General features: G+C 37.4%; 3 protein-coding genes and 1 pseudogene across 3 annotated transcripts; 3 read left to right on the forward strand and 1 right to left on the reverse strand.

Moving 5' to 3' along the window:
• Positions 1-25,085: 25,085 nt before the first annotated feature.
• Positions 25,086-28,923, forward strand: LOC126624006 (glucan endo-1,3-beta-glucosidase 7-like; annotated as a pseudogene).
• An 8,684-nt stretch (positions 28,924-37,607) lies between these two features.
• On the forward strand, positions 37,608-42,770 carry LOC126623569 (guanine nucleotide-binding protein subunit beta-1). The gene is made up of 6 exons (XM_050292484.1): positions 37,608-37,947; positions 38,062-38,156; positions 39,237-39,661; positions 40,241-40,598; positions 41,653-41,766; positions 42,378-42,770. The coding sequence occupies exons 1-6, from the start codon at positions 37,842-37,844 to the stop codon at positions 42,411-42,413; spliced, it is 1,134 nt and encodes a 377-aa protein (XP_050148441.1). The 5' UTR covers positions 37,608-37,841; the 3' UTR covers positions 42,414-42,770.
• Positions 42,771-43,960: 1,190 nt separating this feature from the next.
• Positions 43,961-50,941, forward strand: LOC126622402 (coatomer subunit gamma-like). The gene is made up of 18 exons (XM_050291119.1): positions 43,961-44,207; positions 44,674-44,768; positions 44,863-44,913; positions 45,062-45,175; positions 45,264-45,464; positions 45,536-45,637; positions 46,027-46,134; positions 46,210-46,440; positions 46,898-47,148; positions 47,280-47,451; positions 47,535-47,690; positions 47,814-47,864; positions 48,260-48,400; positions 48,496-48,693; positions 48,796-48,927; positions 49,003-49,176; positions 49,564-49,803; positions 50,376-50,941. The coding sequence occupies exons 1-18, from the start codon at positions 44,162-44,164 to the stop codon at positions 50,571-50,573; spliced, it is 2,661 nt and encodes an 886-aa protein (XP_050147076.1). The 5' UTR covers positions 43,961-44,161; the 3' UTR covers positions 50,574-50,941.
• Positions 50,942-51,620: 679 nt separating this feature from the next.
• Positions 51,621-55,883, reverse strand: LOC126620938 (putative proline-rich receptor-like protein kinase PERK6). Its single transcript, XM_050289269.1, has 10 exons — positions 55,768-55,883; positions 54,483-55,505; positions 53,698-54,213; positions 53,486-53,572; positions 53,320-53,390; positions 53,125-53,201; positions 52,861-53,008; positions 52,458-52,619; positions 52,179-52,372; positions 51,621-51,834 (listed from the first exon to the last, which is right to left on the reverse strand). The coding sequence occupies exons 2-10, from the start codon at positions 55,411-55,413 to the stop codon at positions 51,831-51,833; spliced, it is 2,190 nt and encodes a 729-aa protein (XP_050145226.1). The 5' UTR covers positions 55,414-55,505; positions 55,768-55,883; the 3' UTR covers positions 51,621-51,830.
• Positions 55,884-72,089: the final 16,206 nt, after the last annotated feature.

Raw genomic sequence — 72,089 nt, forward strand, 5'->3', positions numbered from 1 at the left:
CATTACTTTAATGTTTCCATCCAAATATCTCTTTAGTCATAATAAAGAGATATCCGTTTATCTCTTCATTCATAATGAAGAAACATCCAATGATGGATTAGATTCATAATCTAATACATTTACGCTTCCTTTACGTTACTCTAATTCTTCCTCATTCTTTGAGGAATCTATCCTTTAGTATTTCTTAAATACTTAAGGACTCACTTGACAGTTGCCATGGTTCTGATCCTGGGCTTGCACTGATATCATCTTGTACCTTTCCAGGTACAACTCATATCAATGTTTTTCATATAATATGAAATACATAAATCACCTTTCTGCGTATGCATAAAGGATTCTATTTACACATTATTTCTTTGGGAGTCAAAAGGGCACGTTCCCTTTGAGAAGGGCAACTTGCTAGTCACACTAGAGTCATCCTTCTAATTGAAGTTTATCATCATATGAGAAACTTCCTAGCAACTTTTGTCTATTATTAGGGATTGATATAATCAAATTATATCTTGAAATCTATCAATATAGATTTCCATCCCATGTATATAGACTATGTCTCCCATATACATTCTATCGTTATAGAATGCTTAAAGTCATAACTTTAACGAAGAAATATTCTTTTCACTTCCAAAATTAATATATCATATATATATTCATACATATCACATATATATTTATATATATATATATATACAAATTTAGGAATATGATTAACTCCCACTAATCTTTTGTAAACCTAGTAAACAAAAGATTCATTTACATCTTTATGAGAAAGCAAACGATTTGACCTTTCTCTCATAAGACGCTTATAGCTCCCACTAGCTTGCTAAGAGCCATGATGGATGGATCTCTACAACTTACATGTCTTGTGATTCATATTTTTAGACATATATTATCAAGACTATCTTAATAATGGTTTCGGAAACCTATATTATGTCCAAACATTGAATCACCATTTAATTGTAGCTAGCAATCTTCGAATTAATTGAAACTAAGACTACGTCAAAAATGGTTACTTCAAAGTCAACCATTCTCTTTGATTGTAGTCACCTTAAGCTACCAATTAGCTTGTGAAGGTTTCATTATTTCGGGTCAAATGGTACTTTACCATTCCCATGAGTATATATCGTATATGCACTCAATGTAGTCATAAGGATTTTCATTCTTATTTCTTTCGAATTAAGAGGTGCAACTCTATGACATAGTCATAAAGTTCAAACCATTCAACTGAGACGGTTTATAAATCCTTCTCGACTACCTTGGAGCTTTTGGTATAGGAACTAGGTTGTTATATTTGTTGATTATTATCTTGTCTCTCAAAGAACCATTCTTTGAGTTCTATCCCTCGTTCATTTGCTCTTAGGCAAATCACATTGTAGGATTACAATGAACTACCCAACAAAACAACATTTGTTAGTTGGTTTATAGAAGCGATATCCAAAAGTTAATTTAAGGATATCCCACAAGATTGTTATCAAACAAATATTGCTTATTAGCACACAACCCCAAATCTTAACATGCTTGAGATTTGTCTTTCTTTCCAACTACATCTTATGGAGTTATGAAAATTTTGGAAGATCTTCTAATTTACAATCATATTGTTTTAGAAGTATATATATCCTATATATGGGTAATAGATAACAACTAACGAACTAAATCTTATTCGAGTTCGTTCTTCTCCTAATGGAGAAATACATTATCTTATGATGCTACTTTCCTTGAATGTCTTTCATGGAAACTCATCTAAAGTGTTACTTTTCCTTGGATCAAATCTAAGGAGGTAAATACTTTAGACGTCTTACTCATTAACTTACATTTCTTGAATTCTTTGAAACCTTTTGCAAAGTATTCGGACTTGTGTTTATTTAAAATAAACAATAGTCCAACCGAGAGAGATCTTTGGTGAATGTCATATAACATGAGTAGTATTATGTTGTGGACAAGTGCCACTAACATCTAAGTGAATTAACCTCAACAACTTTGTGATTCTTTCTTCTTTCCAAAAGAATACAGATTCGAACATTTCGCCTCTATACAATTTTAACAAGAAGGTATTGGATCCGGATCTAACGATCCAAAGCGTCCATCTATGACCAACTCGTAATTTATGTTTTAGAGGTATCACAACTTTAGTTGGGATTAGTCACTACCTTGCAACCTTTTGGGTTTTAAGCATCATTATATTCTAAACAGTTAACACCACCATATTATCTCTACTATAGAGACAATCAATTAGATTACCATAATCCAATCATTGATTAATAAAGAACATTGTTTTGTCAAACAAAACATTTATCCATTTCACATAGTGACGGAATTTAGTTCCTTAAAATTGGAATATAAAGACAATCTATGTTTTTCCAATTTCTTTGGTAGTTCATATGAGGAAGTAAGTACCATCTGCTTTCGCAGAGATCTACATTTGATTCACGTTTCGAATGTGAAGTACTTTCTCTTCTCTCATTAATCTTCTACTTCTTATTAGCCATACTTTTACAACGATTGTAAAACATAGTTACTAATACGGAATCAAGCATTCAAGTAGAAGAACCAACAGTTTTGAACTATTCAAGAACAATTTACAACACCTTCGAAAGGTGTGTTCTTGACACTTGCAAGACATTTCTTGCAAATACCCCTTCCAATGTCTATCCTTTCATAAAGAAAGTTTGTTCCCTTGGAGTTAATTTTATCTTCTTCATTTGACTTCTCCTTTGACTACAATAGTCATGGTCCCTAAACTCCCACTATCTCTCTTGAAACTTATTTCAATTGTGTTATGCACATCAAACATTTTGGAGAGCATGTGGTTATTGTTCACTATATAGTTTACAATAAACTTAGTGAACCATAAGGATAGGGACACAAAGGTGAAGTCCTTGCCTAGTTTCCGTCTCATTAAGTGGTTTATCACTTCAACACTTAATGATTCAAAATCATCATAAGTCCATGTTAATGGACTATTTTTGTCAACCAACCATTATGTTCTAAACATAATTACAAACCTTCAAGAGTTGTACAAGGCAACTCTCATTTCTTCATACAACAATTTGTAAGTGAAGAATCATGGCACACAAAGTGTCCATGCCTTTGTGCTTTCTTCTCAAGTTCTTTGTTCATTTAACAAAGAAACAAGCACTAGTGTTTGCATTGACTAAGTGTTGTTCAAAGCAACTATTATTTCTTCATACAACAATTTGTAAGTGAAGAACTAATAACACTAAAAGTGTCCTTGTCATTATGCTAATCTTCGTAAGTTCCTTTGTTCATTTAACAAAGGATTAAGCATTGGTTGTTTGTGTTGTCCTCTTCATGATAGACTTTTCTAACATGTTCTTCCAATGATACATTATCATTAGGAAGATTGTGAGGATGAGACTACTTAGATACATATGCAATCTTTATAAGACATTCTTTGGGATTGTGGTACTAAGTCCGGAAACTAAAACATTCGGTTTTATTTGTCAAGTGTTGGATAGCGTTTGCAAATATATTGGTAAACAAATACATAACGAATATAAATTGATTGATTTTAAGCCATTTGATCCGGGTCTTTAAATCAAATAGCACCACCCACTATTTTTGGCAAATTCCATATCCCTCAAAGGAATTCGAGAGTTTTGGATGAAACTCCTAGTAGGTTATGGGAGGCTCACTATTACCAAGCCGACCTCACGATGATACGATGTTTGGCTAGCAACAATAATAATGAGAGAGTACGCTTACTCATTTGCAACTAATGCAAGTACCCATCTTATTTGGCCTCTAGAGAATGTAACCTCACAATGATATGATGTTGGCTCCATTGCACTTAGTTAAGTCATTCCCACCATGCTTAGTGCGTGAAGGGGTTCAAGAATAGCCTCACGATGATATGATGTCGGCCATCCTCGTTGCCTACACTCACCTCATCATATGTGTATGGATTCCTCCTGAGTATAAGCATGCACTTTGTACTCCCCCATGATAGGGTTAAGCCGGTGTACAAGTCATAAACGATTGGATCCCACCACGGTGGAAGGCCTACGAAAGAGTGTTCTAAGCACTCTCACGCTTATCAACTTAATAATGGTTTGGTTGAGGGTTTTAGGTCTCATCACATATAAACATACATTTTAATCTATATTAAAACTATTTTGGTCCTATTACAACTATTGGTCCATATGATTGTTTTTAGTTGTATATAATACTCCCACTATGCTTATAAAACGGTTTTTAAAGCAAGAGTATATGATACTACTAACATAACCTTTGCATTCATTTGATGGACTATATAGTTGCCTTAGGGCCTTAGGATGATTATGAACCTTTGTTTAGATTCAACATGAGCCTTGTGTTGAATCTCGGTCTAGGGATGGAGATTGATTTTAGTTACGCGTTTAATCACATTAAGGCGTGTTGTCTTAGGGGCGTTGGACCCAACTACTTCATTTTCATGCATATCATATAAAGCAAGAAAGAAGTACTTCAAAGTAAAGGTGAGCTGATGCTCATTACAACATTTGCATAAAACAAATTACTTTAAAGTAAAGAAGAGCTTAAGCCCTTTTACAACATTTGATCAAATCAAATTACAACCAAAATTAATCTACACATTCCCATGGTTCAAACAAATTTGAAACGGCCTATCACATAGCTCAATTATATTAGGCTTAGGTTCATAATCACCCTTTAATTAATTAACATTTTAACTAATTAAATTGAATGCAACATTTTCATTTGGTTTTTGTATCCATAAAATTGATTTAAATGGAGCTAAACAAAATGAAAATCCAATTCTCATTTAAAGAGACAAAACAATTTTGTTCTCTACTTAATTTGGGCCATCTTGCAATAACCACAACATTTGGGCTATAAAGCAATTAACCTCAACTTTTGGGCTATATTGCAAAACTTTTGGGGTCACTTTGTAAAGACACAAAAGTCCACTACTTCATGTAATTACACTAGAACCCAAAATTTAATCAATTCAAAAACTTCATTAAAGGAGCAAAACAATTTGTCCTTTAGCGTTTTTGGACCTAAACGTAAAAACGTAAACTTTTGGGCCAAAGTGCAAATACACAAAAGTATCAAAACTTTATGTAATTACATAAAAGACCCAAAAAACACTCCCTTTGAGGGAGGGCCGGTTTTAGAGAGGAGTCCACAAAAATTTTTGAAAAAATTTCAACTAAGTCATAAAGCCATGCAAGTGGAAATAGTTTGGTGTGAACAAAGCCTTGCAAGTGGTGTGTGTGTAAGAGAAGTACTTCTTACACACCCATCACCATTTCTATCACCTTTCAAAATTTCAATAAATGTTTTTGATGGATAAGTCACACCCACCAACACAAAACAAAGACTTTATGAAATTAATCAAAACTTTGAATCAAAACACAAACCTTTTTGTTCTTGGCAAAAATGTCAAGAACAATGAAGAACATTCATGAAAAACCCAAAATTTTTCCATGAACATTTTTCACCCAAAAACATTCCAAAACCATTTAAACTTTAGGGAAATAACATCTAACCAAACTAGGGTACATAGGGGTTCCAAAAGTCACCTTAAAACACTTTTAACAAGTCAAACAAGAACCCAAAAATCCACCCTTTGGATTTGGCCGAATTTTCCCAAAGTCATGGCACCAAATTTTAGCTCCAATATTCATGCTCATATGAACTACATCTACAACATTTGAGATGGCAAATTTTCTAACAAAATTTATATTCAAAGAAACAAGAATAAAGCTTGTAACATATTACAACTTTTAAATCATTAACTATGAACTACAAAACTCAAAAGGATTCACCAACTACTAGACCTAGGCTCTGATACCACTTGAAGGAATATTTTGTGAAAACATGTTCATTTGAATAACATCTATAGCATGCTAATAACAATTAAAAGGCGGAATCATGCTTGCATGCATTCAAAAACAAAACATTAACCAAGAAATTCAAAGCCTAGTAGATTGGTGAACCATTACTCAACTCAAAACAAAGTGAGTTGAGATTTATACCTTTGTAGATTCCTCTTTGCATAAGCAAAGGCTAATCACCCAAAGAGAGGGCCTTCATTCCTTGCATCTAAAACCTATGGATTTGGATGGAAGAATAGGTTTCTCCAAGTTCCCAAAATTGAGAACCTCTAAGTCTCTTCACCAAGGAGAGATTGGAGAAGAAATGAGTGACCTTGGAGTAGTGGGATTGCAAGATGCACCCTCAAGGTGGCCGGCCTCTTTAGAGAGAAATGGAGAGACAAGTTCTCACCAATTTTCTCCAAAACAAACCCTAATGAATTTTGGCTATAAAGTCATATTTATACCTTTATTCATTTGAGTGGCAAACTTGTAAATAAGTCCAAGTTCACTACCCTAAACATCATGGCCGGCCTTGGGGTATTTTTGGGTTGTTTGGGCCTTTGTGAATCATTATTCATTAAGTTGTCATACAACTTAAGTTAATGGGCTTGACGTTCGAAGCCCATTGGGCCTTAAGGTCCAAAACTATCCCGAGGTCTTTAACGAACTTATTCGTTTGATTAATTAACATATTAATTAATCCTTGCCATAAATAAATGATTAAACCATTTAATCATTCTTACTCATCTCCATTGTTTATTCAATCTCCTCCTTACACGGTGTGCGATCCATTAGGTTCCTTTTAGCGAGGCAGTGGGCGATTAAAACCATTTTACATCGATTGTGAATTGAAACTTACTTTCAATTCTCCCTTTAGTGATTACACACGTTTAGGGCTTCCACAAACCATGAGTGACACCTTGCAGCATATCATGGTTACCCAAGCTAATCAGAAGAGGTAGAGAAAACCTATTCAGTTTGGGATTACAAATGCAATACGGTCTTTCTCTAATACAATACTCTTGACCACATTGTTTGGTTTGATAGTTTATTTATTCATGTCTACTATCCAATGTGATTCGTGTGCTTATATGATTACCTTGAATGTGATTTGGAACGTTTTCCTAAATCTCATTCATACTTTGGCCAAAGATTCTTAATCATATCATAGAGTATTCTCCCTCAAACAGTTTGAAGGTTAGAGATCCCTTGTTGCGCATTCACTTGCCTCCATGACTAAGTGGCTTAACCCCAACGATGCCGTGGACACTCCAATGGAATGACGTTTGACATAATCAAAGATCAATGACTTAACCACAAGACAACTGTGATGCCTCAGGTCAAAGGACTACTTTGCATTATCCCAACCATGAGTTCTCATGTGACATGAGTATGAGAACTCTTCGTTGATCTCGTTCAGTGAACTCATTCTCTACTGAGCACCTACGTACTTGTCTTGATGTCACACACACCAATGACTCGAGACTAGTCACTCTCCCTGAGAGAAGACATAGCACGTACCGATCTTGACGGACTGTCAATGCCCAATTGGCAATCCTATGATCAGGAACATTTAGGATGTGTCTACGAAAGAATGGTCTCATGAATCTAACTTCATTAGATTACATTCTCCCAATCACATATTCCTTGGACTTTATCGTTTAAGCATATAACATTTATATGAGACGGCTCAAACAATAATCTTTGCCTTTTATAGTTAAACTAGATTAGTTTAACATGTGAAATGTCCGTAAAGTATCATCATATGATTGGATTTAGGGCACATTTCCAACAGTAGGACTCCAATCATTCTTCTCCCTCCCGCTCACACTACCTCACCCTTTCCTTCTCTCTCTCAGACTACCTCTCATTCTCATTCAGACCACCACCCAAAGCAGTGACGGTGAACTCCGAACAACAACAACGATGGCCATCAACCTAGGCACCTATCCAGAGGATCCATTCTCTACTATATTTGATGGTTTGTTTTTAGTTTTGTATAATTTGAATTTGCGTTTGAAATTTTGAATGGTTGTTTTTCTTGACAAAGTTTGTGGCTTTGGGTTTGAAAATTGCAATATTTGTATTAAGTGGGCTCTGTTTCGTCCCATATGGAAATGCAACATAATAAAAGCAAATGAATAATGGAGAGCATATTTGAGATGCAACAAAATAAAAGCAAATGAATAATGGAGAGCATATTTCATGTCTCTGGTATTAGTGTTATGTTGCAGGTCATGGAGGACAAAGAACCTACAAGATTAGATAGTGAGTCATTACCTACTTGTCAATCTCAAAGCCATGATGGTTCTTTGGGACCTCCTCATCTGAATCAAAGCAAAGAAATAATGGGAGATCTAGAACTTGGAATGGAGTTTAGTTCTAAAGAGAGCGCATACAATTATTACTGCAACTATGCTAGAGATAAGGGTTTTGACGTGAGGAAGCATCATTGGAAAAAAAAAAAAAATGCGGATATTATAACAAAGTAACTTTAACTTACACTTGTTCAAGACAAGGTTTTTGAAAAAATGATGAGCTAGTTGAAGGTACAACTTATACTCAACCAATTTCAAGGGTCAGTTGTCAAGCCCACATGACTTGCCTTCTTAAAAAGAATGGAAAATTTAATATTGTTTCCTTTGATGCAGGTCATAATCATGCTTTGGTTCAAACCCCTATGAAGCACATGTTGAAGATTAATCGTAAGATGTCCTGAGCTTAAAAGACCCATGTCGATCATGCAGATAAGTCAGGAATACTAATAAAAGCAACTATATAATTAATGAGCAGACAAGTTAGTGGGCGACAGAATCTTGCATTTTTTGATAAAGATTATCAAAATTATATATATCAAAAGCGAAAGACAAACATGGAAAAAGGGGATGTTGGGGCTATATTGCAATATTTTCATAAAATGCAAGTGAATGACTCATCTAGTTTTTACTCGGTCCAGCTTGATGAAGATTATATGATCACAACTATGTTTTGGGCAAATTCACGTTCAGTAAGTGATTATGGTCTCCTTAGAGATGTCATTTGTTTTGACATAACGTATCAGACAAATGAGTATGGTAAACCATTTGCACCAATTCTTGGTGTTAATCATCATAAACAAACTATAGTTTTCGGTGCAGCTTTACTATATGAAGAAAGTGTTGATTCTTTTACATGGCTATTCAAGACTTTTTTAGAAGCAATGCTTGGGAAGCAACCAAAGACCATATTGACATATCAATCTGCTACAATGGCTAAAGCAATATCAGACGTTTTTAAAGAATCTCACCATCGCCTGTGTGTTTGGCATATTTATCAAAATGCTGCCAAAAATATGAGCCATGTGTTTAACAGATCAAATCAATTTGCTTCCGATTTTTGTACTTGTGTATATAAGTATGAGGATGAGGAAGAATGGCTTTATGCATGGAATGCTATGATTGAGAAATATGACCTTAAGGGAAATAAGTGGTTGAAGGATTTATTTGTTATGAAGGAAAAATGGGCATTAGTATATGGAAGACACACTTTCACTGCCAACATGATGACTACCCAACGTACTGAAAGTATGAATAATGTGTTAAAGAAGTACTTAAAACCAAGTCACAATCTTTTCCATTTCTTTAAACATTATGAGAGGCTTTTAGAAGATCGACGATATCAGGAATTAATTACAGATTCCAAGATGATGCAAACTACACCCATGTTATTAACTAATGTTGAGATGTTGCGACATGTAGCGGAGATTTATGCCCCAAAAGTTTATAGACTATTCCAAAAGGAGTACATGTGTATCTTGAATTACAATATATACAAAGTTGGCAAGTCTACGATGACATATGAGTACAAGGTAACTTATAATGGTAAACCTCAAGAGCATTTTGTCAAATTTAAAGCTTTAACAGAAGGAATCACATGTAGTTGCATGAAGCTTTAACATATTTATAGATTCCAACCCAAAATTATAAACGAAACTAAGACGAATCTCACATACTGTTTTACCCTTTCATACCAATTTCAGTGTACAAGACTTTTCCATCTCATATAATAGGACTTCAAGTCCATACCATGTGTCCTACACCAATCAAACTTATCCAATGTGTTCATTGGAACAAACATCATTCACATTTAATGCTTTAATAAGTTTGAGTCTTAAAACAAAATGGCAATTCAACATAAACAGAAAGGAAATTACAAATCATAAAAATGCAGTAGCACCAATGTCCAACATGATTCACTCCCACATTTTTGTAGATTCAAAGCTTTCATGGACTCCCATGCTTGTCACATGTTCCTTGAACACTCCGACTCATAAAGGTTTTGTCAAGGGATCGGCCACCATCTTTTAAGTGTCAATGTGTTCCACTAGCACCTCACATTTCTTCACATGGTCCTTCACAGATAAATATTTTACATCCATTATGTGAATTGCATCAGACTTTTTGTTGTTCTTAGAAAAGAACATTGCCTCTTTATTGTCACAATAAATGGTCAAGGGCCTTCCAACTGTATCCATTAATCTCATGAAAATGATGAGATTCCTTAACCGCATTCTCTTCTTTGTTGCTTCAAACAAAGCAATAAATTCAGCCTCTATGGTTAAAGTTGCTAGTGCCTTTTGTTTAGCACTTCTCCATGATATTGTAGCACTTCCCATAAAAAATATGCAGCCACTTGTGGACTTCCTATAGTTGGTACACCCTGCAAAGTCTGAATATGTATACCCAATTAACTCCAAGTTCTCAACATTCTTGTAAACCAACATAAAAGACTTGGTTCATTGTAAGTATCTCAAGACTTTCTTGGCTGCCACCCAGTGTTGCTCTCCTTGATTTGCTTGGTATCTACTGATGTGGTGAAAGTTAAGCACTCAAATTAAACTCTCTTGTTGTCAAATTGTAGTATAAATGCAAGTAGGGATCGTTCTAAACTGGGGATTAGGAGGGCTTGCTAAAACCTCTAAACTTACCCAAAAACATAAAAACAAAGTTAAAAACGTTTGAATAGACTCAAGGGACTCAAAACAGATTCTAAAGACTCAAAACAACTTAAAAACACTCAAAACTACCTAAAAACACAAACTGGGCAGATTTGACTCTAACACAACTTTGGAGGAATTTAGTGTTTTGACTTAAATCAAAACACTCTAAAACACAAACAAAACAAATTTTAAACACTTTGGAACAAGAAAGTAAAATGGGGGTTTTGATTTGGATAAATTTGAAATAAACAAGCAAGTTATAAAACTAGGCAGATTATATAATGAATTTGAGAAATAAAATGATAGATGGATTAGTTAGAGGTCCGTTCTTCACACATGACACACTTGTACATGAATCAATTTCCAATTGCTTTCAATAAACTATGATACTCAACACCCCAGATTAACCATGATGCACAAATTAACCCTCAGATTTTCCTTTACTCATTGAATTGGATGAATGCATGCGACAACCCAAATCATTCTCTAAAAGTCCCCTATATGAATGCATAGTAGAGATACAATTAGAGATCATTACGTTCAATGAAAATCATAAGTGTTGACAAGGCAATTATAACTATGAATGCATGATACAACTGCCAAGAATTCAATTAACGCGATTGTGATAGACAACCTTCACTACTCATGAATATAAACTTGTAACGATTAGGTGAAACTCGTTTATATTCTAGCATATAATTCATGCATGAAAACTAAGTATGCATCCTTAATAAACATACAAAAATCAGTTATGAATAAAATAGATAATTGAATTGCAATCACAACTTATCAAATCACAATTGGAAGAAATCAATTCAAATCTCAAGTATGTTCATGGCTTCAAACTTCCCCCTAACCAAATATGGGTTTAGCCACTCATAATTGCAACAAAATTAGAAAATAACAAAGTAGACATTGAAAGCAAGAACGAAGCACACCTAAAACGCTCCAAAGTTCCAAGCTTGAAACGTCAAGGACCTTTGTTTTCACCACCTTGTTGTAGCACAAGTGTCTAGGATGTGTATGGATATATGGATGGAATGGATTTGCACGGCTAAGAGATGAAGGTGTATGGATTGGTGAGATGTAGTATGGCTAGATGAATGGATGGAGGTCACGACAAGGAAATTGTGTTTGTGAATGAATTTGTGAGATGTGAAATGTAGTGTCTTTGGATGATGGCCCCTAAATTATGGTGAAGGGTGGATGTATTTATAGGCTAGGGAGAGAAGTGTATGGAGTTGTAATGAGTGGATGTAATGGGTGTAGTGGGTGAGTGTTGTGGTAATGAGTGGATGTAATGGGTGTAGTGGGTGGATGTTTGGTAATGAGTGGATGTAATAGGTGTAGTGGATGAATGTTTGGTAATGAGTGGATGTAATGGGTGTAGTGGATAAGTGTTTGGTAATGAGTGCATGTAATGGGTGTAGTGGCTGTAGTGGGTGGATGTTTGGTAATGAGTGGATGTAATGGGTGTAGTGGATGAGTGTTTGGTAATGAGTGGATGTAATGGGTGTAGTGGATGGATGTTTGGAGTTGTAGGTCAACACACTTGCACACACACATGCTGATTTCTAGCCTTCAAATCTTCAAAAACGTCCATCCTCATGTCTCCATGCTTGCACTATCCAATCTTGGCTAAAAAATGCTCTAAAATGCTCCAAAATGCACTTTCTTGCCAACTTTGTTATTATGACCTACAAACACACGAAAATAGATTAAAATACATAATTAAGTAAGAAATAACAACACAAATGCACAAGAACAAGCTAACTAAGTCGCATAAATATGCTCCTATCAAATTCCCCCACACTTAGCTTTTGCTAGTCTTCGAGCAAAACAAAAGAAACAAAACGAAACAAAACAAACAAAACAAACAAAACACAACCTAACTTTCCAACATTTGCCTCAGGGATTTTCAATGAAACATGACATGCCAAATATCACCACTTACATAGATTTAAGCATTCCTTACCCTCGAGCATACTTAATCATAGTCACCATTCACTAGCTCACATTTAATCAACTAAAACATCATTTTGAATATAGTAACATGCCTTAGAGAATTTCCTCAATTCCTTACTAGATACACTCTTATTTTCACACAAGAATTTCTGACTACATTCCCTATACTAGGTATATGTGAGAAGATTGATGTAAACATGAAAACTAGTACTCACATATGTTTTTCAACAAAGAAGCAATTTCTGGAATTATTAATTCATGTATATATATGATCTCATGAATGGAATGCTACTACTTAGATGCGAGAACCAGTGACACCATATGCTCATATCAATTTCAAACTCCACAAATTGAAACACACAACACTCAAGATTGAAGTCAAGGGTTGTAACAGGGCTTGGGGGTAATGGCTAACAAAGAAAGGATAGGAATAACAAATGTTCTTAAAGCGATAGCAAGCAAAGTAATGGAATCGACACTTAGAATTTACTTTAGAATGCAAAAATCAACTTTTAAACACAAAGGGAAGATTCATGCAACACTTAGGGTCGAATTTAATGCTTTGGACCCTTTCTTCAACAAACAACACTTTAGAGCTCTTTCTCATAAATTTTTCAACTCTTTTCACAACTTTTCTTCTTTTCATTCTATTTTCCACTAATTTTTCTTTTTCTTTTCCTTTTCTACCCGTGCCTTATGAAGGACTTTGGCACACACACACAAGAATCACTTCCCCCACACTTGTTTTTCTGCAAGAGTTCAACAAAAGGAATTCCTTCTAAATTATGCTTTACTATGCTTCAAGAACAAGGGTATGGATGGTCCTAATCTAGGCTAGGTGAGGATAGTGTGGGTAACAAAGAACATAGGCAACACAAGGCTCAACGGGATAAGCCATGAGTATGAGAACTCTTTGTTAAACTTAAACACATAATGAACGGGATAAGCTTTTTGGCTCTTGGCTCACTAAACAACTTCATCTTGAATATGTGTTATGCAAATCAATAACATGCTTTGAATAAAATAGGCATGAGTTCTAGCATTTGGAACTAAATGATGAAATGCCTTCTAAGTAGCAACCAAGCAAAGAATAATGAGATCATGCAACGACTTTAGAAAACAAAAAAATTACACAGATTAATAACTCTCCAAATAAACGTTTAGGCCCAAGTCTCTCAAGGATGTAACGTTAGTTTGAGTTCCTTCTTTCAAGCATGTTAAAAAAAAAAACAGAATTTTCCTTTATGATTGCATGTGAATTCATAAATTATAACCACAACCAAGCATACACCAAAGAGTAAATCAAATTTTCATCCATGTTTATAACTCTCTTTAACAGTCATGCAATTAAAAACCAAATCTTCATCATTGTGTTGGAAGGTACCCTAAGACACAAATAAACACACAAAAACAACTCTTTTTGGGTTTTTTCAAAACAATTTTTCAAATTTTTATGAGATTTTCGGATTTTTATGTCAACACACACTAAAACACTCCAAAACAGCTTAAAAACACTTAAAAAACAGCAAGGAACAACACTAGAAGTAATGGGTGATAAACTCCTACGAATTTCATGTAAAACAACTTGGTTACCCCCCCTCCCCCCACACTTAAATCAAACATTGTCCTCAATGTTTCAAGCATAAACTCACACAAAAAACAAGCAAACAAACAAACAACGAATAAACATGACAAGTATGGCAAAGTAAAAACCAGACAGAGTAGAGTTTAAGAACGCAAATCTGGTTTTGGAGATAGATGATCTTGTTGTCTTTCCACAGCTTTGATCTCGAACTAGTTTGGAATTCTGAGCGAGGAATATGAGAGTTCCTTGGTTTCAATTCAGACTTCTTCTGCTGGGTTGATTTGATTGTGCAGTCTGCATTCTTCTCTGCTTGTTTCTTCTGCACGGCAAGCAGGCACGAGGTAGAGGTGTTGGTCTGTTTCTTTCTTCAATCTTTCCAAGTGCCCACCTCTTGATTTCTTTCTCTTTGTCCCTAGCTGAGGATGAATTGGCAAATTGTCTCCACATGCTTCGAGGTATCATTTTCACTTCCCTTATATGTTCCCCAGGCAGATGTGGTAGACGAAGAGGAAGCATAAAATGATGAAGATGAGTACTCGAGAGCAAGGCTAGGTAAGCAACCAGGAAGGGGTTCCAGGCAGTCGGTTCCAAATCGGAAGATTGATACCAAGTGCTGGCTGATTGCTCTCTTTCTCCTTGTCCCAAAACAACGACAAGGAGAAGGACAGGGAGAAATCATGATATAAGATACTCTTGCTTTCAACCTTCATGATATGAAATACTTTTGCTTTGGATGAGTTGTTTGCAGAGGTACCCCAAGGAATAAAGAACACTGAGTGACTCGAGAGGGTTTGTTGGAAAGGCATTCTCAGAGAAGAAGAAGGGTTATGTATGTATGCCTTGCAATGGATGGTGATGAGTGACATTTATAGGAATTAATAACCGGTATTATTCTTTCACTCTTGTCAGCAACCGTTGGATGATTTAATAGTAAACTTCACGTGCTTTCTACTTCACAAGAGATCTTCGACAGATTGCCTGTAATTTCCGCAAGGCTGGGTGTGCATGTGACAGGCGTTGACACGTCTGGAAAAATAAGTGCCTCTTCGATATCTGGAATCGGCACTTTGATAAACTGCCCGTGATTTCCGCAAAGCTGACTCTGCATGTGACAGATGTTGACACGTCTGGAAAAGCAGATGGTTGGAATCGGCGCTTCGACAAACTGCCCGTGATTTTCGCAAAGCTTACTTTGCATGTGACAGATGCTGACACGTCTGGAAAAGCAGATGCCTCTCCGATATATGGAATTGCCTCTTCGATCTCTGAAATCCCGTCGAGTGCAGAGGTTGCAAGTGACAAGTGCGGACAAATCTGGGAAAAAAGATTGGCCGTGGTTTCTGAGCAAGCCCAGCTTTTGAGAAAGTTAGCGCCTCTTTGATTTTTGAGTTGGCCTCTTCGATTTCTGAGCTCACCTATTCGATCTCTGAAATCTCATCAAGTGCTGATTTTTATAGAGGTACGCAGGACGTTCAAAGCACACTTGAATTTCTGCTTGTAGAAACTCCCTTCTTGCACTTCTACGATCTTGCCTTGTCCGACCTCTTCTTTCTTTAACACCTCTGAAAATGTGTGGCCCCTCCGATCGTCGTTTTGACTTAAACCTTGGTGAAGAGGCAGTCCCGCTTTCTCCAGACAACATATGGCGTCCATCCTTCATATCCCCTACTGGTCCTCTTACCGTTGGGGATTCGGTGATGAAGAATGATATGACAGCTGCGGTGGTGGTCAGGAACCTTGTCACTCCCAAAGATAACATACTACTTGCCAAATGATCTGATGAGTTGGCTGTTAAGGATTCTCTGGCTCTTAGTGTGCAGTGCGCAGGTTCCGTGTCTAATATGGCCCAACGCCTATTTGCCCGAACCCGTCAAGTTAAATCATTGGCGGCTGAAGTGATGAGTCTCAAGCAGGAGATTAGAGGGCTTAAGCATGAGAATAAACAGTTGCATAGGCTCGCACATAACTATGCTACAAACATGAAGAGGAAGATTGACCAGATGCAGGAATCTGATGGTCAGATTTTACTTGATCATCAGAGGTTTGTGGGTTTGTTCCAACAGCATTTGCTTTCGTCTTCTGGGGTTGTACCGCGTAATGAAGCTCCAAATGATCAACCTCCGATGCCTCCTCCTTCTGGGGCTCCGCCAACTGCTGAGACTCCGCCGACTATTGAGACTTCTCCTAAGCAGCATTTGTGAAGGCTCCCTCTTGTATTTTCTGCTTAAAGTTCTTTTTTTTTCATGAAAATGAATGTAAAATACCTTGCATATATGTCAGTGTTTGAAAAATAAACCCACACAAAAAACAATTAAACAAGCAACAAATAAAAATGACAATCATGGAAAAATAAAACTGCAGAAAAGGGAAGGTTTTTAGAAACGCAAAACTGATTGTGGAGCGATTCAAAAATCTTCCTTTTTTGAATACATGGGTTACCTCCCAAGAAGCGCTTGCTTTAACGTCTTCCAGCCGGACGAAACTTCCTTCTAAACTTGGATAGGGCCCATAGCATGGAATTGATCCTTGAATGGACGGTGATACTTGACGTGATCCGGCAATGGTTTAAATTCTAGTGTAGGTGCCTGAATCATCAAAATCAGCAAGTTAGTATATAATAAAATCGAAGTTGGAGAAGATGGCTTACTTGCTTGCTCCAACACAAACTCAATTACGAACACCACATCTTTGAAGGTTGTAGGGATATAGGACTTGGCCAGATTTGGTGTTTTGAGAGTTATGACTTGTCCCGTGTCATAAAATCCAACTTCTTTTGGAATTTTCGTCTCAAGTGTATCTTCTTTGATGAATTCTAGACATTCCCTATCCACTTCTTGCTCTTGAGTCTTTGGAAAGGTTTCGAAGATGCCTTTCTCACCTTCTTCTTCCTTGGATTGCATGATCCTGCAAGGAATAAAGACATTTGGTGAAACGGGGTCAGGACAAATTGAATTTAGGCTTACCTTGGTTGTAGTGGACGGCATAGAGGGCATATGGGGTTGCGGCAAGGGTGGTTCTTCCCTTGTCGTGGCCTTGTTATTCTCCTCTTCTTTGAGCAGCAGCTGTTCATCTATGTTTTGGCTTGGTTTGGATGTCTTGGGTTCACCTCTAACCTCCATAACACTTCCCAAAGTGATAGCATCATGGATTTCAAAATCTTCCTTCAAATTTTCAATAGTTGAGTTAGAGAGTTCACTTTGCTCTTGAATTTGTGCCATGAACTCCATAATCTGCCCAATTTGCTTCTCCAATTCACCCGTCTTCTTGCCTTGATTTTGCATCTCTTTGTTTCCATTTTCTACTTCCTAGTTCAAAGAGGTGAGTAACTTATTAAACATATCATTATCCAAAGACGTACCTGAATTGAATTGGGTAGATTGTCGTGGTGGCTGCATAGGTCTTGAATATAACTCCTCTTCTTGCTGCCAATACCCATCTTGTTGGAATTGTTGAGGTTCTCCCCACATGTAATCTGAATAATTTCTCCAATCCGAATTGTAAGCGTTGGAAAACATGTTGTCCCATGATCGGCTATGGCCTTGATAATCCCAAGCATCTTCATTCGCAGCGAATTGAGAACATTGATGAGTTGGATATCCTTGCCCATAGGACATACCATATGTAGGGACACTTTGCATTGTGGTCCTTTCAGCATATTGTGACAATTGAGAAGTAAGTTTCGCCAATTGAGCTTGAATGGTAGAAAAATCCATGTCTTACTTCTCTAGTACCTGAAATCAAGGAAACAAAACTAAATCAAATATCATAAGTAAAAATAAAAGACACTAGAAACAAAGTCAGTAACTAAAACAAAAGACATGAAAAACAAACAACAGGGGATTAGCAAAGTTGCTAATCCCCGGCAACGGCGCCAAAATTTGATGCGATGAAAGTTAAGCACTCAAATTAAACCCTTTTGTTGTCAAATTGTAGTATAAATACAAGTATGGATCGTTCTAAACCGGGGATTATGAGGGCTTGTTAAAACCTCTAAACTTACTCAAAAACATAAAAACAAAGTTAAAAACGTTTGAATAGACTCAAGGGACTCAAAACAGATTCTAAAGACTCAAAACAACTTAAAAACACTCAAAACTACCTAAAACACAAACTGGGCATATTTGACTCTAACACAACTTTGGACGAATTTAGTGTTTTGACTTAAATCAAAACACTCTAAAACACAAACAAAACAGATTTTAAACACTTTGGAACAAGAAAGTAAAATGGGGGTTTTGATTTGGATGAATTTGAAATAAACAAGCAAGTTATAAAACTAGGTAGATTATAAAATGAATTTGAGAAATAAAATGATGGATGGATTAGTTAGAGGTCCGTTCTTCACACATGACACACTTGTACATGAATCGATTTCCAATTGCTTTTCAATAAACTATGATACTCAACACCCCAGATTAACCGTAATGCACAAATTAACCCTCAGATTTTCCTTTACTCATTAAATTGGATGAATGCATGCAACAACCCAAATCATTCTCTAAAAGTCCCCTATATGAATGCATAATAGAGATACAATCAGAGATCATTATGTTCAATGAAAATCATAAGTGTTGACAAGGCAATTATAACTATGAATGCATGATACAATTGCCAAGAATTCAATTAATGCGATTGTGATAGACAACCTTCACTACTCATGAATATAAACTTGTAACGATTAGGTGAAACTCGTTTATATTCTAACATCTAATTCATGCATGAAAACTAAGTATGCATCCTTAATAAACATACAAAAATCAGTTATGAATAAAATAGATAATTGAATTGCAATCACAACTTATCAAATCACAATTGGAAGAAATTAATTCAAATCTCAAGCATGTTCATGGCTTCAAACTTCCCCCTAACCAAATAGGGGTTTAGCCACTCATAATTGCAACAAAATTAGAAAATAACAAAGTAGACATTGAAAGCAAGAACGGAGTACACCTAAAACGCTCCAAAGTTCCAAGCTTGAAACGTCAAAGACCTTTGTTTTCACCACCTTGTTGTAGCACAAGTGTCTAGGATGTGTATGGATATATGGATGGAATGGATTTGCACGGCTAAGAGATGAAGGTGTATGGATTGGTGAGATGTAGTATGGCTAGATGAATGGATGGAGGTCACGGCAAGGAAATTGTGTTTGTGAATGAAGTTGTGAGATGTGAAATGTAGTGTCTTTGGATGATGGCCCCCAAATTATGGTGAAGGGTGGATGTATTTATAGGCTAGGGAGAGGAGTGTATGGAGTTGTAATGAGTGGATGTAATGGGTGTAGTGGGTGAGTGTTGTGGTAATGAGTGGATGTAGTGGGTGTAGTGGGTGAGTGTTGTGGTAATGAGTAGATGTAATGGGTGTAGTGGGTGGATGTTTGGTAATGAGTGGATGTAATGGGTGTAGTGGATGAGTGTTTGGTAATGAGTGCATGTAATGGGTGTAGTGGATGAGTGTTTGGTAATGAGTGGATGTAATGGGTGTAGTGGGTGGATGTTTGGTAATGAGTGGATGTAATGGGTGTAGTGGATGAGTGTTTGGTAATGAGTGGATGTAATGAGTGTAGTGGATGGATGTTTGGAGTTGTAGGTCAACACACTTGCACACACACATGCTGATTTCTAGCCTTCAAATCTTCAAAAACGTCCATCCTCATGTCTCCATGCTTGCATTATCCAATCTTGGCTAAAAAATGCTCTAAAATGCTCCAAAATGCACTTTCTTGCCAACTTTGTTATTATGACCTACAAACACACGAAAATAGCTTAAAATACATAATTAACTAAGAAATAACAACACAAATGCACAAGAACAAGCTAACTAAGTCGCATAAATATGCTCCTATCATCTACCATGCACACTTATTGCATAGGCTAAATTAGGTCTTGTGCAAACTTGTGCGTACATGAAGTTACCTACTAAAGAGGCATAAGGTTTAGTAGACGTCCTTTTTTTTTTCAAATTCGTTTCTCGGGCACTAAGATTTATTGAGTCGGTCACCTTTCCCCATTGGCACTTCTCCATGGGAACATTGTTATTTGAAACACTGCAGCACTCTCTCTATATAAGCCATTTGAGAGAGTCCCAACATTCCCCTTGATCTATCTCTCAGAATTTCAATACCCAAGACAAAAGAAGCATCACCCATGTCCTTCATTTTGAAGGTTTTTGACAATAATTCTCTTGTTTCCAGCAACATATTCATACAATTGCTAGCAAAGAGTATGTCATCCACATATAAGATAAGAAAGACAAATCTAGAACCACATACCTTAAGATATATGCAATCATCAATTTTATTCTCAGTGAAACCCAAGGCAGTCACCTTTTGTTCAAACTTCATGAACCATTGTCTTGATGCTTACTTCAAACCATATATGGACTTATTTAATTTGCAAACCATATTTTCCTCTCATTCCCTTACAAAACTCAAGGGTTGTTGCACATATATGTCTTCATCCAACTCTCAATTAAGCAAAACCCGTTTTGACATCCATTTGATGGAGTTCAAGATTAAAGTGTGCAATCAGTGAAATAATCACTCTAAGACTATCTTTTGTCGAGACTGGGGAGAACGTCTCAATATAATATATGCCTTCAGTTTGAGTGAAGCCTTTTTCCATGAGGCTCGCCTTATATCTCAAATTTTCCACTTGAGTCTCTTTTTGCTTTGAAGACCCACTTGCAACCAATCGCTTTCACATTTTTCGGTGCCTCAACCAAAGTCTACACACTGTTCATTTTCATGGAATTTAACTCGTCGAGCATGGCTTCTTTCAAATAATTAGACTCTTCATATTCCATTACTTCATCGAACGAGGTTGGATCTTCTTGAATCCCTTCATTTGCTTCAATCTCCTAAAGATATACAAAATAATTGCTAGGGATGGCTGACTTTCTAGTTCTCTATAGTTGCACTTTTCTCTTAATTGTGATTTGTTGTTCAAGCAACTCATCAGAAATCCTTGACGAAGTCCCAATATCTGGTTGCATTTCCCTCTCTATCGTAACTTGTTGCTGAAGCAACTCATTACATGCATGCGATGATGTTCCGGTCTGCGGATCATCATTAATGCTCCCAAGAGACTGATTAAAGCTATCAAAGTGAAATTCAATTTGTTGTTGAACTTCATTGATAACTCCCTGACCATTGCCAGTAATCTTAATTCTTTCACTTCCTTGAAAATCACCAAGAGTATTGTCAGGTAAAATACCCCTAGTTTCAACAAATTCAAAGCTCGAAGACTCCAACTAAGAATCATATGTTGCTTCACCTTCTTTAATAAATTTTGCAACCCCAGTTTCAAAGATCTTCATGGGAAAGTCTGAAGAGTAGAACCTATATCCCTTTATTCTTGCTGGAAACCCCACAAAATGGCATGATATGGTTCTTGAATCAAGTTTCTTCTCCTTAAGGTTATATACCCTCACTTTTGCTCGACATCCACAAACTCATAAGTGATTCAAGCTTGGTTTTCGTCCAATTCAAATCTCATAGGGAGTTTTACAAACTAACTTCATGGGAACCCTATTCAGTATGTAATTAGCCATTTGTAAGGCTTCTCCCCAAAGATTTTGTGGTAAATTAGTACGACACATCATGCTTCTCACCATCTCTATCAAAGTTCTATTTCTTCTTTCAGCCACACCATTTTATTGTGGTGTGCCTGGTGATGTGTACTGTGCTTGGATCCCACATTGCTCTAGATAAAGCGCCAGAAGTCCTTTTGCCTGACCAATCTCATTGCACCTGCCATAATATTCTCATCCCCTATCGAACTAAAGCTTTAATGGACATATCCAATTGGTTCTCTACCTCATTTTTAAAGATTTTAAAACAATCAAACACTCAAGATTTATCCTTAAGTAAAACGAGATAAGTGAACCTTGAGAAATCATCAATAAAAGAGACAAAATACATATTTCCACAAAGAGTCTTAATTGGAAAAGATCCACACATCCGTGTGTATCAACTCCAAAAGTTTTTTTACTCCTAATTGAACTCTTCTTCTTTATTTTTGTTAATTTTCCCTTGCAATGGTCAATACAATCTTTTAAATCATTGAAATCCAAGGTCGGCAAAATTCCTTCTTTTATTAGTCTTTAAATTCTTGCCTTAGATATGTGAGCTAACCTTTTGTGCCATAACATGGACGAAGATTCATTTGTGAGCAATCTCTTGCATGATAAACTTGACTCAACAACCAAACAATTTGAATTTAATAAAACTAAGCACAACAACTGCCATAAATCATTCATTAAGAAACAAATTCCAAGAACATTGTTTAGATTATTTTTCAAGAAAATTCTAATGCTTTCATCGTCACTAATGAAAGCATAACTAGATTTTACAAGTTTAGATGCGGAAATTAAATTCCTTCTTAACGAAGGTACATAGAGTGCCTATAGCTTCCGCTTCCACTGCCACTTTATTTCCATTGCTCACATAGACTTGAAGGACCTCTTTTTTTGTTGTTGTGACTCCTCTTGCGAATCCCTGCAAGGAATTGGTGATATGCACTGAACACCCAGTGTCAAACCACCAAGAATTTGGAGGGACTTCAACAAGATTAGTTTCAAAGCAAACAAAGAATTCTACAAAAGAAATACCTTTCTTAATTTTCCAATTCTTGTGTTTATCACAATCCCTCTTCAAATGCCCATATCTTTTGCAAAAATACATTTGACATTGTCCAAATTATCCCTAAGTATATCAGGTCCCCTAGAGGAGGAGGCAATTATAACATTACCATAAGAGGACAACTGCTTAGAGGTCTTACCAGATTGGTACGCATGTTCCTTAACCTTGCCACTTTGAACAAAGTTGATATGGTTGATAGTCTCATACATCTTCATCATTTCTTCCTGCTGAGCACAAATGGATATGAGTTCATCCAAGGTCCATTTCTCCTTTTATGTAGTATAGGAGATCTTCAGTTGATCAAAGTTAGATGGTAGTGAAGTGAGTGTCATATGCACCACAAAAGCATCATCCATAGGCACCTCCAAGTCCTTGAGTTTTGTAGCAGCCTTAACTAGTTTGAAAATGTGCTCCTTGACACTCTTGTCTCCATTAAACTAGAGATATGTAAGTGTGGTCATTAAGTTCCCTATCTCAGCCTTTTTTGACTCCCTAAACTTTGCCCTAACAACTTCCATGAAGTCCTTTGCTTTCTCACAAGCAGTGATGCCTCCTCTCACAATCTCACTCATGGTCCTCTTCATGACCATAAGTGACATCCTATTGGCTTTCTCTTACTTCTCATGCTTTAGTCTTTGTGCAGCGGTGGAAGTATCAGTGAAAGGTGCAGGTTCATCATCCCTTAGTGCCAAATCAAGGTCCATTAAGCTCAGAACTATCTCGATGTCTTACTTCCATTTTTTGTAATTGCCTTCATTTAGTGGTTCAATGGAGGACAAACTCATAGCAGGTGTATTCACTGCAGTAGACATTAATAATTATTAGTAAATGACCAATGCATGTTTATACCACACCCTTGAGCAAGAGGTATAAATTGCCATTGCGAAAGAAATATTTTCATGCATCTAATTCAAGTCTTTGGACAAGAATGGTGACTGAGCAAAGACACTTTATTTGCGATTTAGAACTTTTGCCTGCTCATACATTCTTTCTTTTGAGAAAGAATATGGACATTGCAGTAGTTTTAACATCACAGTACCTTCATTAGGTTTTAAAGTAAAAGAAACTCAAAAATGGCTATTAAATAAAACAAGCCAAACATAACAATTTACTGCAGTGAAATCATATAGGATTTAGGGCCTGTTAGATGGCACTGATACCAAATGTTGGAATGTATTAACATATATACTTTAGACTAACAGGAAATCCTAGAACACCATTTTGACAATTACATCTCAATTTCTAACCTGCAGTAAACATGGTATTGATTCAAGAAGATTCTTCTACTTACTGGGAGACCAATATACTCTTATGGTGATAGTCTAAAAAACGAAGAGTGTTTTTCTCTATGAGCAGGGAATCCAATATATAAAGCAAGGTTTACACAACTTCCATCTATCATGGGAGTTGGTTACAGACCCAATTGCTTTCAGTTCCAATCATGGATGAGTTATGGATGAGTGGGATCAAGTACATGCTTTAGTTTGAAACACTATGGATGTAACTCCTCAATTATAAGGAATGGTTTTACATGTATACAAAACTCATACTGATTTATAATTAAAACATGTTAACTCATCTTTATCACAACTAGTTAAGTTCAATAAGGATTCTTACAAGTTCGCCATCACCACTCTGGGTGGATGTTGGTCTGAGAGAGAGAGAGAGAGAGAGGGAGAAGGACGATTGGAGTCCTACATTATTGGGAGAAGACGCCGTTAATCTTTGGGCTTCTAAGCATGAACGGGTCTAGTTTTTTTTTGAAAGAAAAAATTATATGTGTTAAATTTTTATTGATTCATGTCATTTGATCATGATTTGGATACGCTTCTATCCCTGTGAGTACCCAAGTATTATGCCTAGTAAAAATTTCTGGTCAATGAGAGGGACAGGTGGGTCCCATCCCACGAAAGCATTTCGATCGACAATCTCCCAATTCATCTTGTTTTTTTTTGGGTCTGAAGTCTGATGCTTCCTTCCGTGTATATTCTTGCATCATCTTCCGCACCCTGCACAAAGCAGCAGAGAGCTTCTTAATAGTATCGATTTTATCGACACAACACACCATCACCATCATCATCAATGGCATCGTCGCTTTCACACTTCCCCATCATCATCCTCTCCATCTTATTCACTATTTTTCGTTCTGCAGGTACGTTATCACTCACTCCCCTTCAATCCCAAAACTTTCTCGGAAAATAAACAGAAGTAGTTGCACTTAAAAAAAAAGGAAAAAAGAAAATCGTATTTTAAATAATAGCACTGCTGATTGATCTATTCCACCAAAGTTTCAGTTACTTAACTCCCCTTCTATGTCGTCAAAATCCCCACTTAAACAGTCATTTTCATTGCAGACTCACAATCCTTTATCGGCGTCAACTACCAGGTCGCTAACAACCTCTCGCCGCCCTCCAACACCGCAAAGCTCCTCCAGTCCACCTCCATCAAGCGCGTCCATCTCTACAGCGTCGACCCGGCCATCATCAAGGCCCTCGCTGGCTCCTGCATCACCATCGTCATCGACGCCGCCAACGGTGACATCCCGGCCCTCACCTCCGATCCCAACGCAACGGGGCAGTGGGTGAACTCCAACGTCCTCCCCTTCTACCCCGCCAGTAAAATCGACCTCATCAATGTCGGCAATGAGGTCCTCCTATCCAACGACCAGGGCCTCATCTCCCAGCTCCTCCTTGCCATGCGAAATGTCCAATCTGCCCTCACCGCTGCGTCTCTCGATGGCAAGGTCCGGGTCTCCACGGTGCACTCCATGGCCGTTTTGGTCCAGTCCGACCCGCCTTCTGTGGGTCTGTTCAACCTGGGATTCCAGGACATCCTCAAAGGACTTCTCTCCTTCTAAAGGGACAATGGATCGTCGTTTACGGTTAACCCGTACCCGTTTTTCGCGTACCAGAGCGACCCGAGGCCCGAAACACTGGCGTTTTGCTTGTTCCAGCCTAACGCGAGAAGAGTCAACTCGGGGAATGGGATCAAGTACATGAACTTGTTCGATGCTTAGGTGAGCGAGTTTAACACTTTAGTGGACCGGGTTTAGGCTTTTTTATTAAAACGGGTCTAGGCCCAGTTGAAAATTGACTTCTAGGTCAACCGTCAGTGCGATCCTATACGATTGGTCGTTGCATCATACGACAACTCATACGTTGATCTTTAATCCATGAGTCCACAACATTGACACAAGAGTTTAGATCTAATGGATTTTTTTGGTAAAACAAACACATAAGCACTTTTGTTAGAAGCTAAATCAATAGAAAGTTTTAGAAAAGTGCTTTTATTATCTAGAACTACAGGGGCCGATTGTGGCCATTTTAATTGCACTTCCAACCAAATCCTTAATTGCATTCTCTATCTCCTTGCTTTTGTAGTTACTTGAAGGCAAATATGCACCCTGCATGTGTTTAGAGTTACGCTAGATTAGAGAAAATTAGGGTGTGAGGATTAGTTGAAAAGGAAGATGAAAGAAAATATTACTATATCTTTAACCATTAGGTCTTTTATTTGAATACATAGCTTAATAGATAGCAAGATAGTAAACTTTAGCTGTTTCTATCAATGAAGGGCTTGTTTGGAAATTTTAAAATAACTGAAGGCACTTTTGATGAAGATTCTTTTAAAACCAATCATCAGTAAAAATCCAAGTGGATCCTCAAGTGCTTTTTGTAAGAAGTAAATATCTTGTGCTTCTTTCAAAAAGCACTTGAAGTGCTTTTGAAACCTAAAATCGATTTCACCATAAGCTCTTTCAGTTATTTTTACTTTCAAACGAGCCCGAAAAGTTGGTTTTGGGAAACCTTAATTTCAACGGTCATTTAATTAGTGCCATACATATTATTCTTGTATGAATTATTGCCCTTTGCATTATCAATGAAATGATGGGAACACTGAAACTTACCTGATGTGACCTTCTATATGCAATTTGATGCATGGTGACAAGGTCACAGGCTAGCTAGTGGCCGTCACTATAATTTTAGATGAGGCCATATAACCATGATTTCTATTGTCATTGAATTTAGTACAATGTATTTTGTTGTTTCATAGAACCTAAAATTTAATTTGGGACCACCATATAAAGTATAAACCTCTTATCTCTTACTTTAGGAGGAAATGTTAGTGAAACTTTAGCAGCATTGGGTTTTTTTGCAGATCCGCGAGATAGCACACATTCGAATCTTTTGCAGTTGATGATGTTATAAGACCTAATTCTTTTATCAATTTCTCGCGATATCATAAGGTCCTACCCATGTGAAAGAATTGGAAAGAAAATTGGAAAATGAAATTGGGTTTTGAAGCATTTATCCTTTTGGTATCATTAGTCAATCTGCAACACAGTAAATGCATAATTTGTTTAACTATGTGCACTGTTTTCTTTTCTTGCAATGACAATTTGATAATGGCTAGTTAAGTAATTAGAGAGTTCCAATAGTTTAACCCTTACGTTTTTGAAGTCGTTGATTGATGCATTAATATAAATGACAAATTTTACTGTCTTTAGGTTGATGCCGTGCGGTCAGCCTTGAATGCAGTTGGATTCAAAGACATTGACATTTTGATTGCTGAGACTGGATGGCCATACCATGGAGATGACAACGAAATTGGACCTAGTGTGGAGAATGCAAGGGCATATAATGGAAATTTGATTGCACATCTTAGATCCATGGTTGGGACTCCGTTAATGCCTGGACAATCTGTGGAGACGTATATCTTCGCGCTCTATGATGAGGATTTGAAACCTGGTCCAGCCTCTGAGCAATACTTCGGTCTGTTCAAGCCTGATCTAACTGCGACATATGACGTTGGTCTCACAAAGAGTAGCCAGATGACGCATTTAAAAACCTTCCAGCGAAATGTTCTCATACCGCACCATTTTGACATGTTATATTGTTGACTGCGAATCTAGATAATTCGTTATATGGATGGTTCAATACGTATGAGAACATAACATGTCCTTTATCTGGCCAAACCTTATAACGCCTATTATTTTATTCTTTACCATCGGCATGATTAATTATAACCCTTGAATTTCTACCCTTCAGACTCCATCAACACCAACAGTGTCTCCATCACCCAAGCCTACTTCAGCACAGTGGTGTGTGCCCAAATCCGACGTTTTTATTGCTCAATTGCAGGCAAATCTTGACTATGCTTGCGGCCATGGTATTGATTGCAGCGCAATCCAACCAGGAGGCGCCTGTTTTGATCCAAACACTGTTGCATCGCACGCTGCCTATGCCATGAATCTATATTATCATATTGTTGTCACAGTTCCTTTGAATTGTAATTTCTCACAAACAGCAACGCTCACATCCTCAAATCCCAATAAGTTTTCTTTAACACGAGCACATATCGAAATGGCCCAGGTTTACCATGATGAGGACGCACATTACACAAAAGGGTACTTTCCATAGTTAATAATACACCTTTTGTGAATGATTGCACTAAAAATCTGTGGCATTTTTCTTTTCGCTCAGTTTAGACCGGTGTAAAACTGGAACATATAATAAACCAGCATTACATGTCTGCTTGATTTGTTTTGGAACTCTTTCTAATTAGATTTATCAATTGATTGCAGGTTATAATGGTTGCAGTTACCCTGGTGGAAGTACAGGACTACCTGTGGAAGCAGGGAAGGTTAATATTATATCAAATAACGGATTCGTTAGGGTTAGAAATCAATTGGATATAAGGAATAAGGTATTGGTGTACTTTTTTGTTGTTTTTAATTTATACATGTAGGCCTTTAATTGTAAAGGTTCCTAGTTTTGTTTGGGATATTGTTAGAACGAAATTTCTTACACGAAGAAATATCTCCACAAATTTGTTGTCTGTAATCCGCACATTTGGTGAATCCCTAATCGAGAAGCGTCCCAAAGCTTCTTCATTTAAAAGAGAGGGGAGGGGGTTGTTGTACCTGCAAATAGTACTCTGACACTCAAGTTAGTCAGATGAATTGTTATTCTCTAGTCAAAGGGTTTCATTTGCATACCTTGTTCTTTGACTCCTTTCCCCTTTTATAAAGCTTTAATGCTTGAGAAGCAAGTACCACTACCTTGTCCCTCGCTCCTTCTCCCGTAGTGGAGGTAGTTGTTTATCTCCTTCTACTAGGCCTGACAAACTGGTCATGTCTGTCGTATTTGTGTCGTTTTCGTGTAACACTTGTTATCTTAACGGGTCGTGTCGTATCACACATGTTATCTTAACGGGTCCTTAACAGGATCACACCCGTTAAGAAAAAAAAAATTCTTAAATTTGCACATGCCACACATTGCCACATAAATATTAATTCAAAACATTAAAACACATTTGTTGTTTAAGTACTACTACATCTACACTCGAAAATAACAGCCTAATAAACAAACATCCATACACTACTAGTCTATTACAAAATATTAAATGTGCAAGGATATGCAAAATGAAAGAGTTTTTATTTTCAAGGTTGTGAAGCATTTCTTAAAAGTTTAAACATTGTCAATGGAACTCAATGCTTGCATGATATAAGATTTTGTGGTATCCACTAGTGTAAATATTTTAAATTGAACATCGAATTCATTCATTGTATTCATATAGGGTCAAGGAGTGTAGCTGTAAAAAATCATCAAAATCAGAGTTAAAATAAATGTTAAATCGTGATTTTTCGTTGATAACCGTCGAAAAGTTTTGTCCCGTTACTTGATCTTTGAATGTTTGTTTTTTGTGATTTTTGGCATATGCGATCTTGAAGCATATACAAACGAGTTTGATGGTTGGATCGTTGAAATTAGTTTCGTAGAATGCGTATCCCATCAAAACGATAGATTCACTAACACTTAAAGTTTATTTATATTTTCATTAAGTATAACATAAGATTTTGTGGTATCCACTAGTGTAAATATTTTAAATTGAAGATCGAATTCATTCATTGTATTCATATAGGATTAAGGAGTGTAGCTGTAAAAAAATCATCAAAATCTGAGTTAAAATAACCGTTAAATCGTGATTTTTCGTTGATAACCGTCGAAAAGTTTTATTCCGTTACTTAATCTCTGAATGTTTGTTTTTTGCAATTTTTGGCGTATGCGATCTCGAAATATATACAAACCATGCGTATCCCATCAAAACAATAGATTCACTAACACTTAAGAGTTTATTCATACTTTCATTAAGTATAACATAAGATTTTGTGGTATCCCACTAGTGTAAATATTTTAAATTGAACATCGAATTCATTCATTGTATTCATATAGGGTCAAGAAGTGTAGTTGTAAAAAATCATCAAAATCGAAGTTAAAATAACCCTTAAATCGTGATTTTTCATTGATAACTGTCGAAAAGTTTTGTCATGTTACTTAATCTCTGAATGTTTGTTTTTTGCAATTTTTGGCGTATGCGATCTCGAAGTATATACAAACATGGTTGACGGTTGGATCGTTGAAATTAGTTTCGTAGAATTCGTATCCCATCAAAACAATAAATTCACTAACACTTAAAGAGTTTTTATTCATACTTTCATTGAGTATAACATAAGATTTTGTGGTATCCACTAGTGTAAATATATTAAATTGAACATCGAGTTCATTCATTGTATTCATATAAGGTCAAAGAGTGTAGTTATAAAAAATCATCAAAATCGGAGTTAAAATAGCCGTTAAATCATGATTTTTTGTTGATAACCGTCAAAAAGTTTTGTCCCGTTACTTGATCTTTGAATGTTTGTTTTATGTGATTTTTGGCATATGCGATCTTGAAGCATATACAAACAAGTTTGACGGTTGGATCGTTGAAATTAGATTCGTAGAATGCATATCCTATCAAAATGATAGATTCACTAACACAGAGTTTATTTATACTTTCATTAAGTATAACACTGGTGTAAATATTTTAAATTGAAGATCGAATGAAATCACTGTATTCATATAGGGTAAAGGAGAGTAGCTATAAAAAATCATCAAAATCGGAGTTAAAATAACCGTTAAATCATGATTTTTCATTGATAACCATCGAAAAGTTTTGTCCCGTTACTTGATCTTTGAATGTTTGTTTTATGTGATTTTTGGCATATGCGATCTTGAAGCATATACAAACAAGTTTGACGGTTGGATCGTTGAAATTAAATTCGTAGAATGCGTATCCCATCAAAACTATAGATTCACTAACACTTAGAGTTTATTTATACTTTCATTAAGTATAACATAAGATTTTGTAGTATCCACTAGTGTAAATATTTTAAATTGAAGATCGAATTCATTAATTGTATTCATATAGGGTCAAAGAGTGTAGCTATAAAAAATCATCAAAATTGGAGTTAAAATAGCCGTTAAATCGTGATTTTTCGTTGATAAGATTCGAAAAGTTTTATTCCGTTATCTCTGAATGTTTGTTTTTTACAATTTTTGGCGTATGCGATCTCGAAGTATATACAAACAAGTTTGATGGTTGTATCGTTGAAATTAGTTTCGTAGAATTCGTATCCCATCAAGTTCAATGGTGTGTATATATATATATATTTATATATTTATTAAGTATATTTAAATTTATTTATTTTGTACGTATAACACTTAAGAAATTGAATGATATGCATATTTAAGCCGATCCAATGGTCACCAATTTTTAATATCTAATTTAATATATACATATATATATAATTATTATAGTTTTTAGGGGTATAAAATTGTTAAATTAATATATATAATTATTATAGTTTTTTAGGGTTATAAAATTAATATTTTTCTTATCGTGTATCGTGTTACCCATGTGTATATCAGAACCAACCATTCATCTTAACAGGTGCTTATTGGGTTACCCGATAATGACCCGATTCGTTATCGTATCGATCCGAATATCTGTTAATTTCGTGTCGTGTCGTATTATAGCAAGTCCACCCCTAAAGACTTTGTGCCAGCACCTAGCGCATTTATCCACTCAAGTGAACAGTAATAGACTCCAGTGTATAGTAATAGACCAAAGCATCTCCACCCCTAACAAAAAATAGCCTAGTCCATTTTATTAAAATATTATAATTTTTTATTATAAAATAATAAAAAATAATGATTTTATTTTTAATTTCTGACTTTATAAAAAAAAATATTAAAATGTTTTTCAATTTCATCGCTGCACCTCTGCAGTTCCTTTCTCAACTTCACCGCTGTACACCCCTGCACCCTTGCACTTCCCTCCCATCTTCCAACTCTTCCCCTCCTCCTCTGCTGTCATCAACAAGCTCACACCCAACTCCTGCAAAACAAAAAAGATTCAATCTTTTTCAATCTGGACAAACAAACAATCGAATCAGACCTGACCCATTTTCCCAAAACGCATAAACAAGCAGTCGTTTAGTAGTATTTACTCACTCTTGGTGCCAGCTCTGCAGAGCTTGTCGTCGACGACGATAGGGTTGGCGTCGTCTTGCCCCGTGGGGAGTCGTTTGGTGGAGAAGAAAGAGAGGAGGGTCTTCCCCCTTGACCCGACCTGGCGCGGAAAAAAGGAAGGAAAAAAAAAATGGCTGATGTAATGTTGGCGTCATACGGGCCAGTCCATTCATCTGTCGATTTTGGACTGGCCTGGAGACCAGCTTGGGCTGGGTGCTAGGCAAGAACACGGGCTGGAAAGGATTGGCTGAGTGCTAGCCTTGTTTTTTGGCTGAGTGCCGGCCTAACCACCTCCTGGTGGAACTGCTCTTAGGATTTGCCAGGCTACCTTCTACCTCTATTCCGGGCTTTCCACATGAGTTTGACACTCTGTCTTTCTCATGAGCGAGTGAGGAGCCACAACACGTAGGTTAAATGCACGTTTCTAACACGTCTTTGGGGCGAGAATGATGATCTTTGTGGGCTTTGCTGATCGATTATTTGTGTAAATGTTTTTCAAGCAGTACCCAAAACGTCAGTACATCCCTTGGCAGCCACACTAAGAACAGTTCCAACCTTGTAAATAGGCCGGGGGACAGGGGAGAAGAAAAGGCCTGAGGGCCTGTCAAGTTGCTCCAGCCATGAAGAGCCCGAGCTCGTGGAGAAGGCCCGAGCAGGGGGCCTGTCAATTTGTGACAGCCCCGGAGCCCGAGCTCCAAGCCCATTTTTTATTTTTTTCTGTCAGGCGCACGTGGGGGCGCGTCGCCCGACAACTTTTCAGAAAAGCAGACGACTTTTCAGAATGTCACAGTTACCGTTGGGAAGCCACGTGGCTTCCCACGGTCCGTTCGATCTCAACGGCTCCTTCATTTGGACCGTTGGATCTCAACGGTAAAAAAAATAAAAAAAATCTTATTTAATATCAACCGTTCGATCTGAGATCAACGGTCGATATTAATATGCTTTATAAATAAAGAAAAAATAGTTTTAAAATTAAGAAAAGTTACCGTTGTGACACGTGGCACAATCTGGAGTGTTGGAATTCAAATTTTTTTAAATCCAACGGCAGAAATTAATTATTTGAAAAAAAAATTAAAAAAATGGAAAAAATCCGAAAAAAATGTAAAAAATCTGAAAAAAAAATTGTAAAAAATTGTTTTTACTTTTCTATAAATACCACTTCTTCTCCATCTACCTTACACAACAATTTCATATTTTCTCAACCACTTTCAATCAAATTCTTATCTTTCTCTCAAAGTTTCAATCCAATTTTTTTTTCCACAAAATGACTACTGATGCAGGTACAAATTGGTCGCTTCTTGAAGATGTTGTGTTGTGCACTAGTTGGGTTGAAGTTACTCATAATTCCCTTACGGGTAATGAGATGCAGTTGCGAGAAATGTGGAGTTTAATTCATACCAAATTTCTTGAGCAAATAAGTGGGAAAAGAACCAAAGAATCGATGTCTAGTCGTTGGAAAATATTTTGCCATTCCTTTAGTACGTGGAGAGATGCCTTGACACAAGCTAGTAGTAATGTTCGAAGTGGGGCAAATTATGCGGATGGGGTAAGATTATTTGTTTGTATTATTTATTTGTTACCTAATTTCATTATTATTATTATTTGTTTGCATTATTTATTTGTGACCTAATTTCATTATTATTATTTGTTTGTATTATTATTTGTTACCTAATAATTTCATTATTATTATTTATTTGTATTATTTATTTGTGACCTAATTTCATTATTATTATTTGTTTGTATTATTTATTTGTTACCTAATAATTTCATTATTATTATTTATTTGTATTATTTATTTGTTACCTAATAGTCTCAATATTATTATTTGTAACAACTTCAAGCACAAGCATGGTATGGTGCCAAAATCAAATCAAGAAACAAATCATTCACCAGGTGGGAATGTTGGAATATTGTTAAAGATTGTCCTAAATTCAAAGTTGTGCCTGTTGGTCCAGAAGTATGCATGAACAGCATCCCTCTACACAACACCTTTGTACACAGCACCCATCCACACTCTACACCCGATCATGGCTCCCATGTTGATGAAGAAGATGGAGAAGAAATGCCTGAAACGCCCATTCCTGAACAAGCGTCGGGGTTGACCCGTTATCCAATTAGGCCTCTAGGTAAGAAGGCTTCAAAGAGGAAAGGGGGTGCTTCCAAGAATGATCATGGAAAGTACATGCAAGAACTTGCTCGTCAAGGTGAATTGACGTTGGCGCGGGAATTGGCGAAATATGAAGCTGACAAGGCTAGAGATGAGGTAAAAGCTGCAGCTATTCAACAAGCATTTCAAGCTGAACAGAGGGAAAGAGAGCTACTTAGGCAAGAAAGGGAGTTGCTTAGAGAAGAAAGAATTGCACAACGAGATCGTGACATTATGAACACGCGTTTAGAAGGGATGTCTCCAAATTCTAAATATTTTTGGCAGTCGGAGAAAGCGGATGTGGTGCAAAGGAGGCGTGCAAGAGAAGTGAGATCAAGACAAGATGGTCCTAGCACAACAAGACAAGATGATCCTAGCACCACAGATTGGTTAAGTGGTGAGGAATAGGGTACTTTTGTAATCGGACCCCATAGTTTTCCAATCACTTTGGGTTGTAATTTATTATTTATGTTGTTTCCATTTTATTGAAGTTAGTACTTTATTTAAAGTGAGAGTACATGTATTTAATTTCGTAATATATTTATCCTAATAATAGAAGTTTTATTCATCAAATTGTTCACGTATAATGAAATTATAAAACACACCAAATAAAACTAAAAAACTCACCAATTGGAATTACATAAACACACCAAATAATTCACACCAAATAAAATTACATAAACATACGGAATACAAACAAACTCACTACAAAAAACACACCAAATAAAATTACATAAACACACCAAATACAAACAAACATACTAAATAAACTTAAGTATCTTCAACTTGTTTCAATGCCCACTGGTGCTCGATCAAGTCAATTTGCCGATCATTATGCATAGATGACCTTTGAAGTGCAGTATATCGTTGAATGACCCTTTCATTGTAACGTCCATCCCTTTCTAATGGCTCGTATTGCACGGGTTCTTCGGTGGCATCATGTGCACAATATATCCGTGTTCTTGAATTGTTCATCGTGTCTGGCTCTGGCTCATATTCATCAACCGCATCATAATCAAACTCATCTTCCACAATCATGTTGTGAAGAATGACGCACGTCATCATGATGGATCGAAGTGACTCTACATCGAACATTCTGGCAGCACCCCTGACGATCGCCCAACGAGCTTGAAGGATACCAAAACAACGCTCCACATCCTTCCTGCACCCCTCTTGACAGCTTGCAAAGTGTTTTTCCTTTGCACTTCACGGACGTGGCACTGTTTTGATAAATGTTTCCCACCGTGGGTAAATGCCATCAGCTAAGTAGTATGCCCCGTCGTACCTACGTCCGTTGACGACGTATGTGACTTTTGGTGCCTTTCCTTGCAGGACGTCGTTGAACACTGGGGATTGGGCAAGGACGTTGAGATCATTTTGAGCCCCAGGAACCCCGAAAAAGGCGTGCCATATCCATGTATCAAAAGATGCCACTGCCTCCAAAATGATAGATTTTGATCATTTTCTATCCCCATATGCGCCTTGTCATGAACTTGGACAGTTTTTCCACGTCCAGTGCATACAATCGATGCTTCCTATCATCCCAAGAAAACCTCGCATCTCGCCCTTCTTCAGAAGCCTTTGCAAGTCCCTGCGAGTAGGTTTTCGGAGGTACTCTGCGGTGTACAAAGATTCGACTGCTCCGCAAAACCTCATCAGGGCCTCAAGAATGGTTGATTTCCCCATCCTCGTTATCTCATCCACTTGGTCTGCAGATGCTCCATACGCAAGCATCCGCAACGCAGCAGTGATTTTTTGCTCAGGCAGGAGACCCATAACACCACAAGCATTCGTCTTTTGCACAAAGTAAGAATCATGGTTGCAAAAATCAGTCATGATTCTGTTGAACAAATGTCGTTCCATTCTAAAATGACGTCTGAAGTACGTATCAAGAAATGCACTGTTATGGACAAAGTAATCGTCCAACAGCTCTTCACCCCGTCGTTGCCTGCTTCTATCAAGGTTGCTTGAACGGTTGGGCCTGCATATCTGAGTAACAGTCTGGATGACTCGATGGGAATGTGAGGCTCTGGCCATTCTTGTTTCGTCATCTCTCCTTCTACGCTTCTCATCCTCTTCCATCTCATTTTCGGCAATCTGAAGGTTGAACATTCCTTCAGATTGGTTAAACAATTCTTCCTCTTGCTGATCGATTTCCCACATCATCCTTGATGAAGAAGAAGACATTGTAATGATGGATGGTGAAGAAGAAGCAGAAACTATGAATAATGAGATAAATATGTTGAGAAAATTGGTGTGAGATTTGTGAGGATGGATGGTGGATTATATGGACAATTAAGAAAGGATTGGATTGTAGATAAGGCCACGTGGCATGCCGTCATTCGTTAAAAATCTGATCGAAATCTATCCTCAAAGATTCTGAAAAGATAATGACACGTGGCACGATCGTATTGGATAAAAATCTTATCGAAATCGATCTCCAATAATTATCTTTTCGGATAATGACAGTGGCGGAATTTTGAATGAGTTAAAATCTGATCAAAATCTATCGTCAAAGATTCTCAAAAGATAACGACACATGACACGATGACATTGGATAAAAATCTTATCGAAATCAATCGCTAAATAATTGTTTTTTTTTTTATAAAATGACACGTGACGCAACGAGAACGATTTAAAAAATCTTATCCGAAATTACAAATAATTTTATTTTGTATTATTTAAACAAACAAAAAAAACTAATATTTTATTGCCTATTGTCAGGGGGGAGAGCTCCAAGGATGAAAATGCAAATGGCAATTACTGTTCATTAATGATAGTTACTATTCATTAAAGGAAATTACTATTCAAAATGATGGATTCAATAGTAGATTATCAGGGGAAAGGCTCCATGGGTGGAGTTGCTCTTAGCGTGAACTTTTTTGGGCAAACGTCGGTACATCCCTTGGCAGCCACAGCCAGCATGGACTTTGGGCTCTTTTTAGTGTTATACAACGACGTGGTAGCCTTGGCTTTGTTGAAGATAGTTGCCCCCATAGCCAGCACATTCCAATTAAAAATTGACAAGTGGACTCGTGGGACCCGTAGCCGCCAGTGTAAATTACACCTGTGCCCTCACGACTCCAACGTAAAGTCCCACAACGTCTTCACAGGTCACAGCTCTCTCTCTCTGACAAAATCTCAGAGACTCGTTCAGAGACGAGACCACAAACCAACGACCCTCTTCTCCTTTTCACCTTTCACCGTACTTCCTCGTGAGTTCGAGCTTCCAATTGAAATCCCAGTAGCAGAAATGGAAACCCTAATTTCGCTTTGAATCGGAGGCCTCTTTCGACTTCCGCTCCATGACCGAATCCTGAGCTCGAATTCCGAGCAATGTCAGTCGCGGAGCTCAAAGAGCGCCACGTGGCGGCCAGCGACACCGTCAACTCGCTCAGAGAGCGGCTGAAGCAGAAGCGCGCTTCCTTGCTGGACACAGATGGTATGGCGGTGGTGGGTTTGCTGGTTTGTTAAATTACTATTGAATAATTTTGTACTGGATTGTAATTTTTGGGGTTTTTAGATCTAATTGGTTGTGGTGGTGGAATTGTTGCAGTGGCTGAGTATGCAAGGTCACAGGGGAAGACTCCGGTCACATTTGGCCCCACCGATCTCGTATGCTGCAGAACCTTGCAAGGTCATACAGGAAAGGTATGATTACCCACATGTAATTATATGTTTTTTAGTGCGTGTGTGGTCTGTGGTGCGTTTTGTTTGTAAAAGCGAGCTTCTTTCGGTTCATTCGATTGTTCATTCATATGGGTTAATGGACTTGTTGGGCGTTGGTTGTTTGAAGCGTGCTATTCGGATTACAAAGCTAATTTCTTTTTCTAGCTTTGAATATGTGAAAATGCAATTGTGGGGTTTGACTAGTTGGGAGAGTGTTTGAGTAATTTTTGAGAGTGAAATCATACCAAACAAAAAAGTGCACGAATGCACTACTAGGGATACGGAGAAAGTTAGGTATAAAAGAGGTGAAAAGACCTCTACAAACAAACTAGTAAAACAAAAATGGACAGGTTGATTAGGGATATAGAGAAAGTTGAATAATTGGAATAAGTTAAATGTACTCAAGACAGTGGTCAAAAGTATTATTAATAGGCAGTGGCATTTTAAGTAACAAGCCCAATCAATACTAGGAGATTGACCTATAGTAATTGGGAAGAACTAGATTCAACACTTATAAAGGGTAGCTCTATTGACACCAAAAAGGTAGTTCTCTTTCTTAACTGAACATTTGTATCCTCCTACACCCATAGTCCCAAAAAAGTAACTAAAAGAATAGTTTCTTTGCAAAGAAGTCATTTTCGGGTGGGTTTGGGTCCGGACATGGCGTCTTTCATTTTGTTTTGAGATTGTGGGTGTAGAATGATAAATTGGCCAGTTAAGAAACTTTCAGGTGTAATAGAGCAACTACCTGCTGATAAAATTGCTATAGAGTTTGTGGGAGGTGAGTAGCTAACTAAGTTATTTCATTAATTCTGATTGAAGGTGCAATGGAAAATGAGTGGAGAAAAAGCATATTGGTTTTGAAGTTTGTAATAATAAAGTGGATATACAAAACTATGCAAAATTATAGAGGTACTAGATTAATTAAAAGTTATAGAACAACATTTGTGTTACTCTTCAGCCATACAAATAATTAAAATTCATGTCTAGTTACTGTATTTGTGATGCCAGTTCGGATAGGATAAGGTTCAATAAGATTTATGCTCACCATGACTGCTGCAGGTGTATTCGTTAGATTGGACCTCTGAAAAGAATCGAATTGTCAGTGCATCTCAAGACGGGCGTTTAATAGTGTGGAATGCACTAACAAGCCAGAAGACTCATGCCATAAAACTACCTTGTGCATGGGTCATGACTTGTGCTTTCTCACCGACTGGTCAATCTGTTGCTTGCGGTGGTCTTGATAGTGTTTGCTCTATTTTCAACTTGAATTCCCTGTGTGACAAGGATGGGAATCTACCTGTATCAAGAACACTTAGTGGGCATAAGGGTTATGTTTCCTCCTGTCAATACGTTCCAGATGAGGACACTCACCTGATTAGTGGATCTGGAGATCAAACGTGTGTTTTATGGGATATTACTACTGGACTCAGGACTTCAGTTTTTGGAGGTGAATTTCAGTCTGGACACACTGCAGATGTACTGAGGTATATCGGGTGGTTTTTAAATGGCTATATGTATAACATTTACTGCATCTGGTTCTTCTAGGTGGCCGTGTTCAATAAGCACCTCATATTTAAATTTTTAGCCTTACATGAAGCAAAAAGAAAGACAAGAAAAGGCTTTAAAAGTTGGTACATGATTTTATATTTAGCTGAACAGTAGTGATTGAACTTACTTGATACCACTGTAAATATAATGCATGAAATTTGTTCTTTTAATTTGTCTGCTCTGGAATCCTTTGATTTAGCAGTTAAAGTTTCTGCCCATTTTCATGTCTGTGAATTTACAATGTAATGGAATTGTTTGCTCTAATTTATTCAATGCTGTTAGAAATGCGTCTACATTGATAACTTTGTCCTGGAAAGTGACGTCTTATTGGTTAATCCCGAGACAAGAATTTCTGTTCTGTATTTGAGTTTAAAAGAATCTTTCCTAATCTGTACAGCCTCCTTTACCTTTAGCTTTTCCATCATGAGCACTTTAAATGTCACACAAACATTAGTGTTTGTGAAAGGATATTATTGGTCATGGAATTCTAAGTAAACTGTTTTGCATTCTTTCAGTGTGTCCATCAATCAAAGCAACTCGAGATTGTTTGTGTCTGGTTCTTGTGATACAACTGCCCGATTGTGGGATACTCGTGTTGCAAGTCGAGCAGTGCGGACGTTTCATGGTCATGAGGGGGATGTTAATGTGGTAAAGTTCTTTCCAGATGGAAATAGATTTGGAACTGGCTCAGATGATGGAACTTGCAGATTGTTTGACATTAGAACCGGGCACCAGCTCCAAGTATACCATCAGCCACATGGTGATAATGATATCCCACCTGTGAAAACCATTGCATTCTCAATATCAGGAAGGCTTCTCTTTGCTGGATACACAAATGGGGATTGCTATGTATGGGATACTTTGTTGGCAAAGGTAAAGCCAATTTAATTGACCACAGTCTACCTCTTCACCGAATACCAATATGCTTTTGCATCATCAGCTGACCACGCTTTTTCTAATAAATTGCCTTGTACTTTAGATTCAAGTTTTGGTCTATCAGCATTTTACTCAGCATGTTTATTGTCAACTTCTTGCATGGGTGTACTTCACATTCACATACATTTGAATTATAAAGTTACATGTTTTATTGTAATTAAGATAGACCAGAGTTATTTAAGTGAATTTCTATTTCCCATAAATTACTTTTGCATTGTATGAATTCCGGTCATAAAAGTATGTAAATTTGGAGCTACGCTAGGTTACCTATGTCTGATTGCATTTTTCTGTTATGCTAAACACAGCAGAATCTTTTGTTCACAGTGTGAAGTCATCCTACTCAACTAGTTCCGTTTAGTAGTTGATAACTTGAAATTTTGTAGCTTAGATCTTATTTCTCCCTTGATTGTGTTTCTCTTAGTTTCTTGCACTTAAGATAATCTTAAAATAAGTCTCACTTGGTTGAAAATACAGTTAACAATATCATTTGTGATAGTTATTCTTAAAACAAGAAAATGCATCTTGGATTGTCAAGTTTTCTCGGTAAGGTTTATTGCCACGTGCCCTGCCTATACTGTGATCAATCATCATGTCAAAATAACGCCTATAGACTTGCATGCAATTTGAGAAAGTTTAGTAAACCACCTAGGATGGAGGAAAAGGTAAAAGAGTAGTGGTTGGATTCCAAGTTGGACGGTTATGGTTGTCCATGCTGTGTCATATGAAATGTCATATTTAGAATATTTTTATAAACAAAAATGTAAAATGTTGTGTGTGTCATAAATTAATCCTGCCAAATGAGATATCATGCTGCAAAGGTTTCCTAAATACAATCGTAATACTTTCAGAATGCGTGGTTATAAACTAGTCCTGTAAATCCTGCTTTTTTATTTTATTTTTTTTGTTGCATCATTTTATAAGCGTATGGATTTTTATGGCAGTGCTTTAAATGGATGAAATTGGCTCTAATTGCTCTTTCATTTTGTGGCAGGTGGTTTTGAACCTGGGATCCCTCCAAAACTCACACGAGGCACAGATTAGCTGTTTGGGTTTGTCAGCTGATGGTAGTGCCTTGTGTACAGGAAGTTGGGATACAAATTTAAAGGTTATTTTCCTTAGCCCTGTATCCGTTATTTCACTTAGGCCATGCTGCATGGAACGTGCATGGGAATCATCATCTTTACTGATAATTGTTAATTTTTATCTCTTAATGCGTTTCTTTCTGCAATCAGAATGCAAATAAAAGTAGAGGAAATATAAATAAAAAATGAGAGTGTAAATTTGGCGTTTCTGTTGCAAGTCAGTACCCTTCTTGTGTTCATATCACCAATTCACCATGTGTCAGTAGTCAATTGGACGGTTAGTGCACTTTTTGAACACCTGGCAAGCATTTATTGGACACTGGCACCAGTGGGACTAAATCTTGGTCACATGTCAGTACCCTTGTATTTGTATGCAGGATGTACCTAGGAAGTGATGCTTTTGGTCTACAACGGGAGATAGCTATCATTGTTCTAGTTATCCTATAGCTCTGAATCTGATATTCATGGAGTTGTGCTGGTTTTCTTTTTTGTATTCTCAATCAATCCCACTTAGTGGGAAAAGGCTTTGGTGTTGTTGTTGTTGTAATCAATCTATGTGCATCGTTCATTAAAAAAGAACCATATTGGTTGTTTGAAGTTCATGAAATATGACTTTGCTTTGTGTTTATCGCAGATATGGGCCTTCGGAGGGCATAGGAAAATAATTTGAGCCAGTTACGGAGGCAGATATCTCCATCTTCTGTATCCTGAATTTCGTCTTTTTCGCAGGCCCGTGGCTCTCAATATCCGTTGATGAAGATACTGGGTTTGAGAAACTAGAATGTCCTGTAATATGTTGCTGCTTGTTGTAAGTTGTAACCCCACATTGGAAAAACTGACAATTTTAATATTGGGAGAAAGAAAAAGATGTACATTTGACGAAAACTCCGGCTTGAGAGACCGTCCCATGTGCTTTCGGCCTGAATATATTTCATCTGTAGCTACCATCTCCATGTACCTTCCATAAGAATGTTGTAAACTTGTAAATGACTCATCTCTCATCCATGTATGGTGTTTTTTCCTACTCTCTTTGTCCCGTGCATTTTTTCAATTCGCTTCTTCTTGGTTTGGGGCTTTTGCTATCTGTTGTTTTAAAAACTAAGAGATTGACATGTTTACTCACGAGAAATATATTTGTTGTCTTGAATTTTTTTCGCAAAGCGAATGCTTTGGGAAATCCACTTTTGTATTTTCTGGCAGCGAAAGAAACGTAACTTTTAGATGTAAATATGACATTTACACCCTTGGGCACATATTGTAGCATAATCAAATTGTCAAGCGGTTTGATGAGTAAAAACGTTTATGACAACGTTTGACATAAAATTTTGAAATTGCTATATCATCATAAAACAACTATTTGGAGTTTAAAAAACAAACTCTCAAGACACACCCCAACATTCACCTACATTTTCTCCCTCTTCAGTTCCCTCCCTTGCCTCGTCTCTCTTCTCTTTCTCTCATTTTCGCTTTATTTTTTTTATCGTAAAGAAATTAAAGAAAGAAAAAATCCAAAATAATTATTAAACAGGTCGTAAATTGTAATCGAATTATATTTTCTCATAACAAAAGTCGAGTTATGTTCATGAGAAAGTCACCGTCCATCATATTAATACATGACATTTTCAATAGTGAATGAAATGTGGGTGCTACCCCTACCAAATAAATTGAAAATGAAATAAAAAAAGAAGACAAATCTAAATTTATACATAAGTTTAAATTTCAAGATCTGAAAAATTTAGGAAAAGAAAAGAGGGTAAGAGAAAGTAACTACCACCAAAGGGTGAAGAGCAACATATTTTCATATTCTTTGGGGGAAAAAAACATTTTTTTTTTGGTCAAACGACACATTTGTTTTGTTTTTTGAGATGAAGGATTTAGCTAAACTTCACAATAGACTAATAATGATATGGTTCAAATTCATCTTTGACGAGAATCGAACATAAGAACTCTCATTTATAAGTGAAGAGAAATATCACTAGACCGTAATACTAAGTGACTAAACAACATATTTGTTATAATAGATATTAGATTAAGGATTAGACGGGTTCGAAACCACGCTTTGATGCAAGAATAACACTCCTCTTGCCACTGTGGTGGAGAGCTACAAGCCACTTGCTTGTTTTTCATTGTTTTTTGGAGAGAGTAACTATTTTTATTTATGACGTGGCGCGCTACCATTGTTCAGACAACATCTTCACCACCAGATCCTCGGCCGCACCCGAACACAACATCTTCGTTCACCATCTGAAGCCCTCTGTGCGGTACTTTCGTTTTTGAAAGAAAACCTCATTTTTCTCTTGTGATTCTCCTCCTTCAGAAAACCTCACTAGCCGAGCTACCAGCGAGCAACAGAGAGAGAGAGAGAGAGGTTTTCTTCGTACAGTTTCTGCAGATCTCAGTGATTCACTTCGTTCTGCGATGGCTCAGCCTCTCGTGAAGAAGGACGACGATCGTGACGATGAAGGTACGTCCCCCTCTCACTCACAGACTTGTCAATTGTTCTCGCTCTCGAATTCGATCTGGTTTTCTCTCGCAATTTTTGTTCTATTTTCGGTTCTCTGCGTTGCAACTCATGAATCGGCGATTCGTATTCCCAGATCTCTTTGTATATTGCGGTTTTGCTTCTGCGGTTTGCGTATTGTGAGGCATTTGAATCGGATTTGAGTGAATTACGGTTTAACTATCGTTGATCTGCTTCAATTTACTCTGATCTCGATAATATCTAAGTTTCGTTGCGGTTATGACGCAATGCGGTTAGTTAGCTTGTGGCAAATCTACTCGGTTTGTCTTGATTTAGTGCCAGTTAAATTCGGTTCGGGTTTTTGCGGTATTAGAAATGTTAAGGATGTGATTTTTGTATTATGATGTTGATTTTAGGAGAGTAATGGTGTGAATTTTGTAGTAATTGCTATGATGTTGATTTTCAGCAGAGTACTCGCCGTTTCTGGGGATTGAGAAGGGTGCTGTTCTTCAGGAAGCGAGAGTTTTCAATGATCCTCAACTCGATGCTAGAAGATGCTCCCAGGTTATTGCTTTGCACCACTGGATTATCTTATCTGTCTTCTTATTTGCTCGGCTGAAATTGATTTTGTGCATTTGGCATTTTCGTCAAATTTCAGGTTATCACAAAACTTTTGTACCTACTGAACCAAGGGGAAAGCTTTACAAAGGTCAGGTTCCTTCTGTGCTGAATAGTTCTGTTTCTCCCTTGAGCAGAACCAATATCTTTTGCGTCAATTTTATTAATCTACTTGCAACATTTTTTTATTTTGTACTTGGCCGTCAATTGATTCATGTTATTTTGCATTGAATTAATAGGTTGAAGCTACAGAAGTTTTCTTTTCTGTGACTAAGCTTTTCCAATCAAGAGATATAGGATTGAGGAGAATGGTTTACCTGATCATAAAAGAATTGTCCCCCTCTGCAGATGAGGTGACTTGACTTTCTATCATTTGATTTCCTTAATAAATTTGCATGCACACTAATTGGGACTGACTTCTGATATATTTCCCATAACAAGGTTATTATTGTGACAAGCTCCCTGATGAAGGATATGAATAGTAAAACTGACATGTATCGGGCAAATGCCATCCGTGTGCTCTGTCGGATTACGGATGGAACCCTTCTTACCCAGATTGAGCGGTATTTGAAACAAGCCATCGTTGATAAGAATCCAGTGGTTGCGAGTGCAGCTCTGGTCAGTGGGATCCATCTTCTCCAGGTACTGTTTCTGCTATACCTAAGGATTTATTTATTTGTTGGCTGTGTACCCTAATGTTTCTCTTTTGACAGACTAACCCAGAGATTGTCAAAAGGTGGAGTAATGAGGTTCAGGAATCTGTCCAGTCAAGAGCAGCCCTTGTACAATTCCATGCACTGGCTTTACTTCATCAGGTATGTGCCATTGTTGGTTTGGTTTACAGACTTTACATTCAGGATTTTTTCTTTCCCGAAAGATAGAGCAAGTTTTTAGTCGAAGTCCATTACTTGACTATTTACCATATCATTACTTAACTAATTACTTGCATTTGTACACATTTTTGGTTGATGTGAGCAAGTGTAGCAAGCAGGCTAGGTGTACAGTGATTTGTTGTTTTTACAGACATGGTTTAGCATTCATTCCATATAATGTAATTCATGTAGGTTTACCTTCTTCTTTCAAGTTTTAAAGTGGAATATAAAGAAAGATTCTGCATCTGCCCAATAACTTTTGTTAGAATAATTGTAAATATCATTTGTACAATTGAAAGGTGTTGAGAATCTTTTACTTTTGAAAATTGTAGATACGACAGAATGACCGTCTTGCTGTTAGCAAGTTGGTTACCAGCTTGACAAGGGGGACTGTCCGCTCTCCATTGGCCCAGTGCCTGTTGATTCGTTATACTAGTCAGGTGCTTATTCTTCTGGACCTTTTATTTTAGCTGCGTTGTTTTCATGCTCTATTTTAATCAATTGTTTGCCTAAAGGTTATCCGCGAGTCTGGAAATGTACAAACAGGGGACCGTCCCTTTTACGATTATCTTGAGGGTTGTCTTCGCCACAAAGTAGAGATGGTGATTTTTGAGGCTGCTAGAGCAATTACAGAGCTCCATGGTGTGACCCCCAGAGAACTTACTCCAGCAATCACTGTTCTGCAGCTATTTCTAAGTTCTTCCAAACCAGTTTTAAGATTTGCTGCTGTCCGCACCTTGAATAAGGCATCTTTCTTCTCCTTTTACTCTACTACACAATGTGTTTGGAAATTTATGATAATTAAAGTGACCTGCCGTCCTGAGTTTTACTTTTGTAGTTTTGAGATAAATGAGAGAATCAAGAGATCCTATATGAAATGAGTTTGAGTGTAATCTATGAGGCAATTACTGATAGGTTAGTGCTATTCACACACCCGTATACTTCCCACACACCCTTGTTGATTTTTGGCCATTGATCTTCTTCAATTCATTCGATCCGACGGCTGAAAATTGAGAGAGGTGTGTGAGAAGTAAAAATGGGTGTGAAGATAGCACTACCGTTACTGATACTATGTAGATTTTAGTTCTGTTTATTTATTCTGCATGTGAAACAAAGCTTGTTAGACTTAATTATGTTGATTGTGGTCATTTTTTATTTCCCGGTGAATGATATTCCTGATAATCACTTTGATCTTTTTTCCAGGTGGCAATGACACATCCAGTGCCTGTCACAAACTGCAACATTGATATGGAGAGTTTGATTTCTGACCAGAACAGAAGCATTGCCACACTTGCTATCACAACACTTCTGAAGACAGGAAATGAATCAAGTGTGGATCGATTGATGAAGCAGATAACTAATTTCATGTCAGATATTGCTGATGAGTTCAAAATTGTTGTTGTGGAAGCCATAAGATCGTTGTGTTTGAAATTTCCATTGAAGTTCAGAGCTTTGTGAGTGATCTACCACATACTCAAAGTTTTGTTTGAGAATGTTTGATTTCATATTGTTCATCTTTCAGTGCACATATTCTTATTTGTCTCTATTGTTTTCAAAAATGATCCCTGCATCTCGTTTTCTACAGGATGAACTTTTTGAGCAACATTCTCAGAGAAGAAGGTGGATTTGAGTACAAAAAGGCAATTGTTGATTCAATTGTGATTCTCATAAGAGATATTCCTGATGCAAAAGAAAGTGGCTTGCTTCATCTCTGTGAGTTCATCGAAGATTGTGAATTCACCTATCTTTCTACACAGGTGGGATTTTCTCTATCATAATCTTGGTGAACAATCTATTCCTCTTAATGTTCTTTTGGCTGATTGAGATGTTTTATTATTAGATACTCCACTTTTTGGGTATTGAAGGGCCAAAAACATCTGATCCAAGCAAATATATACGGTACATTTATAATCGAGTACATCTTGAGAATGCCACTGTTCGTGCCAGTGCGGTTAGTACATTGGCAAAATTTGGTGCTTTGGTCGATTCATTGAAGGTAACATCTTGTTCAATGAATGATATCTTATCTGATCCCCATCCCCCTCTATACAAAGAAGATTTGTTTCTGTCTATGGTTACTGATGACAATGAACTATACTTGTTTTCTTCTATGCTTCAGCCACGAGTGTTTATTCTGCTGCGAAGATGTCTCTTTGACAGTGATGATGAGGTATCCTATATGTACATTCAAGGCCTTACATTTAGGATATGTATAACATGTATGTATGAGCGTTCACCTAAAACTAGGTGTCTGGTTCTGTGCAAATCTGCATCTGAGTTTTTATGTTCCTGTGCCACTGCTTTCATGATTTATTTGTTTTAGCTTCAGTATACTGAACTCTTTGACAGTGATGATGAGGTGTCAAATGTACATTTGAGGCCTTACATTTAGGTTATATTAACTTATATATAACCATGTATGTACGGGCATTCACCCAGAGCGAGGTGTCTGGCTCTGCAAATTTGCATCCGATTTCTGTGTTTCTGTGTCTCTGTGTCATTGCTTTCATGATTTATTTGTTTTAGCTTCAGCATATACTGAATTTCTTTTTGCTACACTCTCAGGTTCGTGATAGGGCAACACTCTATCTAAATACGCTTGGCGGAGATGGTTCAGTTATTGAGACTGACAATGATGTAAAGGACTTCCTCTTTGGGTCTCTGGATGTCCCACTTGTCAATCTGGAGACAAGTTTGAAGAATTATGTGAGTAACGTAACCTCCATTTGCTTTTATCTTTGTACCCTTAAGGTCCTTATCTCATGTTTTGACTTTTGAGGGTTGTTTTAATGCGACTATAGGAGGCTTCGGAAGAACCATTTGACATTAAATCTGTACCCAAGGAGGTTAAGTCGCAGCCACTTGCTGAGAAGAAAGCCCAGAGTAAAAAGCCAACTGGTCTTGGTGCTCCTCCAACTGGCCCTGCATCCACAGTTGATGCTTATGAGACGTTGCTTTCCTCTATTCCGGAGTTTTCAAACTTTGGGAAACTCTTCAAGGTTCTGCAACGTGAATATTTTCTTGTACTTTACATGCACATTACAGCTCATGAATTTTTTATTTTTCTTTGGAATTAATTGCGTACTATTTTCACATACCAGTCCTCAGCACCTGTGGAGTTAACAGAGCCAGAAACCGAATATGCAGTTAATGTTGTCAAGCACATTTTTGATAGCCATGTTGTGTTCCAGTACAACTGCACCAATACCATTCCCGAGCAATTACTGGAAGATGTAATGCCCTTTTATACTAAAAAAGTACTTTTGTAATTATGCTTCAGAATTTCCTTTTAACACTCTGCCTGTCAGGTCATTGTTGTGGTGGATGCTTCAGAAGCTGAGGAATTTTCTGAAGTGGCATCCAGGTCTCTCAGGTCTCTTCCGTATGATACACCTGGACAAACCTTTTTGGCATTTGAGAAGCCAGAAGGCATCCCTGCAGTTGGAAAATTTACAAACTTGTTGAGGTTCATTGTTAAAGAGGTATCAAGTTCTTCCCCTTATTCCTGTTCATAGACCGAGTTCCTTGACAATTAATGGATCATTTGGCACCAGTCATTTGGAGTGCAACTTGCTTTAGCTAATAAAACTATTCAAAGCTGTATGTGATTTTTCACGTTCTACATAATGTGCAAGTCTTGCCACATCTACAACCATCACATCCACAGCGATATTGTTCAAAGCTTATATTTGATCTCTGCTTATAATAACCTGCACCTTTAAATCAGATTTTTCGTATGAATATACACAATGATATACAATATCAAACCTATAGGAAAACAATAAATTGTACACGTATTAAATAGCCAGCCCTTAGACCATTTGAGCTTTGGCTGAATCTCTTTTCTCATGAGTTGGGGGTGCCACTAGGTTGATCCAACCACTGGTGAGGCAGAGGAAGATGGTGTGGAAGATGAATACCAGCTGGAAGATCTTGAGGTTGTCGCTGCTGATTACATTTTGAAGGTTCCAGTCTTCAATTTCAAGAATGCTTGGGAAAGCATGGGCGCGGATTTTGAGCGGGTAGATGAATATGGCCTGGGGCCAAGGGAGAACTTGACTGAAGCTGTTAATGCTGTCATCAGCCTCCTTGGAATGCAACCCTGTGAGGTAATTTTGTTTTAAGATTAAACGTCTATGATTTGTCTTTGTACAATACTTGTGTAATCAGTTGATCCGGATGTTAAAAGGTCTGAGGCCTTTTCATCGCATGTTTTTTAACCACGCAGATGCATAACAGATACAATACCTCTATAGTTCTGCATTGGATAGTTAACAATGCATATGACTTTTGAACTTAAATTTTTGACTAAGTTATATTGCTGTTCCTGTATTTTCACCTCAAATTCACTTTCTTGTAATTGTGTTTTGAACACATTCCCTTACACGTTGCTAACTGTTTCGAATTAGTCTAAAAAAACAATTCAGTCAGTTTGGTTTTCGGGAAAAACGCGAGTCACGTAATTCCCTCCATTCCTCATTTTTCTGAGACTGAAGGTTAGACAATTTGTACTTTATCAATTTTTTCTGAAATTTGAAATCAGGATAGTAAATATGATAGCTATTTTTTATTTTTGAATGTTTCTGATATGCTTAAAGCATGTTATTATCTCAGGACCGCTCATTAGAAGCTTCACTTTGACATGTGTATTTTATATCATACATTGTGTACATGGTTTCAGGGCACAGAGGCCGTTGCGAGCAACTCAAGGTCACACACTTGTGTATTGTCCGGTGTATACATAGGCAATGTGAAGGTCCTTGTGCGGTTGTTATTTGGAATTGATAGTTCATCAAAGGAGGTTGCGATGAAACTCACTGTGAGATCTGAGGACGGAGCTGTTAGTGATGCGATTCATGAGATTGTAGCCAGCGGCTAGTTGGTTGATGCTGTGGGACTTCATTGATACAAGAGCCTTTTTCGCTTTTCTCAAATTAGAGCACTGGCGGGAAGTACGGCTGCATACAGATGAAAACATTTTGTAGAAAGGATTGCACATTACTGCATTTGAAGTTGGATTGACTGCTCGTCTATTGAGCGTTTGCCCGCTCGTCTGTTGAATTAGTAATAATTTTGTCGGAAGAATCACGTCAAGATATCATTGGATTGACTTACAAGTTAATCCTATTTTTCTTTTTTGATTCAAGATTACTTTTGTTGTGCAAATATGTTCAAGATCTGAATTTTGAGGCTGTCTGAATTACAAAGAACTGAACTGTATTGGTGTTCGGTTGGTTCCTCTGGTTATCCTCCTCTTCTTCCTTCCCTTACAACTTTACCTTCGTTGGCATCGATTACCTCTCTCAAGCATTCAAAGTGCTTTCTAAAGATGTGCTTTTCTAGAAAATACTTTCACGACCCAAAAACACTTTGTAAGCGTCATAGGTTGTCAAAACACACATTTGACCCTTCCAGAGAAACAGTCCCTATTAAGTCACTAACGCTTGTTGGTTTTGCTTTTGCGTTTATAGTTAAAAATCACCTCGCTAAAGAAAACTCGTACCTCTGTCAAATGAATTGTACTGAATTTTTCGCTGAACACCAATAACAACACCCATTACTAAATCCAGAACAGCATGAAGTAGGTCGGGAAGATGGATGTGTAGCGAAATGCCGAAACACAAGGGATCATCTCGTCCTTTTATCTACGAAAAATTCTATTTACCCCCAATTTCCAACTCCGAACACTCATAGCATGGTGTCAAAGGCCATGGTGAATGTCACCCAGTTTGTTTGTGTTGAAATATCCCTACATCGATTGTATTTGTGGGAAAAGAATAGTTTAAATATCCTAATCCTACTCCAACTAATACCGATGTCTTCTGTGATAAAACCAAGTTGGATATCCATCTATTCTCAAATCTCACCAAGTTTTGAACATTAATAATATTAGATAATAAAAATTAGAAAATACAAACACATCAGGTAGTGATCAAACATTCTTCCAAATGCATGTGTTTGTTTTATAACAGTCGCAAATCCAAACACATATAGACTAGGGTTCATCCTTTGTCCAAAAGAACAAAAAAGAACACAGAAAAAAAACAGAAGGAAGAAAAGAAATCACAACTCCTCCCTCCATTGTTGCCCTTGTCTAACGCAACGTCGCAATTACGCTTCTACCGTCATCTTCCACCTACCTGAAATCAATCAGACGTATCTCCGTTAAGCAGCTGCGCTGGTGCACCAAGAACACACACACACACATACACACACAGAGTCTGCCACTTTTTCGACTAGATACATACAAATATACCATCATCATCCATTTTTTTCTTAGTTTTTCTTTTTTCAAAGTCCATTAATTGATAGTTATTAACACTAAAGGTTATAGCCAGTTCTCATTTTCTTGGTTCCAACGTTCCGGTCCAAGTTTGAGTTACTATCGCTTCCTCAAACTGGACCGTGTGGCCGGTTGATCCCTTTCTTATCCATATGTTGTGAGTTACTACTGCTAGAGGTTGCAGAGGGATTGAGGCCATACTCGGTTGTAGCACCGTACTCGCTGCTTGGATATTCTGTGCTGTCCATCAACGCCGGCTTCCTAAGCCCTTTCAATTTCGCGTTATACGAATCATTATCACTATCGGTGGAAGCCGAGCCAGACGACCCAAAGTGCCCTTTAATCCCCTCGTGCAAGTCTTCCATTGAGACATCGCCTTCCAATGCACGAACAACCTGCGTACGTAAATTTAAAATATTGAGTTAAAAGTATCAAAAGTTTTATACACAAGCACAAGATCAGCAACAAAATTGTTTTTACCTGGCTCATTTTCGGACGCTTCTTTGCAGAGTGTCGAACACTCGCAGCCGCACACGCCACCATGCGTGCCACCTGTTCCTGGTCGTAATTGTTCTCTAGTCGTGGATCCAACAATTCAGAATAGTCCCCAGTATCTATTGCTTTCATGCAGAGAGGCCTTGCCTGTTGTTGTTCATGCACAATGCAACAAAATTGATTTCTCATCATTAAATTCTCCATGCCATGATGCATAGCAATTATTGAATTTGTTGCAAACAATTGAAATATCCGACTCCAAAAATACGAATTCACCAAATCAATAGTGCAGATCGACAGTCTAACAACTTAACATGTGAAACAGTAGCAAGAGAACATAATTCATGTGTAATTGCATATTAATTTATTAGGGAGGGGGAGTTCGAACCCAGTCTACTAAGGTATCTTCCTCACATTCCCCAGACAAGTCCACCGGGGGGCGCCCAGTGATCAGCTCCAGAAGCATAATACCAAAAGAGAAGACGTCAGACTTCTCGGTCAGCTTGCCACTCGATGCGTACTCAGGAGCCAAATACCTGCATCACCAGTTTTATATCAGCTTGTTTCTGTCACCCTAACTTCATCTTCTGTGGTTTATTTGTAATGTATATCATGCAATTTAAATTAAGGAGCTGATGAAAAAGTTTCTTACCCAAATGTTCCCATGACACGAGTAGATACATGGGTGACATTTTCCTGGTTTAGCTTTGCTAGTCCAAAATCTGCCACCTGAAAAAGTCATGCATATAAATTAGCAAACAAAAATATTAGTCATCCTTTAATATCATAAGCTTTTCCTAGGGTTCATTCACAAATTTAAGGTAATTAACAGCATATAGTTACATACCTTAGCCTCGAAACTATAGTCAATCAGAATATTTGCAGCTTTAATGTCACGGTGGATAATCTTCGGGTGACCTGAAAGAATCCAAAAACGATATGAGTACTAACGTATAAGAGGACAATGGATCAAAGGAATATACGTAGTTGTAGTAATTTCACGAACTACTTACAGTCTTCGTGCAAATAAGCAAGCCCTTTAGCCGATCCCACAGCAATTTTGACCCTGTTGGTCCATTCCAAGGGAGGCCGATTCGCGCCTGTCAAATTATGTTTGAACATGAACAAATGAAGTATTGTCAGATCAGTTGAGATCTAGAAAGTCGATACATGATATAGTTAGTATATAAGGTATTGACGACATAGAGTTGGCTAGAATGTATACCCCGAAGGTGGAACTCGAGGTTGTTATTAGCAACATATTCATACACCAACAATTTCTTTTCTCCTGCAAGGCAGTACCCAACAAGCGACACAAGGTGGCGATGATGAACACGGCTGATGATCTCAACCTCGGCTGCAAATTCACGGTCACCTTGTCCGCTACCCGCTTTGAGGCTCTTAACGGCAATTTCCTTTCCATTTGGCAACACCCCTTTGTGCACAAACCCAAAGCCACCTTGGCCTAGTAGCTTGGCTTGGTCAAACCCTGAGGTTGCAGCCGCCAGCTCTTCATAGGTGAAGGTGCTCTTGTTGAACCCGAATGCCACATTAGGGTGTGGAGGTGGCAGAGGGGGACCGTGTGGACCGGAGAAGTTGGCGGAGCTCATTTCGCTGCTCATCGTGGGGGGTGCTCCACCGGATGACATAGTCCAACCTCCATTTGGCACGCGGCCAGAAGGAGGCATATTAAGAACGTGCTCGGAGCTTTTAGGTTCACCTTGCCAATACTCACCGCTTCCTGCTCATGCACATTACCCATATTATTACATAAATATTAGTACCAGACACTTATATATATATATATATATATATATATATATATATATATATATATATATATATATATATTGTTAGGAAAATGCTACCGGGAGACCATGCATGTTGTTATCTAGAATTCAATCAATTTAAAAGTTGTATAAATTTCAATTAAGCCATAAAGCAAAACAAAAGTTATGTAAATGCTATGAGAACAAGAAAGACTTTGGAGAGTTTGAGTTAAGAAATTACCATTTGGACGATATGGTTCAGGGTTCTCCATGAGGTGGGAAGAAGTCTGTCTCTTCTTCCTTCTCTTAGAGCAAGCCAAGAAGAACAAAACCATGACAAGCAAGAACACCCCTGCCGCAGCTACAACTCCTACTATGATAGGCGTGGAGCTCCCTGAGTGCGATGGTGGCGGCGATCCATCATTGTCTGATGATGGTGAGCGATGTGACTTGCTTGATGATCCAAGTGCTGGGGGTGACCAATCATCAGACGACTTCGGTGACCAATTCCCCTGGGATGATTTGGGTGGAGATTTTTGGGAATTGGAGTTTTGTGGAGGGGACTTTTGGGAGTTGGAGTTATTGTCCCCGTTGTTCTGGGAAGAGGGAGATTTTTGGGAGTTGGAGTTTTGTGGGGGTGACTTTTGGGAATTGGAGTTTTTGTCCCCTCCATTGTTCTGAGAAGGAGGAGATTTTTGAGAGTTGGAGTTTTGTGGAGGGGACTTTTGGGAATTGGAGTTATTGTTCGAGTTGTTGTCGTTTGAGTTATTGTTGTCGTTTGAGTCTGAGTTTCCATTTGAGTCGCCGTTCGAGTTTCCATTCGAGGAGTCGCCGTTCGAGTTTCCATTCGAGGAGTCGCCGTTCGAGTTTCCATTCGAGTTGCCATTTGAATTGCCATTTTTGTTGCCATTTGAGTTCCCGTTTGAGTTGTTGTTGGAATTGTTGGAGTTGTCGTTGGAATTGTTGGAGTTGTCGTTGGAATTGTTGTTGTTGTTGGAAGGCGGCGAGTTTTTCGAGTTGTTGGAAGACGATGAATTATCCGAGTCTTTTGAGTTGTTGTTTGAATTTTTGGACGAGTTGCTGTTGGAGGGAGGCGATGAGTTGTTCGAAGATGATGAAGAGTCCGACGGTGGAGAATCTGATGACGAATTCTGATCGTCAGAGGAACCCATTTCGGGAGGAATGTCCGACCAAGATTATCGTGGGTCAGTGCCGGAGAAACCCCCTCTCCTTTGTTAGGTGAGCCTGTTGATGACCCCTATTCCTAACATTAGTCAAACATGTAAACAAAACTTAGTCACGGGTTAAAAACAGACCAATCCAATACAAAAAAGTGTGTGTTCGGGTCATGCATGCATGCCATGCAGAGAACAAATAAGAACGTCCAAAGTTATTCAATCAAATATAAAAAAAGGTTATTCAATCATGCATGCATGCACGTAAGTATGTTGTTGTTTGCATGGTGTGCATAGTTAGCTACGTGCATCGGGTTGAGAGAGAGAGAGAGAGAGAGAGAGAGATTGTACCAAAGGAGAAGGGCTTTGCAACAGGGGAGGATTGAGGATTCTCAGAGAGGAAAACAAGTGCTATGGTAATAATTCGAGGAAATAAATCTTCCCCCGACAAATGAGGAAGATTTCTCCAACCAACTTCTATTTTTATTCAAATATTTCTCCGTTTTGCTATTTTTAGTTTGCACTTTTAATTCTTTGGTAAAAAACTGGCCTAAGGAAGTTCATATTGTTGTCCCTCATTGACCTTGTCCTCCTCTCTGTTTCTTATTCTATTTTAGCGACACACGTCCACAATAACAGACACATTTTATCCAAAAATAGTTACTAAAAAAACTGAACATTGTTTCATCCCTCCGAATCGGATGGTCATCTTTTCTTGAAATGTTATGGACCTCGAATCTCAATCAATAACTGATCACATGATCAACACCTGAGAGTTTGGATGTGGGATTTATTGATTCCACTCCCACCTTGTTTTTGTGGAGGCCAATGCACTTTAAAAAAAACACAATACGAAGTCGCTAGCTAAGTCTTACAGGCCAGATCTCAGGATAATTGTGATTCAGCAGTCACGAAATATGGACCAGCTTAGGTTTTTGGAATGGTTGTGGCACGAAGCTTTTGTTGCTGAATTCTTGACTATTCAATCAGTCATTGTATTCATTCATATATATTTCCAAGAGTGGACCTAGAGAGTCCCATATACAGAAAGTATATCTACACAATCAAAACAAATTGAATAATTACAAAAAAAAAGCAAATCATGCAATTATAAGGAAAGTAAATCAGCCACATTCTTGTGAGGGTGGACTTTCTTGAGTTCGCATAATTTCAGGAGATGACTTAGCTGATGGCTTTGTCAAGGGCATATATTTCTCATCACCCCCTCCCCAAGCGAGACGAAACATAGTGGAGCTTGAGCTTGGGAACTAAAGCATGAAACGTTCGCAAGTCAATCCCGTAGTAAAGGCATCGGCAATTTGATGCGCAGATAAGACGTAGCGAGTGCGGAGTATGTGAAATAATACTAGTATTTCATTTCTTAATGAATAAGGAATTACAATCAGGTTTATATACACTTTGAGAAATAGCTTAGTAACTAATTAAACCTAGTTAACTCACTAAACTAGTATTAGTTACATAGACAATTGTAACAAACTTATAACAATATTACAACTAACTATTGTGTCTCTTTACACCCCCTCAAGCTGAACGGAGGAGGGCCGAGTGAAAGCTTGGATTGAAGATATTGAAACCGAGCTTTAGAAAGAGACTGGTATGTAAATCAGCCAAGGTCTAAAATATCGCTGATATCGGAAATATTGGTAGTCCAAAACATGGAAATTTTGATGGAAATATCAGGATATTATCGATATCGATAAAAATTGAATAAAAACCACGGAAATTGTAAGAAAAACTTGGAAATTTTTATTGAAACTTTGCAGGATGTTTATTTAGTCAATTATCTATTAGTTTATCATAAAAAAATTGGAAGGAAATGCATTGCATGATGGATTTAACTAATTTAAGTTGATTATATAGCAAGCTGGCAAACATTATGAGTGTAGAAAATATGTAGTAATTAATGAAAGAAGTTTAAACACACCATAATCATTTATATATAATGAATTAGTACAATATTTTAACTTTATACATTGCATGGTAAGATACATGAGTGACTTAGTACCACATAGAGTTCCTATGAGGTTCAAAATTTTCACTATCTTCATCATCTCTATGTGTAGAGTAAGTGTATTGTGAAGAGTAGTCATCAAATGATAAATCCCCAAAATAGTTTTGCATGTAATTGTTAACATGCCACCCATATGGATCCGAGATTGGTTAACGTTGTCCATAAGCAAAATCATTTGAAGATTGAGTCTTGGATTCTTTCCATGAGTCACTCGATTCCATCCCAACAAGAATGAGATATGAAGGGTAGGGAAATGGTTGGTTATAAGTATAACCATAGTAACTACTTCTCACTTCAACAAAGTTCGAAGTTATAGATAACGAGTCATCTTCTTGACTTGACAAAGTTCCATTGCCTCTTTCTCTACGAGTATAGTCATTACCTATGGCACCAATTCCTGGTCTTGCCCGCCTACTGCCATGGTCCTCATCTTGTGTTGCATGCGTGAAGTTTGCCTCACCAGTGAAGGGGCTCATAAATCTGGGAGGTGGCCCAACATAGTTTCCATATCCACCACTACCTCCAGCTCCACTATATCCTTCATCATTCCCACCTCCGATGGTAGGTAAGTCTTCTGATCTTGTACTAGAGCTATCATTAGTATCAGTAGGATCTTATGGTTGTGTAGGATTGGAAGAATGTGGAATTCTAGTGTTTCTTGGTCTTGGGCGAAAAAGTTCTTCGAAAGAGTCAGCGCTGGTAGATCCCACCTCCTTCTTTAATACTCTTTCTACATTTATCCCTTCATTACGTGCTTCTTCAACAACTCTTAGAGCTGGGTTGCCTTCATCATCATCTAAATGAAGAGGTCTAATCCATTGATAAAGTTGGTTACCCTTTGTATCATCATCTTCAACAACAATATCAAACACATCTAATGGGTCACCAAGGTCGACATGATCAATTTTTGCTTCCTTATCTCGAATTTGAAGCTTCATGTTGTAATGGCAATAAACTAATTTTTCCAACCTACTATGAGCCAACCTATTTCTTTGCTTTGTGTGTATGAGTGCAAATGTACTCCAATTTCTTTCACAAGCATATGAGGAAGCTGTTTGTGATAATACTTTGATTGCTAACTTTCTCACAGTTGGTGCATCAATCCCATACATGATCCACTATTCAGCTATAATGAAAAACAATGTTGATAAGCCTAATAACTCCAACAAATTTTATTATAAACTGATAGTGAAATATGTTTACACTCAATAGGAGACATTTTTGTTCAAGCAGCAACTGATGTTGGTTCTCCAAAAGTTCTTCTTGCATCTTTAAACAATGTTAGCTGAATTCAATAAATCATGTTAGTTTAATCCAACAATGTAATTATTATAATTTAAGTAATTGTGTACCTCATTTCCAAATTGGCCAACTACTGGTGATGCAGGGTCTAATTTTGAGTATACATTATGTACAACACATACAAGGGTACCATCATCTCCAACACCGCGTCTGTATTGGTATCGAGGATTCAAATAATATGCTATTCAAAGAAACACATACTCTAATAAGAGAAATAATACTTATGCAACTAAAGAAATGAATTGCAAATTATGACATAATTTATACCTGTTGCATGCAAATCGTGGTATAATGTTTTATACCATCTATCATCAATTATCTTTATGACCCACCTTGCACCATGTTTTCTTTCCAAGTCTCCTTCACTACACGCATCAACTCATATATTGCCCCCATTGTAAGATACACTTATGTGTCAACGATCCGTAAAACTTTGTAAAGAGGTTCAAACAGTTGGCACACATGTTCTGATTAAGTCTAAAAAGCATGATCAAGCACTATACTTTCCACCATACGACCTACAATTAAGTGGCTGAAATTGTGGTTGGCCCAATCGTCACTAGTGAATAGTTGCTTCAACCCTGCTTTCTTCTTAAGTAGGCTGTCTAATGCAATATAGTTGGTGGCGAATCGAGTGGTAGCTAGACGAATAATTTCTCCTCTGCAAAATTCATGCATCTTTGCCAACAACCAACCGTGATTGTAAATATAATTAGTGATTGTTCTAGCTCTTTTTATGACATTAGAAATATTCTCTCTCTTCCCCATTGCCTCAAATATGAGATCAATACAATGTGCTGCACATGATGTCCAAAACACATTATGATGCTTCATTAACTTTTTTCTAGCTTTGACAAATGCAGAACCGTTGTCGGTCATGACTTGGACAACATTATGCTCTCCCACCTCCATGATTACATCCCTCAATAATTTGTAAATATACTTGTAGTTCTTTATATGGTTTGAAGCATCAACGAACTTAAAAAAATTGTCTTTCCCTTGGAGTATACCATGAAGTTTATGATAGACAATCTGGTCGGGCCAGTCCATCCGTCACACATGATTGTGCAACCATTAGTTTCCTACTTTGACCTCAACTTGTTAACATACTCACCAATGTCTTTATACTCCATTTCCAAATATTTGTTTCTTACCTCATAGAGAGTGGGAGGTTGTACTCCAACACCGCCCTGTTGACATCCCAATACCATATATTTGAAATGATGTGATGATGCCTTCTCAGCAGGGACATTTTCATAGATAAATAACTTGCAATTAGACGCCCCATTCCCTCATTCACATTACCTCCGTGAAATAACTCCAAACACTCTTTTGACGTGCTTTGGATGACTTATATAAACTTGGGGCTATTGGTGGTGTTGGTTGTGATTCTCTAACACTTGCTCCCCATCTCATTTGTGCACCACCACTTGTCCCGGAACCTTGTGCTCTATTAGGAATTTTATGAAGGTGTTCTCTTTCCCATGCTGACTGTTTGGAGGCACGTAATGCTTATTTGAAATTACATCGTTTTTCAGGTCCCATGTCATCATCACATTCGTCCTCATCGTCATCATCATCACTGTCAACCACTTGGCCAATGACTTATCCTCGTAGCCCAGCTTGAATATTTTCCATTCCATGTGTTTTCTTTTCCTTCTGGTGTTTTTTATTTTTTAATAATGTGGTGATGAATGCCTTCACTTCTGGGGGGACATTATCGCATCGTTGGACATTATTTCCTGGATCTAGTCCACTAAGATGGTACTTAAGTTGTGTCACTCCACCACTCTTCATTTGACACACCCCGACCGAGGTCAAGGCATGCTGGCCGTCATGTGAGAGTGACGTAGCCATGTGCACAGTGCGGAAGCGATAAATATTGCAAATATACGAACAATTAAAAACCATATTACTAGTGTGCACTTCGAAACAGAAAGTGGTAGGAGTTAAGCACAACAGTAACACTCCTAATCAGAGCATAAAGTCTAGGTGCAGTCCAGCAGGACATGTACTAGTTATACAGTACCAGGAATGTCCTACTATTATAAGGATAAGTCAGAACTGCCGATGTCCTCTCTAGCCACCAACAACAATCTTACTTAAAACCTGGAGGGGTACAAAACAGAAAACGTGAGTGGGCAAAAACAAATGTTTTACAAAATCATTTCATTTATCAACATATCTAACCCCTCGCTGTAAAACATGTATTATTTTCCCAGAATCAAGATGTAAGCATATACACATATATAAATATCTGACCTCATAACCATTCAATTCATGCTTCACATAATCATTTTCATATGTATGTCATGCCAAAATATAATAAGTAACAATCCAGGTAATAATGATTTCATAGAAGTATGACATGTTAGCCGAAACTCCTGAGTAGTCTGTATGGCTGAATTCATAGCTCAAACTCAATCTAGTGGGAGTCACTACTATGACCTATACGGCAATATACTGCACATAAGTCGGAACCACTAAAAAGGGGTCTATACGACAAGATTGGGTGAGATACAGTTATGCTCAATACTAGCTGTGCGATAATACATTAATCACCTACGAGTCGGAACCACCTATAGTGGTCTGTACGACAAGACTGTGCACCTAATTAGATCCAATGTGAGCATATGGTGCAGGAGGTGACATAATTTACAGGCCTGTGCCAACTCTCTCTGGCTAATCGTAATCACCCGAGGTGCAGGTTTATGAGCTCATCGTTTCTCAGTCACATCTCATATATCCAACCAAACATGTTCATCATGCTACTCAATTCTTCAAATAAACTTATATCTCAATTATTTCATGTCATATATTGTATGGCTGCACCTAACATTTCCTTAGGCTGCCTACGTACCCTAAACAGGGATCAAGCCGTTCGTAGTTCACATATACCAAACATAACTTACCTGTACTTACCTGTGCCTCCACATCACCACAATTATATATATATGTAACCATGAAATGCATATTCAAAATATAATGGCATTTGGCATATATTATTTCAAAGCATATTTTCATTTAAAACACATTTCTGGGAATTATATCAAGTATATAATTATATACTGAAAACAAAAGCCCACTCACCGATAAGTCGAAGAGTCGTAGCCCCCGATTCACCCGTGGATACGCTCATCCTCGGAATAAGTCTCACCTATATGCGAATAAACTATAAAAATGTTATTTTAAAACACATAGGCAAAACTAGCTAATAACTTCTCATACATTGCTCAATTTGAGTATATGAATATACATAGTGACCTACTCGACGTCACGGACGTTGAGATATTTTTAAAATAATTTTTCATCGTTGCACACGCCCCCACGCGCCGAGAGGGGCACGGTGCCACGCGCCCCCATGCGCATCATCCCCTACCTCCAGACGCCGGAAAATCTCGCCGGCGCCGGAAACTGGGCAAACTTGTAAATGTCGATTTCTCACTCATTTCTACACCGTTTCCCATGAAGTTTTCACCAAAACTTCAAAATTTCGAGAGGAAGAAGGCTATACCTTATAAAACTTCTAAATCCTTCGAAAACTCATCGAGATAATTTCACTAAAACCGGCCACCTTCGAACTAGGGCTTCCCGACGTCCAAAACTTCCAAACGAATGTCCCCGAGCTTCATGGGAACCTCCTAGAGCTCACTGTGAGCTCGGATTGTCCTAAAAACCAACCATTACAAAGTTCGTGAACAGTGCTCAATTCGGAGTTTGATATTTCGACGTGAAATCGAAAGGTTTCTTACCTGAAAATGATACCCCTGGACTTGCCACACCATGAGGAATACAATGGTACCTTCAACACCTTCGATCTGTGAAAATTTAAGGGTCTTTGGGTGTGGTCTATACGTGAGGGAAGAGAGAGAGAGAGAGTTCTGCGAAAGAGAGAGGTACGGGATAGGAGAGAGAGAGTGAGTGATAGGGATTTGTGTGGTCCAAACAGCCACCAACCAAAACTAAGAAGAATCTTAGTTCTAATTGGTTCCGAAAATCCCAAAATTAAACCAAACATAACTCACACCCCAAATAACGTCCGAGGGTAATTCTATCATTTCACATTTCTCGATGAAAATCTCGGGACAGGCTGCCACATCATTACCCGACCACAATATTTTCAAATTGTGCCATGTTTGTTTCCGTCTATTGGGTCTCCATGTTCCCAAGCTGGATCACGTTTAGTAACTCCACTAGACATCTTAAACGTACCTATATTTATTTTTCATGGAACTTAGGCAATTATTTTTTGGCCAAAAAATATAGTAGTGATGACGGTTATATAAGAGAACCTAAATAATAAAATTATTCTACAGAAAAATTAAATATGAAGTAAAGAAAATGATTGTAAGAATTTAAGTAATTATAAAAATAATATGGAATAATAAAACCTAATATTAATGAATAATAATCCAATTTGATAATAAAATAATCCTAATATTAAACATATTAATGAATAATAATCCAATTTGATAATAATCCAATTTAATAATAATCCAATTTAATGAATAATACAATCTGATAATAATCCAATTTAATGAATAATAATCCAATTTGATAATAAGAAAAACCTAATATTAATGAATAATAATCCAATTTGATAATAAAACCTAATATTAATAAAATAATAAATAACATTAAACATATTAAAATTATCCTAGGGAATAATTATACAACATTACTTAATTACTTCAAAAAATTAACATGCAAGTATTATTTGGTTCTTAGATGACATGTACGAGTCCACACAAAGTTTTTTGTTGTTGTATGAATTACAATAATATAAATATAAGTTTGTAAACTTACCTTAAATATGGAACCCTTTGTGTTGAAGCTCTGAAAGGGCTCTGGAAAGGCTCTGAAAGGGCTAAGGGAAGAAGAAGAAACGAAAAGGTGTAATGTAATAGAGGTGTGATGATTTGATACTCCTAATGTGAAAGAGTTGGAAGTGGCACACGGTTTTGAGTATGAAACCAACCACCACTACTTTTTGTCTTGTCAAAAGTTGTCAAAAGTTATCAAAAGTTGGCCCGTTTAGGGGATTTATATTATATATATATATATATTATATATTATATTATGTAACTAATCATAACACACACACACCACCACACACACACACTGACACACAAACACAGACACACACACGCAGAATTATTATGTTTATTTTATCGATATTATCCTGATATTACCGATATTACCGATATTATCGATATTATCCCGATATATTGACGAAAATAAGGTGGATACGTGTGAAAATATCCCCCTCTCAAAAAAACGATATTATCAGTGAAATATCGCCAATAATATCGATATTTAAGACCTTGATATCATCAACCTGATGCTTGGAATTAACATATTGCACTCTAAGTAGTTTTGCAAGAACAAGTTCATGAATGTAGTGGTAGTCAATTACACGTGCTTTCTGCGAGCATGAAAGACTGGATTGGAGGCCAAGGTTATAGCAGAAACATTGTCACACCAAAGTTTGGGAATAATAGTGAGTTAAAATGCCATATCTCTGAAAATCTTACACGCCCAAGTCAGTTCAGCCGCACTGTGTGCAAGAGATCTATATTCAGCCTCGGTGGAAAATAGAGCAACAATATGTTTCTTTTTTGCACTCCAACTAATCAAATTTCTACCCAAATAGATGTAATATCCACTGGTGGATCTTCTATCAAACACACAACCTGCCCAATTTGCATCAGAGAAGGCTGTAAGATGTAGGGGACTTTTCTTGAACCACATACCTTGATCAAGTGTACCCTTTAAAAATCTTAAGATCTTTTTGACAGCTTGTAAGTGTGAATCCCTTGGACAGTGAAGAAATTGGCAGACCTGATTCACTACAAAGGAAAGCTTAGGTCTTGTCCAAGTAAGATATTGTAGTGCTCCTATTATGGATCTGTACTCGTTTGGATTAGCCAAAGGCACCAATATGATCAAGCTTCTGAGTTCCTAAAGGAGTAACACATGGTTTACATCCTTCCATGTGTGTCTTGACTAAGAGATCTAAAGCATATTTGCTTTAAGACAGAAAAATACCTTCATTGGATCAGTGAACCTCTAAGCCAAGAAAGTAATGTAATGGTCCTAAATCCTTAATTGGAAATAAGGAACTAAGTTGTTGAATAAATTGTTGACATTGGGGCCAGTTACCAATATATCATCCACATATACAAGTACTATCACAGGGAATGGGTGAAGTTTCACAAATAAAGAGCAATTAGACTGTGAATTTGTAAAACCAAGAGAGACTAGAGTTTGAAAGAGCTTGTCATGCCTTAGGGGCTTGCTTTAAGCCATAGAGAAATTTGTTGAGTTTGCAAACATAGGAAGGCTTGGAGGAATCAATTAAACCTAGAGGTTGTTACATAAATACCTCTTCTTGTAGATTTCCAAGGAGAAAAGCATTGTTGATGTCAAGTTGGTTTAAAAACCAATCATGTTGCACTTCAAGAGTGAGAAGTATTCGAATAGTAACAGGTTTGTCAACAGGGTTGAATGTCTCCTTGAAATTGATTCCTTCCTTTTGATGGAAGCCTTTAGCAACAAGGCGGGCTTTGTATCTGTCAATGGAGCCATTAGGTTTCTTTTTGATCTGAAATACCCACTTGCAGCCTACCAAGTTTTGATGTTGGGAGGAGGGCACAAGAGTCCAAGTACCTGTAGATTGAAGAGCCTGAAACTATTCAAGCATTGCTTTATTCTAGTGGTCATGTTTGGAGGCTTGCAGATAAGTCGTAGGTACAAATGAACTTGGATCAATAGGATGTTTTGTAGTTGCTAAAACTTTAGGCTTGAAAATTTCATCTTTAGATGTGGTTGTCATGGGATGAGTATTGGTAAGAGTTGAAACTGGAACTGAAATAGGAGAAATGTGATGCTCTTGAGATAAAGTAGACTCCTAAGTTTGTTGTTGATGTTGTGATTGTTGGAACACTGAGACTAGTGATGTTGAAGAAAAAGTCTCTCTGGGAAGAGCATGAACTTTGTCTATAAGGTAATTGTGACATTGAAAGTGGCTGTGTTACAGGTGTGTGTAATTAAGAAAATGGCAATAAGAGCTCAGTTGATGTAGTTGGTGTAGAGGTAGAAGAACTCTGGGAGGGACTACCATGGAGTAAAGAGGGATCATGAAATGGAAAATGATCTTCATTAAAGATGACATGTCTTGAGATATATACCCTGTTAGAAAGCACATCTAAACACATATAACCTTTGTGTTGTAGACTATAACCAGAAATATACATTGTTTACTTTTACCATCCAACTTAGAGTGCACATAGGGTTTGAGCCAAGGATAGCAACTACAGCTAAATACTTTCAACTTGGAATAATCAGGAGGCTTGGTGAAAAGAATTTCCCATGGAGACTTGTAAGAACCAGAAATGGGAAACCTATTGATAACATATAGTGCAGTAGAGAATGCTTCTACCCAAAATCTATGTGGAACCTTAAAAGCAACAAGAAATGTCCTCGCAGTCTTGATGAGATGCATGTGCTTGCGTTCAACACACCCATTGGCAACTAAACTGATGAGAAATACCATGTTGAAGTAAGAAATAAGTAAATGCAGAACTTGTAAATTCACCCCCTGAATCTGTTACGAAAGTCTTGATTTTATTTCCAAGTAATTTTTCAACATAGGTTTTGAAAATTACAAAGATAGAGAAGACTTTAGACTTTGGTTTTAGGGGAAACATCTAACTGTATTTACTAAACTTATCCACGAAGAGTACATAGTACTTATAGCCACTGACAGATAAAACTGGACAAGGACCCTATAAATCACAATGAACTAAATCTAAGCTATGAGAAATAGTAGTAGTACTATATGGAAAAGGCAACTTGTGATTTTTGCCAATTGCGCAATTTGCATAGAAAAACTTAATAGAAGCAGAACTAGCATGAACAAGTTTATTATTATGTAAAATTCTTCTGAGAATAATGGCAGTTGAAGGGTGACCAAGCCTTTTATGCCATTGTTGTAAAAAAGCTTGAGTGCTGACAAGTGCAAAGTGTGAAGCTTTGAGTGGTTGACCTTGGAAAGGATAGAAACCATTCCTAACTGGACCCCGAAAAAGCATATTCTCAGTGAAACGGTCCTTGATGACAGAACCATCAGAATCAAGAGTTAAAGAGTAATAATTGTCTCTTAAAAATTGATACGCATAGAGCAAATTGAATTGCATCATTGGTACATGGAGTACATTATTTAAGCGAAAGGCAGCATGTGGTGTTTTAAGAACAGATGAACCTGTGTGGTGAATTGTTATATCTTGTCCATCACCAACATAAAACTTATCTTCACTAGAGTAGGGAATGGGAGGAGAGACTGATGAGATGTCATTGGTGACATGAGAAGAAGCTCCAAAATCCATAAATCATGTAGGTTGAGAAGAAGAGGTAGAATTGGCACACATAGCAGCAAGTTTAGCAGGTGGAATTTTGCCAGCAAAAGCATGGTTCATTCGATCATAGCAGTCAATTGCCTCATGATAAAAGGAGTTGCAGATTTGATAGGGAGTCCGGCCACTATAATTACAATTATAACCACCAGAATTACGATTGTAGGTGTTAGAATTATTATGAAAGGTGTTGTAATTGCCACGATAATTGCCTCTACCTCAATTGTTTTTTTTTTAAAATTACATCGGCCACAATTATTGCACTGGAAACTGCTACGATTGTTGTAGTTGGAATGTTGAACAACATATGCCTGTGAGAGAGAAGGCGTAGGTAAGAGATCTTGTTGTAGTGGTAGAGCTTTGAGCTTTCTTTTTCTGATACATGAAGAGCTCTTTGTTTAGGAGTAATCCATGGAGTTCATCTAAGGAGGTAGATGAAATACAAAGCATGATAGAATCAATGAAGGATTTGTAATCATCAGAGAGGCCATTTAGAGTGACTATAATGAGATCATGTTCAAAAATTGGGGCTGCAGCAGCCAGAAGAGTGTCTGAGATGCCTTTGATATGCTACAGATAATGAGAGATAGGTAGACCACCTTTCTGAATCGCATGAAGACGCGATCGGAGCTGATAGATATGAGCAACCAAGATATCGCCAAATCGTTATTCAATAATTTGCCATAATTCTTGAGATGAGGTTACACCGACAATGATGGAATTAGGTCTTCAGAAACAGTTAAATTCAACCAGATCAGGATATTTTGATCATTTTCATACCATATCTCAAATTATGGGTTAGGTATTCCAGTATTCATACCAGATTGATTAAGAACAAAAGGTGGTGGACATTTCTCCGATCCATCAATGATGCATATGAGTTTATATCACTGGAAAAGTGGAGTGAAGAGAGTTTTTGAAGTCAAATAATTGTCCCTCTTGAGCTTTGTAGGAACCATGTAGATGATGTTTTGGATGGAAATTGAATAAATTGGAAAGAAATTCAAAGAATTAGGGTTCATCGAAGCAGAATTCGATGAGAAAGGGTGGGATTATGAGATAAAACTTCTGGATTCGCAAGCGAAGAAGTAAAAGACACCTTTAACGATCAAGATTTACAGAGAAAAAGGAAAATTTGATCAGAGAAATCGAAGATTGCAGAGGAAGCTAAGATCGGTACGTGAGCAGAGAAGCGGTTGATACCATATGTGAAATAACTCTAGTATTTCATTTCTTAATGAATAAGGAATTACAATCAGGTTTATATACACTTTGATAAATAGCTTAGTAGCTAATTAAACCTAGTTAATTCACTAAACTAGTATTAGTTACATGGACAATTGTAACAAACTTATAACAATATTACAACTAACTATTGTGTGTCTCTTTTCGGAGAACACCAAAGGTGAGCAGCGCCCTAATGAAACGATAGTCAATTTCGATGTCTTGTCCTTGTGTGAAAGATAGGGTTCGCAGCAATATGAAGAGCATCCATGTCCTAAAAAAATGCAGGGAGGCATAAGAAAAGGGATGCCAAGGTCTCAAAATAAGTAGCAAAACCAACGAATTTCAGCGGCTGTAGTGGCAACAACACCATATTAAGCCTCCATGCTAGACCTTGAGATGTTGGATTGCTTTTTAGAAGTCCATGTAAGAAGATTAGGTCCAATAAATATGCACACACCATTGTAGAGCGACGATCATCAACACTCCCAGCCTAATCGGAGTCCAAGAAACCATAACGAGTGAAATTTGGTGCCTTGTAAAAAGAAGACCATGGGAAAGAGTACCCTTAACATAGTGGAGGATACATTTTGCACTTTGAAGATGTGTTGTGAGTGGAGCATGCATGAATTGACACACTTGCTTAACTGCAAGCTATGTCAGGTTGATAAAGTGTAAGATATTGTAAGCCACTAATGCTTCGATAAGTAGACAGATTAGTTAAAGGGTCACCTTCCAAAGAAGATAGTTGAGTAGAGGAACTCAAGGGAGAATGGCTCGGTTTGCATGACTCCATATTAAACTTCTTGAGAAGATCAAGTGCATATTGAGTTTAGCAAAGAGAAATCGTAGTAGAGGTACGATTAATCTCTTCCAAGGAAGCAACTAAGATCACCCATCTGGCGACAATTAATTTTGGAGCACAACACATTAATAAATGAAGAGATTTTCATGGAATTATGGCCCATGATAATGATATCGTTGAAATAGATAAGCACAAAAATAGAGGACTATGAATCATGACGAATAAATATGGAAGCATCGGAGTGGCTATGGAAAAATCCATGGGTGAGTAAAAATGAAGTGAGTCGCTGAAACCAAGCACGAGGGGCTTGTTTAAGGCCATAAGAGCCTTATGGAGTTTGCACACATATTTGGGATAACTGGGATCAACAAACCCAGGTGATTGCTTCAAATAGACTTCCTCTTGTAATATCCATAGAGAAAAGCATGGCAAACAACCAACTATTAGAGCGTCCAACCTAAAGAGACGATTAAAGAGAGAATTGTGCGAATAATTGCAGGTTCGTCAACGGGACTAAAAGTTTCTTCGTAGTCCAAAGCTTCTTGTTGATTAAACCTTTTAGCAACTAATCATGCTTTATGACTTTCGATAGAACCGTCATATTTCCCTTTCAGTTTGAAGACCCACTTACACCCAATGACATTCAAAGATGATGAATAGGGCACGAGTGATCAAGTATGATTATGCATGAGAGCATCATATTCAGCTTTCATAGCAAGTTGCCAATGTACGTGCTTGGAAGCTTGACCATAGCTTGAAGGTTCACGAGAAAGTGGATCATCCATAGCGGAAGCCAAGGCATAAGGCAATGGATGTGGAGAAGTGCCATTAATAAGTGAATTGATGCTATGGATGTTGTCAAAATAGGCAATGATGGTGATGAATTAGTTGTTGTTTGTGGCATTATGTGATGGTTGTGTAGTGTGTAGGGATTGATCAAAAGCTGTTGCCATGTCAGGAGATGCTTCCATGTGAGGAGATGCTGCCATATTAGAAGTTGCTGCAACATTGGGAGTTGCTACCATATTAGGATGTGTTGTCATATTAGGATGTGCTTGTTAGAAATGTGCACCATAAACCCAATCGCTTCTAATATGGTTTCATACTTTTAATTTCTACACATATCAATTAATAAATTAATAAATAACTATATTAATTGATGAAACTAAAAAAAATATGTATGAACTAACACAATCCAAATAATATTAATAAAAAATCCAAACAAATTAACAATAAATATGTATGAACTAACACAAAAAACCTAACAAATAACAATAAATATGTATAAACTAACACTAAAATAGGAAACTTACATAAATTTAGAAATAAGGGAATTAAGTAGTGGTGGAATCGGAAAAAAAAAGACAGCATATTACAGTGAGAGGAGACAGCCAACAAACATCGGGTCCCACGGTGGACTTGGTCTGGTCTTGTACGTGGAGATTGGAAAGGGAGTCTGGTGCTGCTACTGGTGGCCTTCACGGCTGGATTGGGCGAGTGGGGAATGGTGGATGGCCAATTAGGTATTATAATTTGGTAAAGTGAAGCCACTTAGTACTACGGTCTAGGTCTAATGGTATTCCTCTTCACTTGTAAGTGAAAGGTCTTAGGTTTGATTCTCACCAAAGGCGAATTTGAACTGCATTATTGCTAGCCCATTGTGAGGCTAAGCCCACCCCCTCCCCCTTAGTGTAGATAATATCGTTTGTTCAAAAAATAATTTGGTAAAGTGAAGAAGTAAATGAGATTGGATTGAAAGTGGCTTGACTACTCAAAAGTCATTTGGCTTTTATTTAATTTTAAATTCTTTCAATTTCATCATCTAATACTCCCTTCATCTTCTTCTCCAGGTTGATCGAGTTGTCTCGGTGTGTCTAGTAAGCGTTTTTTTTTTGTTAGGGTAAAAGTATTAATGTAAATTCATACTAACGCCATGAATTTCGTTGTTTATAGGGATATTGTATGTGATTAGCAATTGGTGGAGAACGGTTGAGAAGGTATTTTCTTCGTTTTATTTAAAAATAAATAAAATTAATTAAATTATGTTGAACTTATGTTGTTATGTTTATATTGTGTTTTGAAATTATATTTATATTATGTTGTTAAATTTGTACATGACATACAAATTTGTGTTGTGATGTACGGAGTTAATTGTAATTAACTTCGTACTTGTTTTTTCTTTTTTAGTAAAACTTAGTTTTCCGTTCGAGGATTAATTGGATTTCGCCCATGGATGTGAAAGCATGACTGCAGTCCAATTGATTCTTGAATTGTCCCATTATTTGGACAGTTTGGGAATGCACAATTATGGTGCATAGTTTATGGTTGAAGGATTAGGTTTTGATTGTGGAGATTTCGGTGTCATCTCTGTACTTTTTTCGGGTGGCTCATAGGTATTTCATATCTACATCATCCATCTGAAGAATTGTACTAAGATGCTGCCGAAATTCATCAATGGCAAAATTCTAAACTGATGTAGCCGTAAATTATGTGACATAACTATGCACTTCCGAATGGGATAGGGCCCTTACTAGAGGCATAAGATGACACTATCATTTGTATGAAGTTGTTGTGATTGCTGTATTGTTATTGTGGTTGCAGGAATTATGAACAAGACATGTATACATAACCCGAATAGATGCGTGGACGAATACTTGGATGGAATCGAGGATTTCATTGACTTTGCAAGTACACACAACCCGGGTGCAACTAGAATCCGGTGTCCTTGTAGGAGGTGTAACAACACGTTAAGGGAGACTTTTGAAAATGTTCAATTTCATTTAGTAAGTGAGACCTATAATACTTGGAACCATCATGGGGAACAATTAGACAGTGCTTCATCTTCAAACGCCACAAGAGTGGACAATGTTGAACTTATTGTGGATCCTAATGGACA

This window comes from Malus sylvestris, chromosome 5, assembly GCF_916048215.2.
Source record: "Malus sylvestris chromosome 5, drMalSylv7.2, whole genome shotgun sequence".
In the NCBI taxonomy this organism is placed as follows: domain Eukaryota; kingdom Viridiplantae; phylum Streptophyta; class Magnoliopsida; order Rosales; family Rosaceae; genus Malus; species Malus sylvestris.

Excerpts from the sequence above, each read along its gene's own strand:
- LOC126623569 (XM_050292484.1), top strand. The coding sequence starts at position 37,842 with ATGTCAGTCGCGGAGCTCAAAGAGCGCCACGTGGCGGCCAGCGACACC. Across the intron at positions 40,599-41,652 it reads GGGATACTTTGTTGGCAAAG|GTGGTTTTGAACCTGGGATC; the intron begins GTAAAGCCAATT and ends ATTTTGTGGCAG. Across the intron at positions 41,767-42,377 it reads GTTGGGATACAAATTTAAAG|ATATGGGCCTTCGGAGGGCA; the intron begins GTTATTTTCCTT and ends TGTTTATCGCAG.
- LOC126620938 (XM_050289269.1), bottom strand. The coding sequence starts at position 55,413 with ATGGGTTCCTCTGACGATCAGAATTCGTCATCAGATTCTCCACCGTCG. Across the intron at positions 53,202-53,319 it reads ACTATAGTTTCGAGGCTAAG|GTGGCAGATTTTGGACTAGC; the intron begins GTATGTAACTAT and ends TGACTTTTTCAG. Across the intron at positions 53,009-53,124 it reads CGTGTCATGGGAACATTTGG|GTATTTGGCTCCTGAGTACG; the intron begins GTAAGAAACTTT and ends CTGGTGATGCAG.
- LOC126622402 (XM_050291119.1), top strand. The coding sequence starts at position 44,162 with ATGGCTCAGCCTCTCGTGAAGAAGGACGACGATCGTGACGATGAAG. Across the intron at positions 46,135-46,209 it reads TGATTCGTTATACTAGTCAG|GTTATCCGCGAGTCTGGAAA; the intron begins GTGCTTATTCTT and ends GTTTGCCTAAAG. Across the intron at positions 48,928-49,002 it reads CCGAGCAATTACTGGAAGAT|GTCATTGTTGTGGTGGATGC; the intron begins GTAATGCCCTTT and ends TCTGCCTGTCAG.